Genomic DNA, 72,089 nt, shown 5'->3' on the forward strand with positions numbered 1-72,089 from the left:
GATCCACAAGAAAAAAAAAAGCTCAATTTAAAAATATTTAGACTTGAACACATATTTCACCAAACAAGATGTCAAAAAGGTCAGCAAGCACTATTAGTTATCAGGGAAATAAAAATTAAGACCACAATGAGGTACTATTATAGACCTAGTAGGACAGCCAACATTAAGATTAACACCATTAAGTATTGTCAAGGATATGGAGCTTGTGGAACTATCATACATTGTTGATTGGAGTGCAAATTGATACAACCACTTTGGAAAACTGGCAATATCTATTTTAGTCAAATATAGGTATACCCAATGAGCTAACAAATCTGTTCCTATGTATATACACAACAAAAATGCACACAAGGATACCAAAGACATGTATAAAATTTCAATGTAGGATTACCTGTAATAGCATCAAACTGAAAGCAACTTAAATGTCTATCAACATTGAATGGATAAGTAAATTGTGATATATTCATGCTATGGAATGTCATACAGCAATTCAATAAGCAAAATTTTACAACATGGATGAATCTCAGATATAAGGTTAAAAAAGGAACCAGATCAAAAATAGAATCAGTTTATATAAATTTTAAACACAGACAAAACTAATCTATGGAGATGGAAATCAAAATATGGGTAGAAGGCCAAGATGGACATGAGAGAGGCTTTTGGGATGCTGATAATATTCCAAGTTTTGATCTAGGTGTTGGAACACAGGTGTGCTCACTTTTATTATAAAGCTTTGTACAATTAAGATTTATAGTTATTGTAATAATACATTATACTTTAACAAATATTTATAAAACATTGGAAGAATGCATTTTACTGAATGCATTTTAATGTTCCCATTAGCCCTAACCTACTATGATTTTGAGAAAATACTTCAAAAATAAGAAAAACACCTGTACTTGTAAAAGATTATCAGTGGTAGCTGACCCTGAATTTGTAGTTAATTCTTAAATTATGGCAGATAAATTGTTTAAATTTCTATATATTTATTTTCCACTTCAAAATTTAATTGCCTCTTTTCCCTTCTAACTTTTGTTCATTTCCTACTTTCTTTGCACTTGTTCTATCAAGACACTGAATGAGCCACCAGATACACACATCATGGAGTCTCATGAACTGGCAGTAAACAATGGCAAAGATTCTGGGATGCAGGTCATACGGTTTAAGGAGAATGCTTCATGTTTTCATGGGGTCAGTTTTGGTTTTGGATTCCCCAGAGTAGGTTTTTACTTAAAAGCATAACATATAGAGGAAATAATGATTTTTCCAATCAGTTGACTTTTGTTAGGAGTTCATGATATTAATATCAGGAAAATAATGCTATAGAAGAGTAGAGTAATACATTTAACATTCACTTCCAAATATAATCATTCAAATGATATCTTTATCATTGCCATCACTTTATTTAGGCTTACCAGTAAAACTGAGTTAATGAATTCAGCAGTGGGCACAGTTGATAAAGTGGTTGACTTACTCTGAGAGATGAGAATATGGCTGTATGGCCACTATTGACCTTGTTTAGAACCCACTGTACATTTTTCTTTCTTGGAAGCTTTTCTTTATTTCAGATATTCATTAAGAATCCAACTTTCCTGGTATCTAAATGAAAGTGTCCTTTGAAAGTATATTGCCTTTCTAATTCTTGGCCTGGGGAAAAATGTCAGAAAATTCTTTAAACCTATTTAGTGAAGTATTTTAAATGCTCATCTTGCACTTTTGAGTGAAGTGTAATTTACATTTCATAAAAGTAGAAGCTGAGCAGCAAGCTGTAAGTAATTATCATATAATTAAATGTCTACTATGAAGGGAATGAGAACGTGAGCTCCTTCGTGATTTCCGTGACTGGGTTATGTAATGGCAAATTAAATTATGGCTTTTTATCTCAGGAAGGTTCCAGGGGACCTACTCAAGGATTGAATAGATACCCCTGAGTTGCCAGTATAGTTTCAGCTGGAAACCGATGCCATCATGCTACCATACAAGCAGGTCATATGGAAATGGCTTATGTAGCTTTGGTTTTTAGAAATGGAAAAAGTGTCTGTTCCTCTTAGTGACTTTGAAAACCCCTTCTGTTAATATTTGTAAATGGAAAACACCACCCTGATAATTAATACTTAATTATTACTATGAATGAGTTTTATTTTTCAAGTTTACAAAATAGTTGGCTTTGGAGATGATAATCAAATGCTAAATGTATTTGTAATTAGTTAAAATAGTCATCCTAATCTGATTTTGTTTAATATTCATTTTAAATATACATTGAGTACCTGCTAAATTCAAGATGCTAGAGGGCATTTGAGGGTCAAAGAGTGTTCTTTGCTCTGAAGGAGACAGTAGCCAGGAGGGGTATAAAAGCTGTGCCTACAAAAACTACAAAACAAGGCAAAACTGAATAGCTACCAGAGAATATAAGGTGTAGAAGAAATCAAGGGAAGGAGCAATCACTTCTGTTTCTGGATAGCTAGAGATGGCCAGGCTTTAAGAAGATAGTATTAAATATGGTGAATGAGGGTAGACTTACTGAGGAGACAAGGAGGAGTGTGAGGAATAGGAAACCAGTACATGGTTTGTCAGGAATGAAGTAGGCCAATTGGGTTACTTGTTTAACAGTCATAGTGGCAATTTATCTAAATTGTGAATGTAACATTAAATTTCACAAACTTCCTTTCAAGTCAAAAGCTCTAATGTTGGGCTGGGGTTGTGGCTCAGTGATAGAGCACTTGCCTGGCATGTGCGAGGCACTGGGTTCGATCCTCAGCACCACATAAAAATAAATAAATAAAATCAAGGTTCATCAACAACTAAAATATATATATATATATAATTTTTTAAAAAGCTATAATGTGATATTCATTAATATTTACATTGTTTGGAACATTTACTCATGTAGGAGGTATATAGAGAGATATGGATGGATATGGAGTTTGAAACTGGATTGTAAAGACTGTCAGGCACCAATCTAATGAGATAGAGTATTCAGAGAGTCATTCATTTAAAAAATATGGATGGACAATTGCATATCAGGTAATTTAAAATGTATGTGGTGATACAGTGAAGAATATCTTCACTGCTTACAGGGAAATTAGTAGAGGAGATGAATGAGAGGTATGAGGGCACCTATCCTAGACAGGACAGGTGAGGTATCAGAAAAGGCATTTATTCTGGAGATAGTAATCTCTGAGTTGAGGTAGGAATAAGAGTATGGGTTTTCCTGAAATGAGGGAAATGGGAATGGTGTTTCAAATAATAGAGCATGCAAAGACATGGGTATAGACAATCTGGTATGTTCCTGGGACTTCTATTCTTGAACCTAGGATGTAAACTGAGCTGTAAAGAGTTGAGGTTTGGGATCATTAGGGACCTGGATATGAAATATGAAATTCTTTGTAGATGCTATTCCTTGTCCCAGATGAAGATGAAAAGACCTTGAGTTAAAAACAGGATAATGAGGGCAAGAAGAAGGTATAAATTTGAGAGAGATTGAGGGTGTAGAATTCACAGGACTGTTACCAGTTAGTTGTATGTAAATGGTAAGGTGGATAAATGGAGAGAAAGACTCTTTGGCTGAGACTTGGGCGTCAGGGAGTGCCATTCACTGAGAAGGGAAATCCTGAGCTTACTTTTACCTATATTGAATGTGAGGCACCTGCCAGATATCCAAATAGGTTTAATGCAAAATGTTGGATATATTATTCAGAGTGTGGAAATGTAGTTTGGGCTACAGATGTAGTTTTGAGATTCATCAGTACAAAGAGCCACAAATCTGAATGTCCACAGGATCCTGGCAGGTAATATAAATGGTTGATTCTAGCTGAGGTTGATATGGGGTTATGAGAAAAGGAAGTGATGAACACAGGCCCTGCCCCAAGGCATCCAGTAAAAAAAAAAAATTGATAAGCCTCTCAAACAAAACTCAGCTGAAGGCCATATGAAGCTTCGAGCAGCCAGTTTTTTTTTTTTTTTTTTTACCCTTGGGACTATATTACACATATAAACTAGCGATTAGAATGAATGTAGAATTTATGCAGGGGTAGAATGTAGGGTATGGAAAAGGCCAAGGACAAAACTCGAGGAGTAACTGAGAAACAGGCAGATACTCAGTTGTGTTTCCCATTTTCTAAGTGCATTTGTTTTTTAATTTGAATTTTGAGAGATTGTACTTTGCACATATTTTCTCCCACCGTCTAACTACTCTTTTCATCCTTTTAGCAGGGTCATTCACAGAGTAAAGTTTTTAATTTTGACAAAGTCCAATTTATCAATTTTCCTCTTGTGGATTGTGCTTTTGTTTTAAAGTATAAGAACTCTGCCTAGCTCTTACTCATAACAATTCTTCTGTGTTTTTTTCTAAAAGTTTCATGGTTTTCTGTTTCACATTTAAGTGTATGATCAATTTTGAATTAATTTAAAAAAATTTTAATTGTTGATGGACCTTTATTTTATTCATTCATTTATGTGTGTTGCTGAGAATCCAACCCAGTGCCTCACACATGCTAGGCAACTGCTCTACCACTGAGTCACAACCCCAGCAAATCAATTTTTGTATAAGGTGAGATTTAGATGAAGGTATATATTCTGAATGGGGTTGTCCAATGGGTCCAGTATTGTTTGTTATCTTTCCTTTAATAAATTGCTTTTGCACCTGTTATGGTTTGGATAGGTGGTGTCCCCCAATAGCTCATGTAAGAGACAATGCAAGAATGGTTACAGGTGAAATGATTAGGTTATGAGATTGTAACTTAATCAGTCCACTGATATGGATTAAATAGGTGGTTACTACTATAGACAGGGTGTGGCTGGAGGAGGTAGGTCGCTGGGGACATGGTTTTGTGGTTTATATTTTGTCCCTGGTGATCAGAGCACTGTCTCTGCTTCCTTGTTAACGTGTTCTGAATGGCTTTCTTGTGCTGTGTACCCTTACACCGTAAAGTTTCGCCTTACTCTAGGCCCAGCGCTATGGAGATGGCTGATCGTGGTCTGAAACTATGAAACTGTGAGCCTAAAGAGACTTTCCTCCTCTATGTTGTACTTGTCAGATTTTTTGATGACAGCAAGAAAAAAAAAAAACGGATTAAAATAACACCTTTGTTAAAAAAATTCCGTTTTACAAAGTTGAGACTATGAGTTCTCTGTTTTGTTCCACTGATTTACGTGTCTATCTCTGTGCCAATACCATACAGTCTTGATTACTGTAGTTATATAATAAGTCTTGAAACTGGATAGAATGATTCTTACTACCTTTAAGTTTTGATACTGGAGATTGAGTCCAGGGGTGCTTTACCACTAAGCAACATCTCCAGCCCCTTTTATATTTTATTTTGAGACAGGTTCTTGCTAAGTTGCTGAGGCTGTCCTTGAACTTGCTACCCTCCTGCCTTTCTATATAAACTATGAACTTGAGAAGTATCTACATAAATTCTTGCTTGAATTTTGATAGAAATTACATTAAATCTGTATATCAATTTGTGAAAAATTTATATTTTACCTTTTTCAATCCATGAACATTTTGTGTGCTTAAATTGTTCTTTCTTTCATTAGCATTGTAGTTTTCAACATGTAAGTATGTGAAATTATCTGTGTTCTGTTAGGTTTACACTTGAGTGTTTGGTGTTTAAAGAAATTTTCAATGGCATTGCATTTTAAATTTCACTATGTGTTCATTGCTATTATATAGAAATATAATTTATTTTTGTATGATCATCATCTATCCCATGACCTTGCCGAATTCACTTACTAATTTTGGAGATTTTTGTAGGTTTCATGTGAGGATAGTTTCTTTTTAATCTGTGTGCCTTTTATTTCCTTCTACCATGTTGTATTGGCTAAGCCAGAACTTCCAACATTATTTTCAGTAAGAACAGTTATAGTGGATTCCTTTCTTTGTTCTTTAGTAAAAGGGAACCCAGTATTTCATCACACGCATGATATTAACTGTAAATATTATGTGGCTGCACTATATCAAGTTGAGAAAGTTCTTTATTTCTATTTTTCCAGCATATTTATCATGAATAGATGTTGAATTTTATCAAATGTTTTTCTATACCAATTGACATGACCATATGATTTTTTCTTCTTTAGCTTGCTAATGTGGAATACATTGATTTTTTTCCCAATGTGCCAGCTTTAAATTCTTGTTATAAACCCTATTGATTGATATTTTTATCCATATTCATGAGAGATATTGGTGGATACTTTTCTTGGTATTGTCTTTGTCTGGTTTTCATATTAGGATAATGGTAACATAAAATGAATTCTGAAGGTTCCCTCCTGTTATTGAGAAGATGATGTGCGGAATTGGTGCTACTTCTTTTTTAAATGTTTGGTATAATCTTCCAGCAAAACCATCTGGGCTTGGAGATTTCTTTTGAGTAGTTTTTAAGTTACTAATTTAGCTGGGTGTGGTGGCACATGCCTGTAATCCCAGAGACTTGGGAGGCTGAAACAGAAGGATAGCAAGTTCAAGATCAGCCTCATCAATTTAGCGAGGCCCTCTCTGAAAATAAAAAGGGATGGGGTTATAACTCAGTGGCTAAACTAATCCTGATATCAATTCCCAGTACTGAAAAAAATTCTCTAAATTACTAATATAATTTTGTTATAATGCCATTCGAAATATATATTTTATATTAAGTGAGGTCCTGGTAGTATTTTTTCAGAAATATTTTCATATCATCTAACATGCCAAATTTATGTCTGTAGACTTTCTGATACCATTCCCTTATTATCTTTTTGATGTCTTCAGGGTTTTTAATGATATCCCATTTTATTATTGATATTAATGATTTGTATTTTTCTCTTTGTCAGTCTTTCTATAGGTGTGTCAAATTTATCGATCTTTTTAAAGAACCAGCTGTTCAGTTCACTGACTTGTTTCTCTGTTTCCAGTTTCCTTCTGCTTGCTTTGGGTTTATTTTGTTCATTCATTTTTCTAGGTTATTGAGCTAGAAGTTTAGATTATTGATTTGAGCCTTTTCCTCTTGTTTTTTTAAAATTTAGTTTGCTATCTATAAGACATTCATATTATTTTAAAAAAAGAATGCATATCAATTATACAGAATCATGAGTTTCATTGTGGCATATTGGTATGTGTGTGTAACATAATTTAATCAATTATTTTCCTTAATACTCTTCCTTGCCCCACCCCCACCCCTGATTTTCTTCTACTCCATTGGTCTCCTTTCTACTGAGCTAGAAACCCACTGAGCTACAACCCCAGCCCTCCCTTCTACTTTCATGAAATTCTTCATTTTATTTCTTGAGCTTTAGGGGTCTTAATAAGGAAGTCAATCAGTGCCTGCACTGATATGTTGGAGTATTGACCCTATATTTTTTTCTAACAGTTACAAAGTTTCTGGTCTTACATCCAGGACTTTGGTCCACTTTGAGTTGACTTTTGCACAGGGTGAAAGATAGTGATCTAGTTCCATTTTTCTTTATACAGACATCCAATAGTCCTAGCACTATTTGTTAAAGAGGCTGTCTTTTTCTCCTCTGTATATTTTTAATAGCTTTGTAAAGAATCAGATGTTTATAGATGTCTATAGTTGTGTCTCTTCTATTCCATTCCATTGATTTACATGTCTGGTTTATGCCAGTACCATGCTGTTTTCCTTGTGGAGATCCTTTACTTCCTTGGTTAAAATTATTCCTAGGGTTTTTATTTTATTTTTTAAAGTACTGTGAATTGAATTGTTTTCCTGATTACTTCTCAGTGAATTCTTTATTGGTAGATAGAAGATTTAAAAAATATTTTTAGAATTTTTAGTTATACATGACAGTAGAATGTATTTTGGCAGAATACATGTAAGTAAAGTATAACTTATTCTATTTAGGTTCCCACTCTTGTGGTCGTACATGATGTGGAATTACCCTAGTTGTGCATACAAATGTGAGGCTAGGAAAGTTACGTGCAAATAATTCTACTGTCTTTTCTATTCCCTTCCCCACTCCATTCCCTTCTTTTCCCTTTGGCTAGTCCAATGGATTTCCATTATTCCCTTCCCCAACTTCCTTTGTTTTGGTTTAGCATTCACAAATCAGAGAGAACATTTGGCCTTTGGTTTTTTGGGATTGGATTATTTCACTTGGCATGATATTTTCCAGTTTCATACACTTACCAGCAAATGCTATAATTTCTTTCTTCTTTGTGGCTGAGTAATATTCTATTGTCTATATATATATATATATATATATATATATATATATATATATATACCACAGTCTCTTTATACATTCATCTGTTGAAGGACATCTACATTGGTTCCATAGCTTGGATATTGTGAATTAAGCTGCTATGAACATTGATATGACTGCATCACTGTAGTATGCTGATTTTAAGTCCTTTGGATATAGACTGAGGAATGAGATAACTGGGTCAAATGGTGGTTCCATTCCAAGTTTTCGGAGGAATCTCCATAGTGGTTGCACCACTTTGCAGTCCTACTAGCAAGGTATGAGTGCACCTTTTCCCCCACATGCATGCCAACATTTATTGCTACTTATTCTTTATAATTGCCAATCTGACTGGAGTGAGATGGAATCTCAGTGTAGTTTTAATTTGCATTTCTCTACTTTCTAGAGATGTTGAATATTTTTGATATATTTTTGATCATTTGTATTTCCTCTGTGAAGTGTTTGTTCGTTTCCTTTGCTAATTTATTGATTGGGTTATTAATTTTTCTGAGTTCTTTATATATCCTAGAGATTAAAGCCTTATCTGAGGTACTGGTGGTGAAGATTTTCTCCCAATATGTAGGATCTCTGTACATATAGAAGATTTTGTTTATCATCATATTTTTCAAATTTGTTTTTTCATTCTAAAAGCTGTGGTGTCTTTTGGGGTTTTCTAAATACAGAATCCTATTCTCTGCAAACAGAAATAATCTGAATTCCTTCTTTCCTATTTGTATTCCTTTTATCTTATTCTTCTGTGTTCTGGCTGAAGTTTCAGGTACAATGTTTTTTTTTTATTGTAAACAAATGGGATACCTGTTGTTTCTCTGTTTGTACATGGGGTAAAGGCATATCATTTGTGTAATCATAAATTTACATAGGGTAATGTTGTTTATTCATTCTGTTATTTTTTCCCTTCCCCCCACCGTTCCCACCCCTCTTTTCCCTCTATACAGTCATTCCTTCCTCCATTCTTGCCCCCCTTCCTAACCCTAACTCTAACCCTAACAATAACGCCTCCCTCCCCCCATTATGTGTCATCATCCACTTATTAGCGATATCATTCGTCTTTTGGTTTTTTGAGATTGGCTTATCTCACTTAGCATGATATTCTCCAATTTCATCCATTTGCCTACAAATGCCATAATTTTATCATTCTTCATGGCAGAGTAATATTCCATTGTATGTATGTGTGTGTGTATATATATATATATATATATATATATATATATATATACATATATATATATATACCACAGTTTCTTTATCCATTCATCAATTGAAGGACATCTAGGTTGGTTCCACAATCTGGTTATTGTGAATTGAGCAGCTATGAACAGTGATGTGGCTGTATCTCTGTAGTGTGCTGATTTTAAGTCCTTTGGGTATAGGCCAAGGAGTGGGATAGCTGGGTCAAATTGTGGGTCCATTTCAAGTTTTCTAAGGAATCTCCACACTGCTTTCCAGAGTGGCTGCACTAATTTGCAGTCCCACCAGCAATGTATGAGTGTACCTTTTTCCCCACATCCTCGCCAACACCTATTGTTGCTTGTATTCTTGATAATCACCATTCTAATTGGGGTGAGATGGAATCTTAGGGTAGTTTTGATTTGCATTTCTCTTATTACTAGAGATGTTGAACTTTTTTTCATATATCTGTTGATTGCTTGTAGATCTTCTTCTGTGAAGTGTCTGTTCATTTCCTTAGCCCATTTGTCAATTGGATTATTTGCATTCTTGGAGTAGAGTTTTTTGAGTTCTTAATAGATTCTGGAGATTAGTGCTCTATCTGAAGTATGATTGGCAAAGATTTTCTCCCATTCTGTAGGCTCTTTCTTCGCATTGCTGATAGTTTCCTTTGCTGAGAGAAAGCTTTTTAGTTTGAATCTATCCCAGTGGTTGATTCTAGCTTTTATTTCTTGTGCTATGGGAGTCCTGTTAAGGAAGTCTGATCCTAGACCAACAAGGTGAAGATTTGGACCTACTTTTTCTTCTATAATCTGCAGGGTCTCTGGTCTGATTCCGAGGTCCTTAATCCATTTTGAGTTTAGTTTCGTGCATGGTGAGAGATATGGGTTTAGTTTCATTCTGTTGCATATGGATTTCCAATTCTCCCAGCACCATTTGTTGAAGAGGCTATCTTTTCTCCATTGCATATTTTTGGCACCTTTGTCTAGTATGAGAACATTGTATTTATTTGGGTTTGTGTCCGTGTCCTCTATTCTGTACCATTGATCTACCTTTCTATTTTGGTACCAATACCATGCCGTTTTTGTTACTATTGCTTTGTAGTAGAGTTGAAGATCTGGTATTGCAATACCCCCTGTTTCACTCTTCCTGCTAAGGATTGCTTTAGCTATTCTGGGTTTCTTATTCTTCCAGATGAATTTCATAATTGCTTGCTCTATTTCTGTAAGGTACATCATTGGGATTTTAATTGGAATTGCATTGAATTTGTATAGCACTTTAGGTAGTATGGCCATTTTGAGAATATTAATTCTTCCTATCCAAGAACATGGAAGATCTTTCCATCTTCTAAGGTGTTCTTTAATTTCTTTCTTTAGTGTTGTATAGTTCTCATTGTAGAGGTCTTTCACCTCTTTTGTGAGATTGATTCCCAAGTATTTTATTTTTTCCGAGGCTATTGTGAATGGGGTAGTTTTCCTAATTATTCTTTCCGAAGATTCATCACTTATGTATAAAAATGCGTTGGATTTATGGGCATTGATCTTGTAACCTGCTACTTTACTGAATTCACTTATGAGTTCTAAGAGTTTTCTGGTGGAATTTCCAGGTTCCTCTAAATATATAATCATGTCATCAGCGAACAGGGATAGTTTGAGTTCTTCTTTCCCAATTCGTATCCCTTTAATCTCTTTGGTTTGTCTAATTGCTCTGGCCAGAGTCTCAAGAACGATGTTGAATAGAAGTGGTGAAAGAGGGCATCCCTGCCTTGTTCCAGTTTTTAGGGGGAATGCTTTCAGTTTTTCACCATTTAGAATGATATTAGCCATGGGCTTAGCATAAATGGCCTTTACAATGTTAAGGAATGTTCCCACTATCCCTATTTTTTCTAGTGTTTTGAGCATGAAGGGGTGCTGTATTTTATCAAATGCTTTTTCTGCATCTATTGAAATAATCATGTGATTCTTGACTTTAAGTCTATTAATGTGGTGAATTACGTTTATTGATTTCCTGATGTTGAACCAACCTTGCATCCCTGGGATGAAACCAACTTGATCATGGTGCACTATCTTTTTAATATGTTTTTGTATGCGATTTGCTAAAATTTTGTTGAGAATTTTTGCATCGATGTTCATTAAGGATATTGGTCTGAAATTTTCTTTCCTTGATGAGTCTCTGTCTGGTTTAGGTATCAGGGTGATATTGGCTTCATAGAATGAGTTTGGGAGGGTTCCCTCCTCTTCTATTTTATGGAATACTTTGAGAAGTATTGGAATGAGCTCTTCTTTAAAGGTTTTGTAGAACTCGGCTGAGAACCCATCTGGTCCCGGACTTTTCTTTGTTGGTAGTCTTTTGATGACTTCTTCTATTTCAGTACTTGAAATTGGTCTATTTAAATTGTTTATGTCCTCCTCGTTCAGTTTAGGCAATTCATATGTCTCTAGAAACCTGTTGATGCCTTCAAAATTTTCTATTTTGTTGGAGTATAGATTTTCAAAATAGCTTCTAATTATGTTTTGTATTTCAATCCTGTCTGTTGTGATATTTCCTTGTTCATTCCGAATTTTAGTGATTTGGGTTTTCTCTCCTCTTTGTTAGTGTGGCTAAAGGTGTATCAATTTTGTTTATTTTTTCGAAGAACCAACTATTTATTTTGTCAATTTTTTGTATTGTTTCTTTTGTTTCAATTTCATTGATTTTAGATCTGAGTTTAACTATTTCCTGTCTTCTACTACTTTTGGTGCTGTTCTGTTCTTCTTTTTCTAGGGCTTTGAGCTGTAGTGTTAGGTCGTTTATTTGTTGAGTTTTACTTCTTTTATTAAATGCGCTCCATGAAATAAATTTCCCTCTAAGTACTGCTTTCATAGTGTCCCAGAGATTTTGATATGATATTTCTTTGTTCTCATTTCCCTCTAAGAATTTTTTAATTTCCTTCCTAATATCTTCTGTTATCCATTCATCATATAATAGCATATTGTTTAATCTCCAGATGTTGGAATAGTTTCTGTGTTTTACTCTTTCATTTATTTCTAACTTCAATCCATTATGATCTGATAGAATACATGGTAGTGTCTCTATCTTCTTGTATTTGCTAACATTAGCTTTGTGGCATAATATATGGTCTATTTTACAGAAGGATCCATGTGCTGCTGAGAAGAAAGTGTATTCGCTCTTGGTTGGATGGTATATTCTATAAATGTCCGTTAAGTCTAAATTATTGATTGTGTTATTGAGATCTATGGTTTCTTTGTTCAATTTTTGTCTGGAAGATCTGTCCAGTGGTGAGAGAGGCGTGTTAAAATCACCTAGTATTATTGTGTTATGGTCTATTTGGTTTCTGAAATTGAGAAGGATTTGTTTGACATACATGGATGAGCCACTGTTTGGGGCATAGATGTTTATGATTGTTATATCTTGCTGATTTATGCTTCCCTTAAGCAGTATGAATTGTCCTTCTTTATCCCTTCTGACTAACTTTGGCTTGAAGTCCACATTATCTGAAATGAGGATGGATACTCCAGCTTTTTTGCTGAGTCCATGTGCATGGTATGTTTTTCCCCATCCTTTCACCTTTAGTCTATGGGTATCTTTTTCTATGAGGTGAGTCTCTTGCAGGCAACATATTGTTGGATCTTTCTTTTTAATCCAATCTGCCAGTCTATGTCTTTTGATTGATGAATTCAGGCCATTAACATTCAGGGTTATTATAGAGATATGATTTGGTTTCCCAGTCATTTGGTTCATTTTTTAAATTTTATTTATTTATTTGTTTGACACAACTTGTTTCCTCCTTTATTTGACAATTCCTTTAGGATAATTCCTCCCTTTGCTGATTTGCTTCTTTGTTTTTCATCTCTTCCTCATGGAATATTTTGCTGAGAATGTTCTGTAATGCTGGCTTTCTTTTTGTAAATTCTTTTAGCTTTTGTTTATCATGGAAGGATTTTATTTCATCGTCAAATTTGAAGGTAAGTTTTGCTGGGTATAAGATTCTTGGTTGGCATCCATTTTCTTTCAGGGCTTGAAAAATGTTGTTCCAGGCCCTTCTAGCTTTTAGGGTCTGGATTGAAAAATCTGCTGATACCCATATTGGTTTCCCCCTGAATGTAATTTGGTTCTTTTCTCTCACAGCCTTTAAAATTCTGTCTTTATTTTGTATGTTCGGTATTTTCATGATAATGTGCCTTGGTGTGGGTCTGTTGTAATTTTGTGTATTTGGAGTCCTATAAGCCTCTTGAACTTGATTTTCCATTTCATTCTTCAGATTTGGGAAATTTTCTGATATTATTTCATTGAATAGGTTGTTCATTCCTTTGGCTTGTTTCTCTTGGCCTTCCTCAATCCCAATAATTCTTAAATTTGGCCTTTTCATGATATCCCATAGTTCTTGTAGATTCTGTTCATGATTTCTTACCATCTTCTCTGTTTGTTCAACTTTGTTTTCAAGGTTAAATATTTTGTCTTCAACGTCTGAGGTTCTGTCTTCCAGGTGTTCTATCCTATTGGATATGCTTTCTATGGAGTTCTTAATTTGGTTTATTGTTTCCTTCATGTCAAGGATTTCTGTTTGGTTTTTTTTCAATATCTCTAACTCTTTATTGAAATGATCTTTTGCTTCCTGTATTTGCGCTTTTAACTGTCGATTGGTGCGATCAATCAATGCTTGCATTTGCTCTTTCATCTCATCATTCAGTGCGTGCATTTGCTCTTTCATCTCATCGTTTGCTTCTCTGATCATTTTAATTATGTATATTCTGAACTCCTTTTCTGTCATTTCTTCTGCCATGCTGTCACTGGGTTTTATTGATGTAACATCTAGATTTGTTTGCAGCATTTTCTTTCCTTGTTTTCTCATATTGTTCAGGTATCAGTGGACCGCTGAGATATTGCAGATTTCCTCTATTGAATTACAATGTCCCTGAAGATTTCTATATATATCCCCCCTTAGCCTTCAGTAGGCTGAAGTCTTGGAGGAAGTTGATAATGCGGTGCTCCACAAGGAAGCTGCCTCTCTAGGAATGGTGGCCTTCAGGTGGGGTATATTCCCTGCTAGTGGGCAGAGGTGCCTCCACTTGTTGACCAATGATCATCCAAAGGGGACCTAGGCTGTGGGCTGAGGCAAGGCCTGTTTGGGCCTGAGTCTCTGGTTTTACCGTCCTTGTGGGGAAACCTCACCCAGCAGGGAAGACTCACCCGGTGGGGAGGTGTCGCTGGTCAGTTCCCTCCTAGAGGTTCCCCTCAATTTACAGCTACCGCCTGGGTTGGGCTGCCTTCCCCTGCAAAGTTCCCAGGGGCCCGGCCCTACCTCCTGGGCCTGGGAGCCTCACCCTTTGCAGATGACTCTCCTTAGGCTGCCCTTCCTCAGAGAATCTGCCCGCAGGCCTGGAACCTTCGCTCCGCCCCAAGCCCGTCTCTGTGCGGCTCTTCCACCAAGAAGCCCCCTAGATCCTGGGACCCTGCTCTGCACCCAATTGCCCGGCTATGCGGCCCCTCCTCTGAGCAGCCACCTGGGACCCCGAACAATCGCTCTGAGTCCCAGAGACCCGCCACAGGCCTCTTCCTCCAGACAGCCACCCAGTATTCTGGTGCAGTCACTAGGAGTCCAAGAAACTCACTTCGTGCCTCCACCTCCACCAACCACCCGTATCCCTGGGCAATCAATCACTCTGAGTCGAAGTGACCCTCCCCGTTCCTCCTCCTTCTCCAGATTACCCCCGGGGTGTTCAGGAACGGTCGCTCTGAGTGGCTCTGAGTCCACGTGACCCGCAGCACGGGTCCTCTGGGCAACCGCCCGGAGCTCTGGTGCGGCCACTCAAGACCAAGCGCCCCACCACGCTTCTCCTCCAGGCAGCCCCCCTGTGTTCAGGAGCAGTCGCTTTAAGTCCAAACAACTCACCACTCGCCTTCTCCTCTGAGCAGCCGCCTGGAGCGCTAATGCAGTCACTGCGAGTCCAAAGGACCCGCCGCGCTCCTCCTCCTCCTCCTCCTACTCCTCCGGGCAGGCCCCGGGGTTCAGAAGTGGTCTGAGTCCAAACAGCTCGCCGCACAGCCCCTCCTCTGGCAACCGCCTGTAGCTCTGATGTAGTCACCTTGAATCCAAGCGGCCGCGCTCCTCCTCCTCCTCCTCGTCCTCAGGGCAGGCTCCGGTGTTCAGAAGTGTCGTTCCGAGTCCAAACAGCTCGCCGCGCAGCATCTCCTCTGGCAACCGCCTGTAGCTCTGGTGCAGTCACTCCAAATCCAAGTGGCCACGCTCCTCCTCCTCCTCCTCAGGGCAGGCCCCGGTGTCCTGAGTCCACACAGCTCTCCTCGCCACTCTTCCCCTGGGCAGCCGCCGGAGCCCCAGTGGTTGCTCCAAGTCCCAGCACTGTGCCGAGCGGCCTCCTTTTCGGCGCTCCCAGCTGTCCGAGTTCACTGCTCCAGCGGGGGGAGGGGCGTCTCACCGGCAGTTCTACTTCACAAAGTTTCCTGCGTTCTGGGACCACCGTCCCATCTGGGATGCCCCCCCAGGGGGTAAGAGTCACCCGGCTACTTCGAGTTGGTCCCAAGCGTCTCAATATCTCCTCTTTTGAATCCTGAGTCCTGGAGCAACATGAAATGCAGCCACCCTCTAGGCCGCCATCTTGAAACCCCCCAACTATTTATTTTGTCAATTTTTTGTATTGTTTCTTTTGTTTCAATTTTGTTGATTTCAGCTCTGAGTTTAACTATTTCCTGTCTTCTACTACTTTTGGTGCTGGTCTGTTCTTTTTCTAGGGCTTTGAGATGTAGTGTTAGGTCGTTTATTTGTTGAGTTTTACTTCTTTTATTAAATGCGCTCCATGAAATAAATTTTCCTCTAAGTACTGCTTTCATAGTGTCCCAGAGATTTTGATATGATGTTTCTTTGTTCTCATTTACCTCTAAGAATTTTTTAATTTCCTTCCTAATATTTTCTGTTATCCATTCATCATATAAGAGCATATTGTTTAATCTCCAGGTGTTGGAGTAGTTTCTGTGTTTTACTCTTTCATTTATTTCTAACTTCAATCCATTATGATCTGATAGAATACATGGTAGTGTCTCTATCTTCTTGTATTTGCTAACATTAGCTTTGTGGCATAATATATGGTCTATTTTAGAGAAGGATCCATGTGCTGCTGAGAAGAAAGTATATTCGCTCTTGGTTGGATGGTATACTCTATAAATGTCTGTTAAGTCTAAATTATCGATTGTGTTATTGAGATCTATGGTTTCTTTGTTCAATTTTTGTCTGGAAGATCTGTCCAGTGGTGAGAGAGGCATGTTAAAATCACCTAGTATTATTGTGTTGTGGTCTATTTGGTTTCTGAAATTGAGAAGGATTTGTTTGACATACATGGATGAGCCACTGTTTGGGGCATAGATGTTTATGATTGTTATATCTTGCTGATTTATGTTTCCCTTAAGCAGTATGAATTGTCCTTCTTTATCCCTTCTGACTAACTTTGGCTTGAAGTCCACATTATCTGAAATGAGGATGGATACTCCAGCTTTTTTGCTGTGTCCGTGTGCATGGTATGTTTTTCCCCATCCTTTCACCTTTAGTCTATGGGTATCTCTTTCTATGAAATGAGTCTCTTGCAGGCAGCATATTGTTGGATTTTTCTTTTTAATCCAATCTGCCAGTCTATGTCTTTTGATTGACGAGTTTAGGCCATTAACATTCAGGGTTATTATTGTGATATGATTTGTATTCCCAGTCATTTGACTCATTTTTGTTTTTTGACATGATTTGTTTTCCCCTTTATTTGGCTATTCCTTTAGGCTAGTTCCTCGCATTGCTGATTTGCATCATTGTTTTTCATCTCTTCCTCATGGAATATTTTGCTGAGTATGTTCTGTATTTCCGGCTTTCTTTTTGCAAATTCCTTTAGCTTTTGTTTATCATGGGAGGATCTTATTTTGTCGTCAAATCTGAAAGTAAGTTTTGCTGGGTGTAAGATTCTTGGTTGGCATCCGTTTTCTTTCAGGGCTTGAAAAATGTTGTTCCAGGCCCTTCTAGCTTTTAGGGTCTGGATTAAAAAATCTGCTGATATTCTTATTGGTTTCCCCCTGAATGTAATTTGATTCTTTTCTCTCACAGCCTTTAAAATTCTGTCTGTATTTTGTTTGTTAGGTATTTTCATTATAATGTGCCTTGGTGTGGGTCTGTTGTAATTTTGTGTATTTGGAGTCCTATAAGCCTCTTGTACTTGATTTTCCATTTCATTCTTCAGATTTGGGAAATTTTCTGATATTATTTCATTGAATAGATTGTTCATTCCTTTGGCTTGTTTCTCTAGGCCTTCCTCAATCCCAATAATTCTTAAATTTGGCCTTTTCATGATATCCCATAGTTCTTGTAGATTCTGTTCATGATTTCTTACCATCTTCTCTGTTTGTTCAACTGTGTTTTCAAGGTTAAATATTTTGTCTTCAATGTCTGAGTTTCTGTCTTCCAGGTGTTCTATCCTATTCGATATGCTTTCTATGGAGTTCTTAATTTGGTTTATTGTTTCCTTCATTTCAAGGATTTCTGTTTGTTTTTTTTTTTTCAATATCTCTAACTCTTTATTGAAATGATCTTTTGCTTCCTATATTTGCGCTTTTAACTGTCGATTGCTGCGATCTCTCAATGCTTGCATTTGCTCTTTCGTCTCATCATTCAGTGCCTGCGTTTTCTCTTTCATCTCATTGTTTGCTTCCCTGATCATTTTAATTATGTACATTCTGAACTCCTTTTCTGTCATTTCTTCTGCCATGCTGTCATTGGGTTTTATTGATGTAACATCTAGATTTGTTTGGGGCATTTTCCTCCCTTGTTTTCTCATATTGTTCAGGTATCAGTGGACTGCTGACATATTGCAGATTTCCTCTATTGGCTTATAATGTCCCTGAAGTTTTCTAGTATATCCCCTCTTAGCCTTCAGTGCGCTGAAGTGTTGGAGGAAGTTGACAGTGCAGTGCTCCACAAGGAAGCTGCCTCTCTAGGGGTGGTGGCCTTCAGGTGGGGTATATTCCCTGCTAGTGGGCAGAAGTGCCTCCAGTTGTTGACCAATGGTCATCCAAAGGGGAACTAGGCTGTGGGCTGAGGCAAGGCCTGTTTGGGCCTATGTCTCTGGTTTTACCATCCTTGTGGGAAAACCTTACCCAGCAGGGAAGACTCACCAGTGTGGGGGGGTCTTGCTGGTCAGTTCCCTCCTAGAGGTTCCCCTCAATCTACAACTACCGCCTGAGCTGGGCTGCCTTCCTCTGCAATGTTCCCAGGGGCCCAGCCCTACCTCCTGGGCCTGGGAGCCTTACCCTTCGCAGATGAATCTCCTTAGGCTGCTCCTCCTCAGAGAATCTGCTCGCAGTCCTGGATCCTTCGCTCCGCCCCTAAGCGTGTCTCTGTGCGGCTCTTCCACCAAGAAGCCTCCTAGGTCCTGGGACCCTGCTCTGCACCTAATCGCCTGGCTATGCGGCCCCTCCTCTGAGCAGCCACTTGGAGCCCCGTACAATCGCTCCAAGTCCCAGCAACCCACCGCACGCCTCTTCCTCCGGACAGCCGCCCAGTGTTCCGGTGTGGTCACTAGGAGTCCAAGCAACTCACTGCGTGCCTCATCCTCCCACCAACCGCCCGTAGCCCTGGGCAGTCACTCCAAGTCCAAGTGACCCGCCCCATTCCTCCTCCTCTTCTGGGCAGCCCCCCGGTGTTCAGAAGCGGTCTCTTTGAGTCCAAACAACTCACCACTTGCCTCCTCCTCTGGCAACCACCTGTAGCTCTGGTGCAGTCACTCCGAGTCCAAGCGGCCTCGCTCCTCCTCCTCCAGGCCGGTCCCCGGTGTTCAGGGGTGATCGCTCTGAGTCCAAACAGCTCTCCTCACAGCTCCTCCTCTGGGCAGCCTCCCAGAGCCCCAGTGGTTGCTCCGAGTCCCAGCGCTGTGCTGAGCGGCTTCCTCTACGACGCTCCCAGTTGTCCGAGTTCACTGCTCCAGCGGGGGGAAGGGTGTCTCGCCGGGCAGCTCTACTTCACAAAGTTCCCTGCATTCCAGGAGGACCGCCCCATCCGGGACGCCTCCCCAACAGGAGAGACTCACCTGGCTCCTTTGAGTTGGTCCCAAGTTTCTCAATATCTCCTCTTTTGAATCCTGAGCCCTGGAGCAACATGAAATGCAGCCATCCTCTAGTCGGCCATCTTGAAAACCCCTGGTACAATGTTGATGAAGAATGATGAGAGTAGACATCTTTGTCTTTTTCCTCATTTTAGTGAAATTGATTTCAGTTTTTCCCCATTCAGTATGATGTTGGGTATGTGTTTGTCACATGTAGCTTTTATGATGTTGCAGTATGATCCTTCTTACCTCATTTATTCAGGGATTGTTTTCATTAAGTATTGTTGAATTTTATCAAGTGCTTTTTCTGCTTCTATTGAGATGATTATGTGATTTTGATCCTTGATTCTATATATATACTATATTATGTTTATGGATTTGGATACGTTGAAACATCCTTGCTTTCCTGGAATAAATCCAACTTGATCATGATAAATGACCTTTTCAAAGTGTGGTTAAATTTGACTTGCTAATATTTTATTGAGGATTTTGCATCCATGTTCATCAAGGATATTAGTCTATAGTTTTCTTTCCTTGAAATGTTCTTATCCAGTTTTGGTATCAGGGTGATTGGCTTTGTAGAATGAGCTTGGAAGTATTCCCTCCCTTTCTATTTTATGGGATAATTGGAAGAGTATTGGACTTAGTTCTTTAAAAATCTGGTAGAATTCAATGATGTTTCTGTCTGGTCTTGGGCTTTTCTTTTTTGAGAGAATTTTTTTTTAGAGTTTCAATCCATTGGTGGTTATTGGTCTGCGTAGGTTTTCTATATTCTCATGATTCTGTCTTGGTAAGTCAGATGTGTCTAGAGATTTTTCTGTTTCTTCTAGATTTTCCAGTATTGAAATATATAATTTCAAAATAGTCCCTGATTATCTATATTCAGTTGTGTCTCTTGTAATATTCCCATTTTCACCTTCAATTTTGTTAATTTGGGTTTTTCTTTTGGTTAGTTTGACTAAATTTTTTTCAAAGAACCAACTCTTTCTCATCAACCACTTGTTTTTTTTTTTTGCTTCTTTTTTATTAATTTAAACTCTAATCTTTATTATATCTTTCTACCTATTTTGGGATTAGTTCTTTTTACTCTGAGACTTTGTGGTTCATTGTTAGGTTGTTTGAGATCACAGTTTATGTAAGCACTCATAGTTCTAAACTTCCCTTTCAGAAATGCCTTTGCTGAACAGAATGAATCAAACACCATTACCCTATGTAAATGTATGATTACACAAATGGTATGCCTTTACTTCATGTAGAAACAGAGAAACAAGTTGTACCCCATTTGTTTACAATAAAAAAAACAAAAACAGAGAAATGCCTTTGTTGTATCCCTCAGATTCTCGTATGTTGTATTTCCATTTTCATTTGATTCTAAAAATTTTAGTTTCCTTCCTGATTTCTTCAATGACACACTTATTGTACTGGGGCATATTTGTCCCTGTGTATTGAGTAATGTCTATTTTATGAAATTGGGTAGGAATGTTCATGACATAAATATTTGCAATCATTTATCTCCTTGTTGGATTGTTCCCTTTACCAATATGTAGTGATGTTCTTTGTCTCTTTTGACTAATTTTGGCTTAAAGTCTGCTTTCTCTTATGAGAGTAGCTAATCCTGTTTGCATTCAGATTCCATTTGCAGGGAATATAATTTTTCATCCTTTTACTTTCAGTCTGTGAATATCTTTGTCTCTGAGGTGTGTTTCTTGGAGTGAACATACAGTTGGGTCTTGTTTTTAATCCAATCTGCCAGTCTATGTCTTTTAATTGGAGAATTAGGACCATTTACATTCATTATTATTATAGGGAGATATGTGTTATCTCCTGTCATTTTATTTATAATGATTAAATCATTTCATGTGCTTATCTGTTCTAATAAGATTTATTATCTCCCATACTTCCTTGGCTATTTGTATTTTCCTCTTTGCTGTGCAAGTTTCCTTAAATTATCTTCTGCATTGCTGAGTTGGTGTTAATGAAGGTCAGGAATTCCTGTACTCTATTCTTATCCTGGAAGGTTTTTTTAGCCTTAGATTCTGAAGGCTAACTGTGCTGGATATAGTAATCTGTATTAGCATTTGTTTTCTTTCAAGATTTAAAAAACATCATTGCATGCCCTTCTGGCCTTTAGAGTTTCTGCTGAGAAATCTGTTGGTCTGATGGGTTTGCCTTTATAAGGGTCTAGTGCTTCTGTCATTCTGCTCTTAAAATTATTTCTTGGTTATGAACTGTTGGCATTTTGTCATGGAGAATTTTTTTTCTGGTCCTATCTATTTGGCGTTCTAAATGCCTCCAATACCTGCATGTCCATTTAATTCCAAATATTAGGGAAAACTTCTATTGTTATTTCATTGAAAAAGATTTCTTTTTCATTAGTCTGTATCTTTTTTTCTTCCCTATAGATCCCATAGATCTCTATGAGTCTTAGTTTAGCCTTTACATGTCATCCCACAGGGCTGGGGTTGTAGCTCAGTGGTAGAGTGCTTGCATAGCATGTGAGAGGGATGGGGTTTGATCTTCAGGACCACATATAAATAAAATAAAGGTATTGTATCCATGTACAATTAAAAAGTATAGAAATATTAAATGTCATCCCATAGGTCTTGTATATACTGCTCATAATTTCTTGATTTTTTAATTACTATCTGAATATTCTAATTTATCTACCTTTTCTTCAAGCTCTGATCTTGTTTCTTCTGCTTGATCTAGTCCATTGGTGAAAATTCCCACTGACTATTTTATTTGAGATTTTAATTTACAGGATTTCTGTTCATTTCCTTTTTGGGATCTCTTTATTGTAATGTTCTTTCATATCCCATATTTTCTCTCTTAGCTAGTTCCTTAGATTTTTTTAATTTGTAGCTTTTTTAAAATAATCAACTTTTTGAAATTTTGTCCAACCTTTCCTCCATTTCAGTTTTGTGGGACCAACTATTGGAAGATTATGGAGATATTTTATTATCTCGTTTTCCTTGTTTCTATGTTATATTTGTGAATCTGCTGGGATTGACTATGTCTTCCACTGATATGTGAGGATATTTTTATTGAGCTGCTTTCCCTTTACTGTGTGCTATGGGCTGGAGGTATATCTCAGCATGAAAATATCACTCAATATGTTCAGAGTGCTATTGTCTAGGACACCTTTGAGAGGAGATAATTATCAACCATAATTATGATCATGTGAGAGCAATTCATATACTAATAACCCTAAAAAGTTATTGAAAATGTTCTCTATAATTCTGCTAATCCAAAAGAGGAAAAGGGGAGGAATATTCTATAACAGGCTGAAAAGTGAGATATTAAAGAAAGTAAAATTGATATTAAACTACATACAGCATGCAAAGAAGAGAAAGAAGCAAAAAAGTGGGGTAAGTGAAGAAGAGAGATAAAAGAAGAATATGGAGAATAAAAAGAGAAGGAGAGAATATAGGAAGGGGAAGAAAAAGAATGAGAAAATCCCATTAACACATTGCTTCACCAAAAAAGGAGAAAAGAGAGGGGGAAAATTGAGGAGATAAAGAGTGGAAAAGAACAGTAGAAAAACTGAATAAATACAATTAACACATTACAACATCGGGAAAGAAAAGAATACATAAGAGAATAAAGTTTGCAATGCCAAATAGAGTTGGGAAATCTATCAAATACTGCAGAAGATGATACCAGTGAAATTAAAAAAATAACATTAAGTAGTCTAAAATTACTCTTTGCTGAGGTATTTGAGATAGATAGATTTCTTACCAGACCTTCCATCCTGGATTCTGCCAGGCATTGGGAGGCATAATAAATTCCTAAGCCTTGGCTGTGTGAACTCTGAATTCATCTGAGTGTGGAGGTAATGACCACATCATCTGTCTCAGTGTTTCTTTGAGGAGCTGTGTATTTAGTTTTTTCCCATCTAGTTGAGCATTCTGTTTCTCAAAACTGCCCAGAACTCAGTCTCTTGTACCGATTCACAAAGACCTCATCCCACCCACCTGTGGCATGAACCTGGCCAGTTCTGGCATTTTCGTGGCATTTCTGGGTGCCTAAGATCTCTCTGTATGATCAGAGGGAATGACCATGTGTTTTCTATGGTCTTGTTGCCATATCTGGAATGGTGGTTATGTGTGCCCTGTGGGAAACACCGTGTCTGGAGCTATCAATACAGATCCCTCCCCACGTTTCTTTGGCAAGGCTGAAGTGGTTCTGAATACTGCATGATGAATTCCAGCACTTGATATACCCATATGCAGATTAAACTGCTGCTCTGTGGTAGGTGTTTGCATGCCCACAAAGTTCTTGGCTCATGGTAATGACTCTGTGTATGGACATTGTTGGTGATCCACATGCTCTCCGTCAACCCACTACATAAGTTGATTAGACGGCCTGGTTCAAAGATATTCCCCTTGAAAACATTTGCTGCTATCTCTGGTTGGGATGAGGCTGTAGGAATTTAATGCTTTCTAAACCTTTGGTTTAGATGTGGTCTTTATAAAATGGATGCCAGTCACAGATCTCCACCAAAAATTGAGAAAAGTGGAGCACTTCTCACACATCCTCCTCACTTTGCAGCTCCTGCCCTGGCTTAATTCAGTCTGATTTTCTATTCTAGCACTGTCTCTGAAGCACACTTGCCAGCTTTGCCTTTGTCACCCCTCTCTTCCCACCTGTCCGAGTGTTGCAGGTGTAGGCTGAGTGCTAATGAATTCTTTCTTGATTTCTGTTCCAGTAATAGGGTTTCCGATTGTCTTCTAGTCTCTCACAATCTAAAGTTTTGTTTCAGTGCATTCCCTCTGTCACTCACCTCACTGGGTAGCTGTTCTCTCATTGTTTTGATTCCAAACTCTGGCAAAGCTGAGATATGTAGCCTATTTTTACTCTACCATCTTGATCTCCTTAAGACCCCTCTTTTCTAATATACATATTTAGTGTTATAAATTTCCATTTCAGCATGGATTTAAATTTGTCTCAAAACTTTTAATGCATTGTGTTTTAATTTCCACTTATTTCAAAATATTTTAAAATATTCTCTGAGATATTCTTTGACTCATGAATTATTTACAAGTATGTGCTTTATTATTTACAAGCATGTGGATTTTTCTGTTATTGATTTCTTGTTTGATTCCATTGTAGTTGGAGGATATACTTGGTACTTAAAAATTTTTAAACTTGTTGAGGCTTGTTTTATGGCCCAGGATATGATCTATGTTGATATGTTCCATGAGGATGTGAAAAGAATGTATATTCTATTGTCATTGGGTATAGATCCTGTTGGCTGATTGTGTTTTTCAGAAAGTTCTATATCTCTTTTTTTTAAAGTTCTATATCTTTATGGATTTTCTGTCTAGTTTTTCTATCAATTGCTGGGAGTGGGCTGTTGAAGTCTCCAAACATAATTGTGAAATTGTGTATTTCTCTAAATAGAGAAAATGTTCTGTCTTTAGAGCTCTAAAATCAGGTCTATTTATTTTTGCTTCACTTTTTTTCCAGCTCTGTAATTTGGGGCACACACATTTTAGAATTGTGATGTCTTTCTGGTGGATTAATCCTTTTACCATTATGTAATGTCAATTTTTGTCTCTGGTAATTTCATTTGATCTCAAGTCTACTTTGTCTGATATTATTGTAACTATTCCCACTTTTGTTTGATTGATGTTTATATGTTTTTCTCTACTTTCAATGTGTTTATATCATTAAATTTGAAGTGAATTTCTCACAGACAGCATAAAAGTTGTCATGTTTTAAAATCCATTCTGCTAATTTCTGACTTTAATTCATATATGTAGACCATTTACATTTCATGCAATTATTTATATGTTAGGGTTTGAATCTGCCATTTTACTTTTTGGTTTCTGCTTGTTCTGATTTTTTTCTTTCCTGTTGGTAGCTTGAGTATTTTTAGAATTTAAATGTTATTCATGTATTGTGCTTTCACATATGTTTGTATAGAGTTTTCAGTGCTTGCTCTTCATATTGCATCATATATATAACTTATTACAGTCTACTGGTGTCACCATTTCATTAATTTGAATGAAGCATAGAAACTTTATATCCCTTTATATCCCTTTACCCTTCCCCATTCATAATTGTTTTAAATATTTCCTCTGCATATATTTAGAACCACATCAAACAGATATAATTTTTGCTTAAGCCATAAAACACAAGTTTGAAAATTTAAGATAGGGGTAGCCTATTGTATATACACATTTTTGGTTGCTGATTTTTCTTCCTTTTTGAGGTTCTGAGGCTTCTTCTCAGAAGAATAGCTCCCTATTGCCTGCCTGCCTTTCTCCCTCCCTCCCTCCCTCCCTCCCTCCCTCCCTTCCTTCCTTCCTTCCTTCCTTCCTTCCTTCCTTCCTTCCTTCCTTCCTTCCTTCCTTCCTTCCTCTCTCCCTCTCCCTCTCCCTTTCTCTGTCTCTTTCTCTCTTTCTCTTTCTTTCTTTGTCACTACTAAAGGGTTGAACTTGAACCCAGGATCACTTTACCACTGAGGTACATTTCTGGATCTTTTTCATTTTTTAATTTTTGATGCCTGAGCTCACTAAGTTGCCCAGTCAGGCCTCAGACTTCCTGCCTGAGACTCCTGAGGTGTATGCCAATGAACCTAGCCCTGTATCCATTCTCATAGATAAGTCTGCTGGGGATAAATTCTCTTTGTTTTATTTTTTTTTTTAACATCTGAGAATATCTTGTTTCCCCCTTAATTCCTGAAGGATATTTTTGCTGAATATAGGATTCTGGGTTTTTAACACTTTTAAGGTTTCTGCACTTAAAACATGTTTTACCACTTTGGGTGTTCATGATTTGAAATGAGAAATCGTTTCTCAAACTGTTTTCCCTCATAAGTGAGGAATCATTTTTCTTTCACTTTTGTCAAGATTTTTCCTACTTTAGTTTTGTAAGTTTGACTATAATTTGTTTTGATGTGGATTCGAGTTTGCCCTTTTGGGGGGTTCATTCATCTTCTTCAATCCATAGGTTCGTGATTTTCAAGACATTTGGGATATTTTCAGCCATTATTTCTTTGAGTACTTTTTACAGTCCTAGCCTCTCTCTTTTCTCCTTGTGAGATTCCAATGACACAAGGTTAGATCTTTTGTTATAATCCACTAGTCCGCAAGGCTGTGTTTAGCACTTGTCAGCCTATTTTCTTTACATTTTCCAGATTGGGCAATTTCTATTGTCCTAGTTCATGGATTCTTTCTTCTATCACCTTATGTTGCTGGATCCATCAGTTGTGTTTTGTTTTGATTATTTTATTTTTTGGTTCTAAAATACCAATTTTATTATTATTTCTGTAGCCTATTTATTTGTTAAGATCCTATTCTTCCTTTCTCAAGTCCATTTTTTTCATTTGTTTCAAGTGTATTCAAAATTGCCCAGCAAAGCATTGTTTATGACAACTGCTTATAATCTCTGTTAGATAATTCTAATGTCTGTGTCTTGGTATTGCCATCTGTTGATTATAATTTCTCATTCAGTTTGAGATCTTCCTGATCCCTGGTAGTGAGTTTTGAGTAAAATTTGGATGTTTTGGCTATTATGTTACAAAACTCTGAATCCAATTTAAACTTTTAGCTGGCTTTTTTGACATTGATCTGGCAAGGGAAGTGATATACCACTTCATTATTTCCAGGTAGAGGTAAAAGTTTAGATTTTCTACTTGGCCTCTGTCAAAACCCAAGGTAAAGGATCCTCGTTACTGCTGGGCAAGGTTGGCATTTCCAACTTCACACTGGGCCTCCACTTATAAATCCCTGAGTATGAAGAGTGGGAATGTTTCCTAAGTGCTCCCTGTCTGACCTTTACTTATCTAATATTACCCTAGTGGGAAGGAGGAGGGGAACCTCATTAGCACTGAATATAGGTAGAAGTCCAAGTTCTCAAGGTTATCACTACTAATATGGGGAGTGTCAGACTCATGTCACCCAGCAGGGATGAAGTCCCAATCTGTACATGGTCTTCTCTGGCACCACTCCAGTGGAAGTTTTGGGATAGCTCTATCACAAGAGTAAAGGTTTGGGTCTTGTACTCAACCTTTGCTGGCATGAGTAAAGACAGAATCAGGTTTTCTTTTCCTGTGGTGTTTGGAGTAGAGTGGTGATTGTCTACCAGTTTTCTGTCTTGCTAAGATTTCCTGGTCTTTGGGCTAAAGCAAGCAGACTTTCGTTGGTACTTTCTTTTTGTCTGTATCCATTGGTATTTTTGGGTTTCCAACTTATTTATCTCTGAATTTGGGATATATGGGCCAAACAGAGAACTTGAGGAACTTAACACTGTGTTGTTCCTCAGCTCCAAAGATCCCTGGCTGGTCTGACTTCTTTGTTCCTCCTTCAAAAGTCTTCCTGTATATTCCTTAATATGTTTTGAACTTGTACTTAGTTTTTAGTTGTACTTAGTGGGGAAAATTAGAGAAAAATACATATCTACTCCATCTTCCAGGAAGTGGAAGTCATATGTTATTTTTCTTTAATCAAACTAATATATTCACATAAAAAGTCAAGGGAATTAAAGAATCTTCAGCAACCTTCCCCTCCCTTATGTACTCCTACATCCAACTCTGGAAGCAACCACTTTCAAAATCTTTAGTTGTTTCTTCTGTTATTAATGCTTATGTTTCTAAACAATATGCTCACGCTGTTACTTATTGATCTAAAAATTTGATATGCATTGATTTTTTGTGGTGGTAGATAAGGATTTAGCTTTCTCATATATTTTACCTTATTTATCCTCTTTATAGACATGTCACTATTTTGTTAAATTGAAATCAGTGTTTATATTATTACAATAATGTAATGGAAATGGTATTTTTATTTTTCCAAGTTGCTTTATCAAATATGCTTCCCATCTGTCCTTTTCCCTCTAACATGCCATTATATTAACTCTTCTATCATATGATCCTTTTTTCTGAGTATTTCCGACCTTTGAATTCCTTTTCTCTCTTCTTCCTGCCTGAACTGGTTATTTCCTTGCCTGCTATACTGGTGTCATTCTGGAATTCTCCTTTTTCATTCTCCTGATTTGTATCCACCAACGTACCTACTTACCTACCTATTGAAATTAAACAAATGTGGTAGAATTCTAGAAATTAGTGAATCTAGTGAATGACATATAGATATTCTTTTTATCAGTCTTTCTACTATTCTGTATGTTTAAAACTTTAAATTTTTTTGAGGAACATTTTCCCATGCCATTTGATTCCTATTTCTTGAGGGCAATGCCCCTTCCTCTTCCTTTATGGAAACTTTTGGACTCTTTTTGCTATATGTTCTATATGTTTCAATGTTTCATATGTTTCAATGCTGTGATCATGTGCAAGGGAATTTAATATTATGTTGGACCCTTTGTGAGCAGTTTTTATCTGTAGACTCATATCCTTCAGGTTTGGGAAAATTTCTTATAGTATTTAATGATAATTTTTTCTCTTTCACTTTCAAATTTTGCTATTTCAGGAGCTATCTTTAAGTAGCTAAATATTAGACCTCTTGGAGTGATTCTAAAAGGCTAACTTTTTTTCTTCTTTTCTGACTTCTTAATCACTATTCTATTTTGGGAGAATTTTCTGGAACTTTATTTTCCAACCTTCTATTGAGTTTTTATTGTTATACTTAATTTTATATAACATGGATTATATTTTATTACAGTTTAATTTCTATCAGGTTTATCTTTTTACTTTTTCCTGATTTTATGTCTGTTTTTTGAATGCAATATTTTCTCATACTTTCCAACTTTTTCTCTAGACCTGAATTGTTTTTCATCCATTTCCTCCATTTTTATTATTTTCATATTTGAGAGCTTTCTTCAGAGATTTTAATGATTAACTACTCTCCTGTATATTTGCACAAAATGATAAATGGGAACATTCTGTGCATTGTCACAGTGTGCAGCCTGGGGATGTTCACTGTTGAGTGTGAAATAGTCCATTAAAAACTAAAATGTTTTTCTATAGAGATCTTTTCTTTCAAGCCAAATTCCTCCAGAAAGCACTTTCTTGCTTGCAACAGGAGGAGTAATCTGGTTGTAAGGATTTCTGCTTAGGGCATAGAGGAAGACTTACGTATGGGTGTGTAATCATTTCAAGTGAAGAATTTAATTAATCACTTTATATTCAGCTTTGCAATTTACCTTCTCTTGTCATCTTGCTTACTCTTCCTGATTTTGAAAAGTCTAAGTTCAGTTTCTCCAGCCAATAAAAAAATACCCAGCTTCTTGCTTATGGGGTAGGTTCTGGATAATGATACTCTGTGAGTATAGGGAGTAGTATTTGTGTATTTGGGTGTGAATTTGATTACTTCATATATAAATTTCCATTCTATCCCTCATTTTTTGCCCCATAACACCATGTGTACCCTCTATCAAAAATGATGCCTCCAAGTTATGAACCTTTCCAGGATTCTGTGAACCTTTTGGGTTATCTTTTCACACAAAGCATCCTCTGTGCACATTTTAGGTCATGGACTTCACTTTTCAAAATTAGTGACTATTCTTTTATCACTTTGTTTTCTAAATTTTTTCTTGAATTCTTTTATGAATTAATATCTCTTTTGTTACCATTAGCCTTGTTGGTTCCTTCAATTCTGATGAGGAAATACACTTAAAAATTCTATTACCATTTTTATTTCTAATGTATCTCTAAAACAACATATCTCAAACTTTAACATGCAAAAAGATTACCAGATGATTAAAGATTCTGATTCATTTGTTCTGTATGAGATTTGATATTTTGCATTTATAACAAGCTTCCAGACATTACACTGACTATCAGTAGTCTAGAGCATTTTCTCTGCCCCCATTCCTTTGATTTTTTTCCTTATTATCATGCTTAGGAGACAGGTTGAATTTGACTGGTTATGGTGGGACTCACATGTGAGGGATGAAACTTGAAGGACTATAAAAAGCAGACTCTTAGCCAAAGGTTTTTCTAACAGGAACCTCTGTGTATGGCTTTCAGTACCTGAAGCATTTCCACACTGACCATTATGAATCTTTTTCCCAAAATAAACCATCTACCTATGAAATTAATTTTTCAAGGAAAGAAAAAAATTATGCATTTATATTAATCTCTAAAAAGCAAATGTGATACATTGACATCATGAAAATTCTCAATCAAGCTGGGTATAGTAGCATGGACCTGTAAATCCCAGCAACTTCAAAGGCTGAGTGAGGCAAGAAGATTGAAAGTTTGAGACTAGCCTGGGAAACTCAGCAAGACCCTGTCTCAAAATAAAAAATAAAAAGGGCTGGTGATATTGAAGAGTGGTAAAACACTTGCCTAGTATCTCTGAATCCCTGGATTCAATTCCCAGTACCATATACCCAAAATACTATTAATAGTCCTGTAACTTTATTGTGGTGGTGGTTTTTTAAAATCTACATGTGTGATGAAATTTTATAGAACTGTACACAAAAATGTCAGTGAAAAAAACTGGTAAACCTCAAATAAAACCATCTACTAACTAACTGTATCTCAGTTAATAATATTGTGCAAATGTTAATTTTCTGATTTTGACAATGTACTATGGTTAGATAATATATTAATGTTAGAGAAGAGCGGATAAGGGGTACAATGGAGCACTGAACATTTTTTTCACTTCTTGTGAGCTTAACCATTTCAAAATAAGATGTTATCTGAAAAGTTCATTCAAGAGATAAAACAATTAGAGAAGAAAATAAAGTACTCCCAAATTCTACCATCAAGAGATAATTGCTGCTAATTTTAATAAGCATTTTCCTAATATCTCTTTACTTGTTGATTTCCTCTTATATTCTAGGAACTCTTTTGTATAGTATCTCATCACTTTCTCACAATACATACTGTATTACATACTGCTATTGTCCTCATTTTACATATAAAGAAACCAAATCTCAGAAAGATGAGATAACTTGCTGGTAAGTTTCACAACTGAGATGCCAGCTGAGATCTGATACCTAAACCTAACTCTTTTTCCTGACTATATTAATTCTTTGAATTGAGTCCACCTTAATCAAATCCAGTCTGTTTTCTAGGCACTAAAATGTGAACTTCCTGAATGTTGGACTTCCTATTCTAGACAGCTACCTTAATGGCTTCCATCAGGTTGATTATGCACTAAAACTGCTTGCTCAGTCTCACAGTCTAGTCTCATAACTTCCAAACACTCCACATTTATTTTATTTTCTGCTGAGTTTTATTTTTATTTTCTAAATTCTTCCTGTTTCTTCTTTCCCTACAAGATAGATGCCAAGAACTCTTTCCACTTACAGAATTTTGCTACTAGCATATATCCCATTTTCTTGTAGATTTATAACTTTTAACTTTGTCTTTTTAAAAAATATTTTTAGTTGTAGATGGACACAATACCTTTATTTTATTTATTTTTATGTGGTGCTGAGGATTGGATTGAGTGCTTCACAAGTGCTAAGCAAGTGCTCTACCACTGAGCCACAACCCCAGCCCTTAACTTTGTCTTATTTAAGCTTTTCTGACCTTCTCTAAATATTGCCAAAGTGATTTTATCTGAGGATTGTGTAACTGGCTACATATAACCCATCCCGTTTTCCTGTTTGTATTCCTCTCAAGAATTGCACCAGTTTCTATAAGAGAGGTGTGGCAGGCTGCATATAAGAACAGTCTTTACTTGCTCCACTATCACTTTAATTTCATACTTTACACATCTATTGCCACATGGTATCTTCTTCTATTTCCTTAATACATCTGCATTTCATTTTTTTGCAAGAGTTTGGTGAAAAAATCATATATTACAGTCTTTTCTTGATCCAGACACATTTCACAGCCACTGACATTTAAAGAGTTTCAGAGAAATCCTAATTCTTTTCCATCCAATACTGCCTTTACCTTTATTACCTTTTCTAGCATCTTGAGGCATATGCATTCTGCCAGGCTCAGCACCTTCTGCTGCTAGATTCTATGTGTCACCTTGATGACCATTTCCCTTTCCTCCCAGGTGCCACTGAAAACAGCAGCCTTCAGAGCTTTGCTGAAGCTGCTGTCCTCCAAAGTCTTGTTGAACTCAGCAGTAAAGCCAGCAGGGCTGGGAGCATTTCTTTTCTTCAACAACTGGATCCTGCTGTTCACTTCTGGAGCTGTCATGTCAGCTCCTCTATCTGCTGTTTCTCCTTTGATTGATACTTCAACATAAGACTATGGTTTCTCCCTCTCTTTCTAAAACCATTCTGAAAAGAACTCTGTGATTCAAGTTTCTCTTTTTGCATTACCAATCTGTCCAATTTGACTACTAAGCAGCTGTTAATATTCTTCTCTCTTACCATTCTTGAATGTTCATAGGTCCTACCTTTATTTTTGCTTCAGCTTGCTCTTGATTTTTGCTACTTAACTCTCTATTTACAACTTGTTTTTCTTTGATTTTTGCTATTTTGCTTTTGTTCTTTTCTATTCTCCTTTATACACATCTGCATATGAGAATTTTTGTTTGCTTTTTAAAGCCATTGGCTTGGCTCTTTCCTTTGGAGGCTTTCCTTGAATGCCATTTTTCAGGTCACTTCTGTCATGTCCCAAGAAGGGCCATAAATCTTGAGAATTTATTCTGAGAAAATAGTGACACATGTGCATGAAGAAGTATACATTTGCAAGTTTTTCTTGTATCCTGTAGCACAGTAAGGTAACTAGAGTTGATAACAATTTATGATATGGCTCAAAATAAGTAGAAGAAAAGAGTCCAAAGTTTTCTAATTCATAGAAAAGATAAATGTGTGAGGAGGTTGGAATGATAATTACCCTGATTTGATAATTACATTTTGTATAAAAAATATCAAATTATCATGCTGTACCCATAAATGTGTACAATTATTATGTGTCAATAAAAATATTTTTTAAATTGTGAAATTTCTCTATAAGAGATTAAATAAAATTTGGTACATGTATCATGGAATACTAGAAATACATTTAAAATGATAATGAAGAACTATATTCGCTGACCTTAAAAGGTTCTACAATATTTATTGAGTGAAATGGTAGGTTATAAAGTGTAAATACATTACGATATATATGTATATATGTGACATATTTGTTAACTAGTACTGACTACAGTCAGGTGAATTTGAGTGCAAACATGACTCCATCATTTACTAGTTCAGGGCAAGTTATTAACTTCCCTGTGTTTTTATTTACCCATTTGTAAAATGGGATAATAATAGCACCGACCTCATGGTGTTTTGTGAAGATTAAATAGAATAATTCATGCTAAATTCTCTGGACATTATATAGTCATTATTTATAGTATTTCAAATGAACTCAAAGAAAATGTGGTATGTATACATAATGGAAAATTATTCAGCCATAAAGAATGAAATTATGTCATTAGCAGCAAATGGATGAAACTGGAGGATTTTAAGCAAAATAAACTAGACACAGAAAGACAAGACTGCATGTTGAAGCTAAAATAAATTGATCTGAATATAGAATAGTGATTACTAGATATTATGAAAGCTGTTTATAGAGGAGGTTGATCAAAGGGAGGTTGGATGTGATCAGTCCCTGCTGTATGTACATATGGAAATATCACACTGAATGCTGGTAGTATGTACAACTAATGTGTTAAAATCAGTAAAAAATAAAGTAGCTCAAATATTTAAAAAAAATGAACATGAAATTACTTTGAAGAAAAGAAGTGGAGAAGTGATTAATAAATGTGGAAATGTAGTATGGTTTTGTACTGATAGCATAAGTGTGGAAGAAAGGTTTCCTAAACTGTTGAGATCTTCTATGCCCAAGATATGTCATATTAAGGGGGAAGCTTTCCCATATTAGTGATGTGGAGCCACAGGCATTGTGCTTACGGGAACTTACAGAAGTTATCTCAAAACTCCCAGTGCTACAACATCTCTAGCCTCTGACAAAATTGTGTCTTAAGTAGTTTATCCTGCACCATCTGCTATATTCCTTCTCCCTTTTATTTGAAGTGTCTAATTTGAAACCCTTCTAGCATCATCAGAAGACAAAATTACCAATGGTGGGTATGTCTATAAGTTCATGTATATAAAGGTCAGTTGATTTCCATAAGACCTGAAATTATAAAGCTACTAAAAGAAAAGAGAGGAAAAGGTCCATGACATTGGTCTGGTCAATGGGTTTTTACATATGATCTCAAAAATTTAGGCAACAAAAGTGAAAATAGACAAACTGGATTGTATCAAATTAAAGAGCTTCTGCACAGCAAAAGAAACTACAGAGTGAAGTGAAAATGGGAGAAAATCTTTGGAAATCATGCTTTTGATAAGAGACTAATATCTAACATATAGAGGAAACTCAAATAGTACCAAGAAAAGAACCTGTTTAAAAATGGGCAGAAGGGTTGGGGTTGTACCTCAGTAGTAGAGCACTTGCCTATTCGAGGCACTGGGTTTGATCCTCAGTACCACATAAAAATAAATAAAGGTATAAAAATGGTCAAAGAATCTGAATAGATGTATTTTAAAAGAAGACATACAAATGACCAGCAGGTATATGAGAAAATACTCAAGATCTCTAATCACTAGGGAAATGCAAATTTATACCACAATGAGATAACAACTCTTGCCTTTTAGAATGGATATTAGCAAAAAGATGAAAGATTACAAAGTATTCATGAGGATGTAGAGAAAAGGAAATCCTTGTGCACTGTTGATAGGGATGTAAATTAGAGTAGTCATTATAGAAAACAGTATGGAGGTGTCTCAAAAATTTAAAAATAGAACTATCATAATTTAGCATCTCACATATACCCAAGGGAAAATAAAATTACTGTGGAAAAGTTATCTTTACTCTCATGTACATTGCAGCATTATTCACAGTTACCAATATATGAACTAAACCTGTTTCCATTAATGTGTTAATGGCTAAAGAAAATGTGGTGTATGTACACAATTGAATACTACTCAGTCTTCAAAATAAGGAAATTCTATAATTTCCAGCAACAGGGATGAATCTGAAGAGCGTTATGTTAAGTGAAATAAGCCATCACAGAAAGACAAATACTGAATGATCTCACTTATATGTGCAATTGAAAAAAAAAAAACTGATATAAACAGATAGTAGAATGGTGGTACCAGGGACTGGGAGGGGGAATTGGGGAGATTTTGGTCAAAGGGTATAAAATTTCAGCGTAATGGGAGGAATAAGTTTAGATCTATTGTACAACTTGGCAACTATGGTTAACAACAATATATCGAATTCTTGGAAATCACCAGAGTGAATTTTAAGTGTTCTCACCACAAAAAGAGGGGGGAAGTACGTGAAGTATACATATGCTAATTAGCTTGATTTAGTTTTTGCACAATGTATGCATATTTCAAAACATTATACTATTCATGGTAAATACATATAACTTTTATTGGTCAGTTTAAAAAAAGATAATATGACTTCTGAGAGTCTGTGCCAGGCAAGGTGGCAGGTGGGATAGAGAAGTTTGTGTAAGGGAACCTTTGCACTGTCCTTCATCTCATTTCCCCATGTGTGGAGGGGCATAAAATTAATCTCAACTATTTTGGTATTCACAGATGTCATCATACCTAAAGAAGTTTGTTCCAGAAAATCTTTAAGAGAACTGAGGCCATCTTCTTGGGCAGGCCCTGATACCCATTCCATTTGGTCAAGTTCTCTCATTAAATTTCCTAGACTTTAGCTATCATTAAACCTTATGGTTATAATTTCTAAACTTTATAATTGATATGATGTTAATTTTTTTCAAATTTTAATAATTAATGTTTAATGAACATCATTTGAAAATGCATCCAACTTTACCATGAAATCCAGCAAATAAAGAAATTATAGAAAATACCTTATACAAGTAGGGTAAAAAGAGTGAGATGAGTGGTGAATCCATTTATATACAAAATTGATAGGAGAAATAGAAATTGTGATTAAAGAAAAGAATGTAAATATGCAAAGAATTTTAAAAAGTAAAAATAACTACAAAAAGCAGGAGAAAGGGTGTAACATGTTTGGCTCTTAATTACTAATCTCAGGTATAAATTAAAACAAATTTATATATTAAGTATGGTGTGGATGTAGAAATTGTGATTAGAGAAGAAAAGACAATTTTTTTCTAGTCTACAAAATGCAAAAATAAATACAAAATCAGGATATATTCACAGAGGAAGAGAATAAAATGTGCTAATAAATTCATAACTTATCACAGGATTAAAGTTATTTCTCTGAATTACTTAATCACACAATCAATATTTTAAAATTTCCTCTAAATTAGAGGGTGGATTTCAAATTCTAATATCATGTTTTTGATTCATTGAAATTGCAACAACACATATTTACCAGACTCATTCTTTTTAACAAATGCAAGATTTTTAAAAAATAATATGTAATTGAAAATAGTATGATTTATTTTGTTAGAATAACTTTTCTATTGGTTTCCGTCATCCCTTCTTCACTCATACACTCATTTTAAGAGCTTTATTGATGTATGATTATTATTTATCAAAGCAGCTTATTTTGGGTATACAAAAGAATGGGTCTGATTCAGCTACCCATTTTGCCTTCTATTTACATCTTGGGATAGATTTGCTATTTCTTTGGGAAAACATTTATCTCATGATGAGAATTTTGATGTTCATGTAGAAAACTCAACTCATTTATAATTTTATAGTTTTTAAATTTTGAGTTTCAACTTATTATGTAGCAGTGATAAAAAGTCACTATATTATTTTAATGGATAAAGTGATATAAATCTGGGAAAGTATTTGGATGCTTTTGAATAATTTAGCAAGTTCTTCCAAATGCCTATTTTTGCTATAGAATATGTTATAAAATCTCAAATTTTCTGATGCTTCAAGTCAGTAGAAGTGTGTTGATGAATAAAATGTTTTCCTCTTATTAACACAAAACAAAATGTCAGCATTAACTAATTAGCATATGATTTTAAGAATAACAACAAGAATATTCAAGAAATGGAATAATGTTCTACAAGATTGTTGACAGTTATGGTGTGGGTCTGAGAATGTTCCCTGAAAAGCTCATTCATCAGGCAATGTAGCATCATTCAATGATGAGGATACTGGACTATGGAAGCTGTAACATTAGCTCTGGATTAATCCATTTGTTGAAATAATAACTAGAATGAAAAAGAGAGTTTTAACAGTGAGCAGTTAGACATGGGTTGATAAAGTAGGTCACCAGTAGAATGGAGTTGGATTTTAGTTTGTCACTGGATTCTTCCAATATCTGGTTCCTGACTGCCATGTGGTAAAAAAATGTCCTGTGCCACTTTGTTCCATTATGATGGTACGCCCATTGCAGACCCAGAAATCTGGAGTCATGTAATCATGTACTTTTACATAGGAAATGATCACTGAAGATACTATTTTGTTCCTTTTGTTGTTCTTCACAGGTATTATATCTAGGATTATATTGGTGAAGTTAGGTAATGGCTACATAGAAGTACCTTGGATTTTTAAAAAATTATATGTAAGTTTTTCCTAAAGAAATTAATATTATTTGTAACCTGAGGAAATCTCAATTTGACTTTTAAAAATGAAATAAACTTTACACCCTGAATTATACTTGAAATCAAAGGTAAAATGTCTCCAAGTAAAAAAATGAATTAAGAAATCACTATGACTCACAGAAATATTGGGTAATTATTCTATCTTATTATTATCATATGATATTAATTTTTAGGGAAGAATTCATTTAATTAAAAAAATAATGCCTTTGCCTAATTATCTACAATCAGAAGTTTCTAAAGGAATAAGCCAGCACTCCGGCAGTGGGCTCCTCCCACAGGGCCAAATTCTCCAGCATCTCGGAGCAGGCCCCCCAGTGAGAGCCTTTCTGCACAGAACCAAGCTTCAGTTCCCTGAACCAGGGCAGTGAGTTCCTGCCTGCAGGTTGCTTCAGGGACCAGGACAGGGCAGCCAGGGACTTCCCCAAGCAGCCCGCAGCCCGGCCCCCTCCGGTGGGAAGCACCTATCCAGGCTAGCTTCTCGGAGCAGACCGCCCAGTGAGAGCCTTTCCACACAGAGCCAGCCACAAGTCCCCAAACCAGCAGTGACCTCCGGCCCGCAAGCAGCCTCTGGGACCAGGGCAAGGTAGCCAGAGACCTCTCCAGGCGGACCTGCCCCCGGCCCCCCAGCCGCAGGCTTTTTCCATGGGGCGATCCAAGATGGCGGACTAGGGGGTGACTGCATCTCCGGTTGCACCAGAACCCAGGATTCAAGAACGGGAGGCATTGAGAGACTCGGACTAAAATAGAGCCTCAGGGTGAGTCTCCCTCACCAGGTGAAGCGATGAAGCGCTGCCCGGGCGGCAGGCCCGGATTCGGGTGGCTTATTAGAGTAAAGCAGAGCAGCAAGAGTCCTCCCCAGGTGGCCCTGCCCACCCTGGCAGTGGGCTCCTCCCACAGGGCCAGATTCTCCAGCATCTCGGAGCAGGCCACCAAGTGAGAGCCTTTCTGCACAGAACTAAGCTTCAAGTCCCTGAACCAGGGTGGTGAGTTCCTGCCGACAGGTTGCTTCAGGGACCAGGACAGGGCAGCCAGGGACTTCCCCAAGCAGCGTGCAGCCCGGCCCCCTCCGGCGGGAAGCACCTTTCCAGCCTAGCTTCTTGGAGCAGCCCCCCAGTGAGAGCCTTTCCACACAGAGCCAGCTCCAACTCCTGGAACCAGTAGAGGACTAGGGGCAACTTTCCTGGGAAGCACTGCTTTATCAAGTTACTCCAAGATTTCAGCCCACTGAAGGCAGGAAGGTGATACACTGGAAATCTACAGGGACAATATAAGCCAATGGAAGAATTCTGAAATATCACAAAGTCCCACTGACATCTGACCAATATGAGAAAACAAGGGAAGAAAATGTCCCAAACAAACCTAGATACTATATCAATAAAACCCAATGACAGCACAGCAGAAGAAATGTCAGAAAGGGAGTTCAGAATGTACATAATTAAAACAATCAGAGAAGCAAACGAGGAGATGAAAGAGCAAATGCAGGATTTGAAGGAGGTGATGAAAGAGCAAATGCAGGCATTAAATGATCGCACCAATGAACAGTTAAAAGAGCAAATACGGGAAGCAAGAGATCATTTCAATAAAGAGTTAGAGATACTGAAAAAGAAACAAACAGAAATCCTTGAAATGAAGGAAACAATAAACCAAGTTAAAAACTCCATAGAAAGCATAACCAAAAGGATAGAACACCTGGAAGACAGAACCTCAGATATTGAAGACAAAATATTTAATCTTGAAAACAAAGTTGACCAAACAGAAAAGAGGGTAAGAAATCATGAACAGAATCTACAAGAACTATGGGATATCATGAAAAGGCCAAATTTAAGAATTATTGGGATTGAGGAAGGCTTAGAGAAAGAAACCAAAGGAATGAACAATCTATTCAATGAAATAATATCAGAAAATTTCCCAAATCTGAAGAATGAAATGGAAAACCAAGTACAAGAGGCTTATAGGACTCCAAATACACAAAATTACAACAGAACCACACCAAGGCACATTATAATGAAAATACCTAACATACAAAATACAGACAGAATTTTAAAGGCTGTGAGAGAAAAGAATCAAATTACATTCAGGGGGAAACCAATAAGATTATCAGCAGATTTTTTCAATCCAGACCCTAAAAGCTAGAAAGGCCTGGAACAACATTTACCAAGCCCTGAAAGAAAACGGATGCCAACCAAGAATCTTACACCTAGCAAAACTTAATTTCAGATTTGACGATGAAATAAGATCCTTCCATGATAAACAAAAGCTAAAGGAATTAACAAAAAGAAAGCCGGCATTGCAGAACATTCTCAGCAAAATATTTCATGAGGAAGAGATGAAAAACAATGATGCAAATCAGCAAGGGGAGGAACTAGCCTAAAGAATAGCCAAATAAAGGGGAAACCAAATCATGTCAAAAAACAAAAATGAGTCAAATGACTGGGAATACAAATCATATCACAATAATAACCCTGAATGTTAATGGCCTGAACTCATCAATCAAAAGACATAGACTGGCAGATTGGATTAAAAAGAAAAATCCAACATTTTGCTGCCTGCAAGAGACTCATTTCATAGAAAGAGATACCCATAGACTAAAGGTGAAAGGATGGGAAAAAACATACCATGCACACGGACACAGCAAAAAAGCTGGAGTATCCATCCTCATTTCAGATAATGTGAACTTCAAGCCAAAACTAGTCAGAAGGGATAAAGAAGGACATTACATACTGCTTAAGGGAAGCATCAATCAGCAAGACATAACAATCATAAACATCTATGCCCTGAACATTGGCTTTTCCATGTATGTCAAACAAATCCTTCTCAATTCCAGAAATCAAATAGACCACAATACAATAATACTAGGCGATTTTAACACACCTCTCTCACCGCTGGATAGATCTTCCAAACAAAAATTGAATAAAGAAACCATAGATCTCAATAACACAATTAGACAATTTAGACTTAACCGACTTATATAGAATATACCATCCAACAAAGAACGAATACACCTTCTTCTCAGGAGCACATGGATCCTTCTCTAAAATAGACCATATTTTATGCCACAAAGCTACTGTTAGCAAATACAAGAAGATAGAGATACTACCTTGTACTCTATCAGGTCATAATGGATTGAAATTAGAAATAAATGACAGAATAAAAAACAGAAACTTCTCCAATACCTGGAGATTAAATAATACACTATTATATGATGAATGGATAACAGAAGACATCAGGAGAGAAATAAAAAAATTCTTAGAAGTAAACGAGAACAAAGACACATCATATCAAAATCTCTGGGACACTATGAAAGCAGTACTTAGAGGGAGATTTATTTCATGGGGCGCATTCAACAAAAGAAGTAGAAATCAACAAATAAATGACTTAACACTACAGCTCAAAGCCCTAGAAAAAGAAGAGCAGACCAACACCAAAAGTAGTAGAAGACAGGAAATAGTTAAAATCAGAGCCGAAATCAATGAAATTGAAACAAAAGAAACAATCGGAAAAATTAACAAAATAAATAGTTGGTTCATTGAAAAAATAAACAAAATTGATAGACCCTTAGCCACACTAACAAAGAGAAAGAGGGAGAAAACTCAAATTACTAAAATTCGGAATGAACAAGGAAATATCACAACAGACACGAGTGAAATACAAAACATAATTAGAAGCTATTTTGAAAATCTATACTCCAACAAAACAGAAAACCTCGAAGACATCAACAAGTTTCTAGAGACATATGAATTACCTAAACTGAACGAGGAGGACATACACAACTTAAATAAATCAATTTCAAGCAATGAAATAGAAGAGATCATCAAAAGCCTACCAACAAAGAAAAGTCCGGGGCCAGATGGGTTCTCAGCCGAGTTCTCCAAAACCTTTAAAGAAGAGCTCATTCCAATACTTCTCAAAGTATTCCATAAAATAGAAGAGGAGGGAACCCTCCCAAACTCATTCTATGAAGCCAATAGCACCCTGATACCTAAACCAGACAGAGACACATCAAGGAAAGAAAATTTCAGACCAATATCTTTAATGAAGATTGATGCAATAATTCTCAACAAAATTTTAGCAAATCGCATACAAAAATATATTAAAAAGATAGTGCACCACGATCAAGTGGGTTTTATCCCAGGGATGCAAGGTTGGTTCAACATCCGGAAATCAATAAATGTCATTCACCATATCAACAGACTAAAAGTTAAAAATTAAATGATTATTTCAATAGATGCAGAAAAAGCATTTGATAAAATACAGCATCCCTTTATGCTCAAAACACTAGAAAAAATTGGGGTAATGGGAACATTCCTTAACTTTGTAAAGGCCATCTATGCTAAGCCCATGGCCAATGTCATTCTAAATGGTGAAAAACTGAAAGCATTCCCCTTAAAAAGTGGAACAGGACTGGGATGCCCTCTTTCACCACTTCTATTCAATATCATTCTTGAGACTCTAGCCAGAGCAATTAGACAAACCAAAGAAATTAAAGGGATACAAATTGGAAAAGAGGAACTCAAACTATCCCTGTTCGCTGATGACATGATTATATATTTAGAGGAACCTGGACATTCCACCAGAAAACTCTTAGAACTCATAAGTGAATTCAGTAAAGTAGCAGGTTACAAGATCAATGCTCATAAATCCAATGCATTTTTATACATAAGTGATGAATCTTCAGAAAGAGAAATTAGGAGAACTACCCCATTCACAATAGCCTCGAAAAAAATAAAATACTTGGGAATCAATCTCACAAAAGAGGTGAAAGACCTCTACAATGAGAACTACAGAACACTAAAGAAAGAAATTAAAGAAAACCTTAGAAGATGGAAAGATCTCCCATGTTCTTGGATAGGAAGAATTAATATTGTCAAAATGGCCATACTACCAAAAGTGCTATACAGATTCAATGCAATTCCAATTAAAATCCCAATGGTGTACCTTACAGAAATAGAGCAAGCAATTTTGAAATTCATCTGGAAGAATAAGAAACCCAGAATAGCTAAAGCAATCCTCAGTAGAAAGAGCAAAGCAGGGGGTATCGCAATACCAGATCTTCAACTCTATTACAAAGTAATAGTAACAAAAACGGCATGGTATTGGTACCAAAATAGACAGGTAGATCAATGGTGCAGAATAGAGGACATGGACACAAGCCCAAATAAATACAATTTTCTCATACTAGACAAAGGTGCCAAAAATATGCAATGGAGAAAAGATAGCCTCTTCAACAAATGGTGCTGGGAAAACTGGAATTCCATATGCAACAGAATGAAACTAAATCCCTATCTCTCACCCTGCACAAAACTCAACTCAAAATGGATCAAGGACCTTGGAATCAGACCAGAGACCCTGCATCTTATAGAAGAAAAAGTAGGTCCAAAACTTCAACTTGTTGGCTTAGGATCAGTCTTCCTTAACAGGACTCCCATAGCCCAAGAAATAAAAGCAAGAATCAACAACTGGAATAGATTCAAACTACAAAGCTTTCTCTCAGCAAAGGAAACTATCAGTAATGTGAAGAGAGAGCCTACAGAGTGGGGGAATATCTTTGCCACTCATACTTCAGATAGAGCGCTAATTTCCAGAATCTGTGAAGAACTCAAAAAACTCTACACCAAGAATACAAATAATCCAATCAACAAATGGGCTAAGGAAATGAACAGACACTTCACAGAAGACGATCTACAAGCAATCAACAGATATATGAAAAAATGTTCAACATCTCTAGTAATAAGAGAAATGCAAATCACAACTACCCTAAGATTTCATCTCACCCCAATTAGAATGGTGATTATCAGGAACACAAGCAACAATTGGTGTTGGCAAAGATGTGGGGAAAAAGGTACACTCATACATTGCTGGTGAGGTTGCAAATTAGTGCGGCCACTCTGGAAAGCAGTATGGAGATTCCTCAGAAAGCTCGGAATGGAATCACCTTTTGACCCAGCTATCCCACTCCGCAGCCTATACCCAAAGGACTTAAAATCAGCACACTACAGAGATACAGCCACATCAATGTTCATAGCTCGTCAATTCACTATAGCCAGATTGTGGAACCAACCTAGATGCCCTTCAGTTGATGAATGGATAAAGAAACTGTGGCATATATATACAATGGAATATTACTCTGCCATGAAGAATGATAAAATTATGATATTTGCAGGCAAATGGATGAAATTGGAGAATATCATGCTAAGTGAGATAAGGCAATCTCAAAAAACTAAAGGACGAATGATCTCACTGATAAGTGGATGAGGACATATAAATGGGGTTAGGAGGGGTTAGCGTTAGGGTTAGGGTTAGGTTTAGGGTTAGGGATAAGGAGGGTGGGAAGAATGGAGGAAGGAAGGATTGTATAGAGGGAAAAGAGGCATAGGAGCGGTGGGGGGGAAGGGGAAAAAATAACAGAATGAATCAAACAACATTGCCCTATGTAAATTTATGATTTTTAATTAAAATATAAAAAGGAATAAGCCATGCCCAGATAATGCTCAGAGTGAATATGGTAGATATTTGATATCCTGAGTATTCTTTAAGAATATATGTCAAAATGTCAATGAGTTGAAGATATATCCATATCACATGATGAAACCTTTTTTGTCATATATAAGTAGAGCGTCATTCTGTGTTCATTCTTCATTATAATAAATGTCATAATATCCTACAATGTGGGGGGCACTGTGCTGAATATGTGCTTGAAAAACATACCTTCCTTGCCTGTAAGGGGTGTAAGACATGTGTTCATGAAGTAGAATTGGTCACAAGAAAGTATCATAAAAGCCAAGGCTGATTTTCATTCTAGAAGTTTCAGAGGACAGTGATCATTTCTGATAGTAGGATTAATGGAGGATATGGTGGTTGAGCTACGTCTTGAAGGACAGGTAGGGAGAGGAACTTCCCTGCCTACCTGGAGGGATGCTGAAAAGAACAATCTCTTTTCAGGGAACTATGCATAGTTCAGTTGGATAGGAGGGGCAACTGATTAGTAAGGTTGAATCAGAATGTCTGGCACTTAAGGGACATTTGAGATATTTAATCTACCCCCTTGTTTCATAGGTGAAGAAACGGGTAACAAGTCCAAAGCAATCTTAGTAGCAGTTTGGGGTAAGATTATACAGAGCTTGAGATATCAAGTAAAAGATATTTCAGTTCATTTGAAAGGCAATAGAAAACACTGGGGATATTTGATTAGAAGAGTGAAAACAGATTTAATAATAAGAGCTTATAGTTACTACATATTTACTATAGACCATGCCTGAGTCAAATCCACCTGTAATACTCTATATGAAATAGGCACTATTATTAGTTTTATCTGAAAGATGAATAAAATAAGGCTCTTAGATGTTAAATGACTTTCCTACTGTCACAGAGCTCGTATATAGTACAGATGAGATTTAAACCCAAAAGTTTAACTCCAAAGTTCAAGCCCTGAGTGACTATACTAAACTGCCATTAAAGTGATGCATTAGGAAGTAGCAGTTGGGCAAAGTGTGAACAGAAACATGTCAAAGAATAGAGACAAGAAAAGGAGTTAGAAGAACATTTAAATCATTCAGGCAAGAGGTGGCTGGGGCTCAAATTATGTTTGGGGGTTATTGTAATGCAAAAAAGGAGAGATTCAAATTTTTTCAAGGAAGACCTGATAGATCAGATATAGTGACAACAAGGAGGAATAAAAGAGATTGAGAAATTTGGAGTCAAATGTGAGATGACCTCTAAACGAAGGGAATGCAGGCTTAGAAACCAACAGTAATATTTCTATTTCCATTGATAAAAATTTTTCTGGAGAAAGAAAAATAACAGCTTTGCCTCAATCATCTATGATCAAGCCAAACTTAAAGTATTCTGTTCTGAGACTTGGAGAGAGATTGACAAAGCAAAGCATGTTCAGAAAAGGATTTAGAGGATGGTGAAGAAACTTGATGGCTTACAGCCATAGGAACAAGGCTTCATTAGCTTCAAGAAAGGAAAGAACAGCGAGGGTTGTGATAAGTATTCTAAGACATCTGCCAGGTGGTCATATGTAGAAAGAACAGATTTCTTATTTTGTTTCGTAAGGACACAAAACAGACCAGAATCAATGGGTCGAAGGAACCAGCTAAGAGAGTTTTGCCCTTAATGTAAGAAAGAAATATGTAGAAGTGGAAACTAAGGTGTGCACAGTTCATTTCATCCCAGAACTCAACTGATGTTGTTGGAATGAATGCTTTGGAACATAGTTATTCGCCCAGCTCTGGAATGATCCAAAAATTCTAACTTCTTAAAAATGCTATAAAGGGGATTCAAGCAATAGATGGGTGGCTGTATTAGATGAATTTTAGGGGTCATTCCAACACTGATATTATTTAGAATCATGGTTGGAGAAAGTTTGAGTGCTTAAAGCTGGAGAAGAACCCTGTTCTTAAGTGTAATGAACTTAAAGCTTTTGAAAGAATTGTGGACCATCCCTCTGGAAAGACAGTAAATCTAGTGAATATGTATGGTCCTGAAGTGGATGAGACAACTCAGGAAGATGCTTTCCAGTGAACAAAAGGCATATCTGGAAAAGTATTGTGCAACTCTAGTTAAACTCTGTCTCTACAGGTTGTCAGTGATTTCTAGGGGATGGTAAAAGGAGCTGAATATTTTGGATCCTATTTTTGAAATGTCTTAGTGGTTGATCACAGGAACAAGGAAATTAAAATTATTGCATCAGACAGCAAAAGTAGAAAGAATTACAAGTATACATATCCAATTATCACGAAAACTTGTTACTTCTAATAGTATGCAAAGTTAGGGCTGGAGGAAGTGGCTTGATAGTAACACTTTGCTGTCATTTTCCCATCCCTTCTCAGATTGCCTGTGCCAACTCTTCACCTTTGAGTCAAGGGAGTGCTTGTACACACATTTTGATTTGCTGCAGGTCTTGTCCTCAAGTTGATTGTTCCCTACCTTCCTGTGACCTCAAAAAATGGTCAGAATCATAACAATATTCTTTTCAGAAGTAATCTGATACTTGGTTCATGGACTTCTATGGAACACAGATGATAAATAGGTTTAATCTTTTGGGCCAATTCTGATTGAATGGTGGTGGCCACATAGAGCACTACAATGAGAAATCATTTGGTGCCTCATCTGAACATAGCAAGAAAGCAAGTCATGACCGATTAATGATGCCGGCTCTATAAGAGTGATATGGGAGATTGATAGCATGCATGCCTCAAAAATATATTATCTTTGTGTTAGAGGAAAAAGGTGTGTATTCCTGCCAGAAACTTTTGTTAACTGTGTCTTGCTAGTTTAAGGAGTTAGAAAACGTGACTACTAATTCCTAATCATGTATTTTATGACTAACAGCATCAGATATTAAGTTGAACCTTGATGTGATGACAGAAGCATTTTCTAACTATAATTAAAACTGAATCCTGGTCCTGGTCACTGAATGAATCCCAGTTTGGCAGTAGGTGATATCCTAACTCCAGGCAGCTATTAAACAAATGATCATTATCAGATGGATTAAGTCAAATCCATTCTCACCTTTGGTGACAGTTCAAGGTCTGTGCTTTAGTAGAGGTGGGTCAGTAGCACTGGCCTTTGTGAAGGACAGTGCATTATTGATATAGCAATATGCCTGTCAGTGTTATTACTTCAATTATCTAGCCATAGAGAACACAAGTGCTTTATTGCCGTAGTAGACAGACTTTTCCTTAAAAAGATTAAAAAATGGAAAGAAAGAAATGAAACCCAAGTGGAAGGAGCAATTTCCTGTGACTGTGAAAACATAAAGCAAATGCTTGAACATGATTTTAAATGGATCTATGAATGTGGCTGATAGAAGCTTTCTTGGAAAGGACACAACTGTGAGCACTGCTGAGTATAGAGCAGATTAGGGGGTAAGAAAGTCAGGAATTGTGCTGGAATTCAGTTTCTATTAAATGAATAGACTTCAAACAGCTATTAAATCTGGTACAGATAAATAGGTTTTTAGAATAATAATTTTTTAAAAATCCTTGATGTGACTTAATAAGGTAGTAATGAAACAGAGTCTCCACTTTGATGGAAGCTAAGGTGTAGTAGGGGATTTATTTCAATATCTAAATCTTTTCAGAAGCCAGGAGGGAAAAGCTGAGTAATTAGAGCTCCATTTGAATCCCATTACTGGAAATGGGGGCTTTGGAATGTACTAGAGCAGATCTGTTCAATAAAATTTTCTGTGATGATAGAAATGTTCTGTGTCTGCACTGTCCAATACAGAAGTCAGTAACCACATTTAGCTATTAAGCACTTAAAATGTGGCCAGAGATCAAGAAATAGTTATAAGTTGCATTTAATTTTAATTAAGGTAATATTAAATAACCATTTTTAGCTAGTGGCTATCATATTGGACAACATAGGACTAGAATGTAGGTCAGCATCCAGATCCTATAGCAACAAAAAAGGCCAAGGAAAAGAGAGAACATCCAGAAAATCCCTATTTCTATGCTCAATCTATCTCTCTATTGAGAAGAATAACCTTTTGCTACCTTTGGAAATATCTGGTACCTTGATTTTAGATGGGTGCATACCAGTTGATAGCTTTCCATTTCTGTAACTAATATCTGAGAGAAATCAACTTATAAAGAGGAAACGTTTATTTTGGCTCACAGTTTTGCAACTTTTACACCATGATTATTTGGTCCCATTGCTTTGGGCCTGTGATGGCAGCATGTCTTGGTGGAAGTATATGTTGAAGCAAAATAGTTCACCTTATGACTAGGAAATGAAAGAGGAAGAGGTTGGAGTCACACAGTCTTTTTCCAGTATACATCCCTCATGATCTAAAACTTCCCACTAGGTCCTACCTCTGGAAGTTTCCAGCAGCTCCCAATACAGCTAAGCTGGGGGCCAAGCCTTTAACATGTAGGACTTCGGGACCATTTAAGTTCTAAACTATAACACCAGCATTAGTGAAGCATGTGTCTCTGTGATCAAAGAATATGGAAAGTTCAAACACATTATCTTTACTAATGAGCATTAATACCTTTAATGAAAGTAATTCATCTTGTTTGGAGCAGAAGAAATGAATATTTCACAAAAAATTGTAAATAAGATTTTGATTAAAGAATTAGCTAATATTTCTTCTCCGCTCTAGATATAACAACTAATGTCCAATCATATAATATGGGACATATATAATTCAGTTAAAATTAAGAAACTCAGTGTCTATTTCAATATCACACTATTGGTGACTTGCATTACAGAATAATAAGGGAAAATGATAAACCATAAACCAAATAAAATTGGGCATAGTTTGGGTGCAATGAAGCAGAGTTTATACCTGATTGGTTTCCAATTTATTCTCCTGTTCTTTAAATGGATATATTTTGAGGTATACCTCTTGAATTTGCAACTGTTTCCATATATGCTACATTTAAACTTATTTCTGCCCCCCACTTTTATCATAGCACTTTTATATGAAAACTGTAAGTCAGGTGTATCTGGTACACTGAATATAATGAGGTATGGTAAAAGATCATGCTGGGGAAAGATCATGAAGCCATGTTTAAGTATCAGACTATTGCAGGAGCAGTGCAAGTGACATGAAATTTTTCAGAAAGCTCAGTTGCTGCAGTATGAGAGTGAACTGGAGAGCAAGGAAGGTGAAACTTTGTTGATTGGTTAGGAAATAAGGTTATGGTGGGAGTAGAAATGGAATGAGGTAGATAGATTCAAGAAATATATAAGTGGCATTGATAAAACTTGGTGAGTAATTAAATGAAGGTGCAGCCTATACATCCCTTGAGTAGCCTCTGCTCTTACTGTGCTTCCCTGAGACAAGATTCAGAACTCTGCCACTCATCCGCACAAATAAAGCCTCTTCCCAATGTATCCAGAGGAAATATGCCTTTGGCTGAATATTTTATGGGGGAATGGAAGACTTGGTTATGTTGCACACCACAAAGAAAAGCTTGATTTTATTACCTCATTGAACATCTCTCTCCTAGAGTCTTTTACCTATGTGAGCTTCCTCTGGTCTTTTCCTTCCTCTTTGCTCTACTACTCCTCCCTCTCCAACTCTTCTGGAAAGAAGAGGTTGGAGTCTCACAGTCCTTTCCCAGGACACATGCCTAGTGACCTAAGACCTCCCACTATTTCCCACTTCTTCAAGTTTCCACCAGCTCCCAATAGAACCAAGCTGGGGAACAAGCCTTTAACATGTGGGCCTTTGGGGACCATTTAAGATCTAAACTGCACCTCTTATATTATATTCCACTTTTACAACCTTTCATATATGAAGAAATTTGACTTTTCTCTGGAATTTTTCAATTTATATGTTCATATGGCAACCCAACTTTGCCCTTTGCATGGAATCTGTCATTTTAGAAGGCAGGGGGCATTTAAAGATAACAATCAGTATTTCTGATTTTTTTCATTTGCTTCAGATTCCAGTATGGCTAGGCACTACACTTTTATTGTCTTTTTTTCAATTTTTGATATTTTGTTCATCATGTATTTTTCATTAATCTTGATTTTTAAATATTATTTATCTTGTTTCTTAGTGTTTTGCTGCCTAACATTTTGTGTCCAAATAGAGTGACTCACTTGTCTCATCATAGTAAAGTCAAATTTTATTTTTTTATAAATAGATATCAAGTGCCAATTATGGTAAGTACTTGGGATATAAGATTTTTGGCTCTGTGAAGTTCTTATTCTTATAGTCACAGTTTTCATAGATGGCAAGGAAAGAGATCTGGGGGGCATAAAGACAAAGAAAGCTATAAGAGGTAGAAGAGGAAAAGTTAGGATTTGACTTTCCCCTAAAACACGTAAGGCAAACCAGGGTATGACTAAACTGGTAAATATATGAAATAACATGTGACATGTTAGAAGGCAGCAGGATAGGCCAGGGCACAAAAGATCAGAAATTGGAACATAAGTCAGCACATTGGGATGAGCTCAATTTAGTAACAGACTCAATTCTATGTCCAGAGGAGCTAATACAGGAATTAGTTCAGGTAGATGTCCAGCATCAGGAAAATTCACATGGGCACAAATATCCTGACAAGCAGAGGAAAGCAGCACTGCAGAGTTTAGCAGCAGGAAGCATACCCAATATAATGAGTGATTTAGAGAGGTGGAAGGCCAGTAACTGCCAACTGGGTTGGGTGGTTTTGAAACTTAAAGGGAGAGAGCAAAATGAATGTGAGGATAATTAGCAATTTTTGCTAAATATGCTTGGAGCAAGGAAGACCATCAGCTGAGCTCCTGGCACTAATGTTCCTTCAGTTCCTCCCTTGATGAGGAACAAATTTGTCCCAGAGCTTGTGGGTTACTCTGCAGATGGCTTCAGCTCTAAGGAGTGGTGCACTGGGAGGGCAAAGGAGAGGAACCAAGCAAGATCATTAGAGTTAGTAATAGAATAATATGTGTAATGTCTTCTCTGTGCTTTGTTGGCCCAGAAACAGAAAACCATAAACAGCAAATCTTTGCTGTTGATGATGATGACTGGAATAAGGTGATTTAAATGTAACATTACTTAGAGAACAGCATCCAGAGTACTACATTGCTTTTATCACTAGAAAAATGGTTTTCTTCCAAAGCTTAACTCAATTAATGTTTCACCTCCCCCAATATGCTAGAACCACAAATTCTGCAGGGTGTTAGTTATGCATTAAATTCACCTTCTCACATTCATGGCAGCTAAATCATTTTTACTTTTATACTGCTTTCTTACTGATATTTTGCCACATTCACATATGCACAGGAAGAAAGTTGATATTTTCTCTCTGTTAGCATGAGATGCTTTATTGCTGAACTCAGTGGCACCACATTAATTCAAAGGGAGAGAGGCCAATGAGACTGGAAATCAAGCCCTTCAATTCTGAGTTTCCACATTTATTGCATTTGAGGATGCCAAGGCGTAATGATGAAGCATTCCAGCAGGCGGAACTCACGGTTTTAAACCGATTTACTCTGCTGTAGCTGAATGTCGCTGCATATTACAAATGTTGTGAATAAGTATGTTTCAAGGCTGAAGAACTCTATGAGAAATACCATCATTCTAAAGATCACAAAATCATTTTTAGAAATTGAACAATATTACAGCATTTTAGTAACAAATTTGAATCTTGTGTCTCCAACATGTCAAGAGTTTAAAGCACCCTGTGGGTGACTTGTATATAATAGCCAGCACTCCTTTACTTTGGACCTGCCAGGGATTGAAAGTGAAAATTTCCCAAGAAGGTAATGAACTTACTATTTGGTTACCCACCAAATGTTCAAGAGCCTTGTGGTGGGAGATCTCAGGAATTCAGGCTTTATTAGTGCAATAGAATCATTTTAATGGAATGATTGACCCATCATATGCTTTGGAATTAGGGAATTCACTTCTACCTTTCATAACCTGAATCCTTCATATAAACCAGTTACATTTATTACCTTAAAAGTAGCATTTATCCCTTTCCCAAAAGGCTTAAAAAAACAGCAAAAGTACAATAAAATAAGTTCTAAGAAATTGGTTTTATATGTATATATCAGTCCTATGTTATGAATTTTCTAGAATGGGATTTTTTTTGAAAAATGTTAGACCCAGAAATGGTTATTATTTCCAAAATATTCCATTATTTTCTGACACAAACTACATCTCCCTGACAACTTTTTACATTGTGAGGAAGCACCAAAATCCTTTGTTAGCATGAGTCAAAGTTGTTATTGGCTTTGATTACCATAAATATAATTTTCAGTTTCAGAAAATATAAGGACATTTCTTGCTTTGGAGCCACTATATGAAAGGGATACAGAGAGAAGCTCATCCCAAACATCCATGGCTTACCAATTCCTGGTTGTAACTGAAGGGATTCACATTTGAGTCCAGTATGGGAAAGATACTTGGGAAAAGATAAGACCTTCTCTGTATGTTTTAATTAGGAAATTTGGAGCATATTCCTCACATGATGTTTTGAAACCTGATTCCAAATCCACCAGTCTTTAAAACACTTTTTGGATTAATAGTCCTGATTTCCAATCTAATGAAAGTAAAGTCTCTCCTGGACCTCACCAGATCTTAATTGTTAAAGTGTCTCAATGTTGCTGGTGTGGTTTGCACAAACCCTAACTGAACAGCTAACACATCCTGAAATCTCAGCAGGATTTATTTTTTCACAGTTTGAATGACTTTTATCAGATTAATTACCACCTCCTGTAGTCCATTCCTTTATTCTTTGCCAATCCACCCCAAAAATGTTTATCTATTTCTGGAGTTGTGAGAAATCCAACTGGCATGATGCATTTGGCTGAATTCATTTTCTTTGCACAAAACTATGTTCCTGGAACAATCCTTGCTGAACTGGTGGTTGAAAATTGAGATGGTACATGGAAATAGGTTTATTGCTTTCAAACGGACAGCAGTGTGCTTTTGTCTGGGTTTTCAGCTTATTACCACATTTGATGGGCATTATGTCTGATTTAACACACCACCAAGGTTTTCTATAGGTTTATTAGGTTTTCACCTTTACATCTGGGTACTCATGTTTTTCTCCCTTATAAACCCCCCAGACTTTCTTGAGAAACTCTAGACATTTTTGAGAACTCTTCAGACACTTGACATACTATTTTAGCCAGTCCCTATTGTATAATACATAAATTTCTATCTATCTATCTATCTATCTATCTATCTATCTATCTATCTATCTATATCTATCTATTTCTATATAATCTTACAATTATATATAAAAATTATGTAAAATATATATATGTATAGGTATGTCTGAATTTAGCCACTATGATCTTTGTACCCCTAAATAAAACTCATTGTGTGTGTTTGTGTGTGTGTGTGTGTGTGTGCATGTGTGTGTATGTGTATAGAGAGTCAAATACAGAGACAGAATGCAAATGTGGCAAAATGTTAAAAATTGAATCTGGAAAAAGGACATACAGGAGTTATCTGCTATTCTTGCAATGTATAAGTTTGAAATTAGTTTTTAAAAAGGTTGTCACTGATTCCCTTCTATACCTTGTGGATTTTCATCTCCAACCCTTCATTGACATCTTCCCACCAAAAGTCTGGGTCTCAGCCTGGGATATCAACTTCTCTGAATCCTACCTGGCTCTCCAAGGCCAGCTCAAATCTGGCCTGCTTCTATTCACTGTTCCTTTCTCTGCATTTCTCTAGCACTGTGATCTCAATAGCATTTGGCATTAAGTCTGATCCTGTTGATTGGTTTTGTTTCAGGGTAAAGACAACATAGTACTATATGCACATGATATGGAATCAGACTTTTAGGTTCATATCTCAGTTGTTACTTTTAAATTGTGTTGCCTTGGGAAATTTCCTTATCTTCTTTGTGTCTTGGTTCCTTTAACAGGAAGCAGGTTTTCATGAAGGGAAAAAGAATACCCACTGAGATCCAGAGACTTGCTTCTAGTTCTAGAATTGCCACAGTGTGTGACCTCAGTTAAACCCATTTTTCTTTGTAGATCTTAGACCTCCCATCTGTAACATAAGGAGTTTGAAGGAATAAAAAGCTCTACACTCTGGGCACACTCTAGAATTGCTCGGGGAGCTATAAAAACACATTTAAAATATATAAATGTTTAGAACTGTACTTCCCATCAAAATTCTGATTTGATTGGCCAAGCAATTTTAATTGGCTAAAATTCTGATTTGATTGACCATGAATCCCAGTCATGGGAATTTTTAATTTAAAATATTTTATTGGTGTATATTAATTATACAGAATAGTATGTTTCATTGTGTCATATTCATGCATGCAAATAACAAATTGGATCCATTTGCCAACCTAGTACCTCCCCTTGTCCTCCCCTCTTCCTTCCCCATGATCCCCTTCATCTGCAACAATGGTATCCCTTCTATTTTCATGGAGTCTCCCATTTTTCCTTCTTTCTAGTGAACACATTTGAGAGAAAACTTGTAGTACTTGTCCTTCTGAGTTTGACTAATTTCAGTTAATATGATGTTCTACAGTTCTACCTGTTTTCCTGCAAATGGCATAATTTTATTTTTCTTTATGGCTGAATAAAACTCCATTGAGTATGTATACCATATTTTCTTTATCCATTCATCCACTGACATATACCTAGGCTGGTTCCATAACTTGGCTATGATGAATTGTGCTGCTATAAAGATGGGAATGCATGTATCTCTAAAGTATGCTGTTTTAATGTGTGGCCCATGTTGAGATTCACTGGGGCAACTAATTCCCAAGCTGTACAATTCCATGATTCTATATAAAAGTGTTGTTGTGAATTGTTGTTGGTATTGAACCCCTGAACCTCCATCCACATGAGTGGCTTAGGGCTTGATCATATGCCAGGGACACATAATATTGCTATTTAACTATAATAACAATCAGCTAAGATTTTTCTCCTACCTCCCACTTAAAAGAGACACATTTGATGATATCAGCATCTTGACAGAATGATTATTACCTCCTAGAATCCCCTACTAGCCATAGGAAATTAGCCGTAGCAGTCTATGCTCTTAATAGGAATCTGGCATGTCAATGGGCTATTTCTGTCATTGTGGTTTAGTCTGATATTCCAATATGCCCCTGCTGCTTTTCATGATACTTAGCAAGAAAAGAAGAGGCAGTGGTTCCCCCTTGGTTCACATTTGACCAATTGCTATGCTTGAGGCAATCATAAAACACCATAGGTGTTGAAATGATTAGGGACAATTAAGATAGTGCAGCCTCTAAGGAAGAAGCCACTATCAAGCCTTCGATCTCCCAAATGCACAGGTTGTGTGTTCCTGCAGCAACAATTATCTAAAAATATCTGGTACTTAATTACTTCCAAAGTGTCAGTCTTCATAACCGGGTATTAGAATGTTCTAATTGATAGTGCAGCTGCAGCTTCTCTGCCTGACACTGGCATATGGCTTGCAATATTATTCTACCTTGATCAGTTTTCTTTCTTTATAAAACTCACTTTTACCTATCACATATTGCATAAATGATCTATCTGGGATTGGAATTACTGTAGGTTTTATTTGCAAATTGTCATTTCCTGCTTTAGGTGAGAGTAGAAAAAAAAGGAAAACAAAAAGAAAAAGAAAGTAAAGAAGAAATTATCTGGTTCAGAGACCCTATAACAATGGAATTGTGTTAGAAAACTCCCTGGTTCCTGTTGCTTTTGCATTTAAGAAAATTCTGTACATAAGTATCAAGATGTCAGCTAGGATCATCATCCTTGAAATCTTGATAAGATTGGCCAGAATCTCCATCCCAAAGATTACACAAAGTTCAAAGCCCTCTTAAGCTGTGAATTTCCAGGATGTTAATGCTATGGAATCACCTTCAGTTCTGAACTCTTGTCATTACTGAATCTGTTTTATTTCAAGATCTTCTCACTGAGATGTACATACTGTTTATGTTCTATAATAAATTTGCTCAAACAGCAGATTTTACTGAGGCTTGGGAGATATGGAAGGATTTTTACTACAGGCATGCAAACAAGATCAAGTGGCATGATAGCTATCCCTGTCTTTCAAAATCCCTGTCATTTCTTCAATCCAACCTGCAGATTCCTACCATGTTGTTCCACCTTTTTGCTCTCTCTTTGTGGTCTCTTCCTTTTTCTTTAGCTTTTCCTCCTGTCCTCTCTGGAGGGATATAAATGTGTTGCAAATGCTCTTAGAGCAATACAGCAATTTTGTACCAATTCTAAACCTTAGTCTTGCCTTTGCATACTCATACCTGTATTATTGCTTAAAAGTGCTCTTCTGATTGGATTTGTTTTCTAGTACACACAGATAACACACACAAATAATCTCCAAATTTATATGAATTACAACTCATTCTTTTATTTGGCAACAGATTTTCCTATGAAGTAGCCTCTTAATTTGTGTGTAGGACTCTGGCTTTTTTTCTACTTGTAATTGTTTCTGTACATAGCTGTCAAATGAAATCTTCCAGAGACTTTTTTTTTAACCAAGTTATTTCTCTGCATAACACCTTTCATTCATATGGTAATATAATATTTGGATGTTAGTGGTTGATAATGTATAAATATATTACCCCTAGTTAACTTGTGTCTTAAACTGTAGGAGTGAGTAATAATCTGTGTGATGTGTTTAGAATAGATACTGCAATATAATAAGTGCTCACTAAAGGTTAGTGACTAATATTGTAATTTTTGTTATTGGAATTTCAGGGTGTGGTAGTGGAGGATCAGTGGCATAGTGGGAGGAGTTATCAACAGATCATGGGGACTTGCTGGTGCTACTCAAATTCTTACAATCGAACAGCTTACTGGACCTGTGAGTAATGAGAGAACTAGAATCACAAGTATCTTCTTTATCATACTCACCGTTGTCCACTGATTTGCCCTAGATAATTCTAGAATTGCTCTTAAATGCTCCAAACTCCTCAGCGTTCCAAGTAGCACCTTGCACGATCAGATTCCTCTCTATTTTTTCTACACTTCTATTTCCTTTCACTTACACACAGTTTTCTAGTCAAGTTACATATGTCTCATACCTATACTCTGAGACTTAATGCTTTCTGAGGTAACCTTAAATGGGAATTCTCATTTGGAATTGAAGTAGTTAAACTAAGATCTACCTATAGGGCCATGGTAATTGAGGGAAGGGAGATTCAGGAGTTAAATTAAGCACTACTAAAGTCCTCCTTTACTATGCATTTCCTGTTTTCTAAGTAGGGTCATGTGGTAAATATCTGCATTTCCCTTTGCCTTTCACTGAGCACAGTATTCCCCAATCATAAAGGCTAAAGGGTATTTTTTAACCCCCTTGGTGCTTTGCTCTCTATTCGAGCAGAATTCTTTAAGTTTTATCTGGTCTCACTCCTTCTTAGACCAGTTAAAGCCAGGGAGGGTGTTCTTCTGTAGAGTGAGGCAGGGTTCTTCTGGTGCCAGGGGCAAGCACCAACTCTGTTAAAAGAACCAAGAGGCCAGGCCTTCTGGAAAGCTGTCCTAGCATTGGCAAGTGAGAGTTGGAATATCTGAGTATGCTTCAACAGGCTCCATCTCTGCCTGAAGTTTGTTCCAAGGACAGTTACACACTGCAGAAGTCTGGCTCATTTGTTGGTCCACACTTTAATGAATGCTATCAATCAAAAAGCATGCTGCTTTCCCATAACTGAGTTTATTGTTGTCTTTCTGAAATGATTTCTTTGGCTGTTTAGTCCCTAAACAGAATTCCATATTGGAGACCATATTGAAAACAGTGTTTTTTGTAAGATGTAAAATTGGTCCATCTGTTTCTCTCCCTGCTTACCTATAGACACAGAAATGGCCAGACACGCCCCTCACCATGCTCCAGACTTGTTCCAATGCATTATATCAGCTGGAGAATCTTACCTCATTTATTTCTGGAGATTGTTTCCTTTTACAAAGAGAGGCAATGGCTTTGGGAAAAGGTGACATTCCAGTCACAGAGGTTTCTCTGACCACACCTAGATAAGTAGAAGATATAGGACAGGGAAGTCTGGATTGTGAGTAAAAGAGATGGCTGAGGCACAGAGTCTGCCTGGTGCTAGTACACAACATCAGTGCCTGAATGGTAGAGATTGGAGGAAGAATATATGGAGCCTGAATTTCTTAGCTTAGACACTACTTATATCTCTCTGCTAAGAATTCAGTTTTCACAGCTGTTTTTTATTGTTACCTGTCCCTCATCCTGGTCCAAAGAATAAAGCAGTTTCCACATTGTATTAATACCTGACCCTGGGAACTCAACAGGTTTTGTCATGATGCTGGGGATCAAGCCTAGGGCCTTGGGCATGCCAGGCAAATGTTCTATCACTGAGTTCCACCCCCAGCTCCTTCACAGGGTTCAAAAGAGAACCCAAAGGTTCAATACAGTTCTTGAAACTCTAGCCAGAGCAATGAGGGAAGAGAAGGAAATTAAAGGGGATACGTACAAGAAAAGAAGTCAAATTATCTCTGTTGGAAGATGATATGATCCTATGTTCAGAAGACCCCAACAAAACTCTACCAGAGGACTTCTAGAGCTGGTAAACAAATACAACAAAGCAGCAGGATGCAAGATCAACATACCTAAATCAATAGCTTTCCTATACTCCAATAATGAATCTGCTGAGAAAGAAATCATACAAACTAACTCATTCATAATAACCTGAAAAAAATGAAACTTGGGAATAAATCTAACCAAGAGGTGAACCACCTCTACATGAAAGCTATAGAACACTGGAGAAGAAAACTGAGGAAGACCTTAGAAAGTGGAAAGACCTCCCGTGTTCTTGGGTAGGTAGGATTAATATTGTCAAAATGGCCATACCAAAAGTGTCATACAGATTCAATGCAATCCCCATTAAAATACCAATGACATTCTTCATAGAACTAGAAGAAAAGTCCTAACATTTATTCGGAAGAGTGAAAGACCCAGAATAGCCAAAGCAATCTTCGGCAAGAAGAGCAGGGTGCTCCTCCAACAGGAGATTAATATTCAGAATATGTAAAGAATTAAAAAAAAAACAACGCTGTAAACCAAACAACCCAATTACTAAATGGGCAAAACAACTAAATGGACACTTCTCAAAAGAATAAGTGAAAATGGTCAACAAATACATGAAAAAAATGTTCAACATCTCTAGCAATCAGGGAAGTGCAAATCAAAACTACATTGGGATTTTATCTCACTCTAGCCAGAATAGCAATTATCAAGAATACAAAGAATAATAAATGCTGACAAGAATATGGGAAAAAAGGTACACTCATACATTGTTGGTGGGACTGCAAATTAACATAACCACTCTGGAAAACAGTATAGATTCCTCAAAAAACTAGGAATGGAAGCACTCTATGACCCATCTATCCTACTCTTTAGTTTTAATCTAAAAGAAGTAAAATAAGGATACTCTAGTGATACAGCCTCATCAATGTTTATAGTAGCACAACTCACAGGTTGTGCTGGTTATTGAAGCAGTTCCAGTGCCTGACAATACATGACTGGATTAAGAAACTGTGATACACACACACACACACACACACACACACTGGAGTATTATTCATCTATAAACAAGAATGAAATTATGGCATTTGCTGTTAAATGGATGGAAATGGAGGACATCCTGCTAAGTGAAATAAACCAGACCCAGAAAGTCAAGGTTTGAAAGTTTTCTCTCATGTGGAAAAAAATAAAAAGGAAAAAGGTGAGTGGGAATCCCATGAAAATAGAAGGGAGATCAGTGGAGTTGAGGAAGGACATTGAGGGAGGGGCAAGGGATGGGAAAAGGGAAGAACAGTGGAATGAATTTGACCAAACTATGCTATGTACATATATGAATATACCACATTGAATTTAACCTTTATATATATCTATAAAGCAGTAATTGAAAAAAAAAACTGTGGATAAATAGAAGGAAGACTAGTAGAGGAAGAGGCACAGGGGGAGGCAAGAAGGGAGGAAAAGAGGAAACACTGGAGCCTGAGGCAGAGTAAATTATATTTCATGTATGTATGATTATGTCAAAATGAACCCTAATATTATGTATAGCTATAATTCACTAATTAAAAAAGTGACAGTGATTGTGAAAATCTTTGCAGGTGGGAAAATATTTTACAAATGCAGGGACTTGGCTAAAAAACTGTAGAATCTTAATATTTGATGGAGACTTTAAAAGTCATCTAGTCCAATTCCTTGTCCTAAGCTTGAAGAATTTGCCATTTTCATTATATTTACTTGAATATTTGCAATTATAAAAAATGTTAATTGGGAGTGATTTGTTCACGCAACAAATTATTGAGTACTATTTTTCAAATGCTGTTCTAGATGGCGTAGATAAAAGTAAATGAAATGAACATGACTTCTAGCCTCATAGCACTTAAATTTGAGTAGAGAGAGACAGTCAATTAATGAACAAAATAATGTAGATGATTTCTGATAATCATATGTGGTCTGCAGGGAATTGAAATAGGGTGGAAACCAGGATAGAGGTAGTAGGATGTGGTAATTGTGTACGGGCTCAGAATTATTTTTTCCATCCTTGCCAAGATTTTCTGAAGGCTGAGCAATTTTGGGCTTGGTCTTGTGACTTGAATTGATTAATAAAATGTGAGAAGATATAACCAATATCCTGAGAGAGCAGGACTTCAAGTGTACTTGTGCAGCTTTGCTCTGCCACCCCTGAGCTTTTGTTCCCCACCATAGTATCATGGCTTTCAGCCTGGGTCATTAGTACACATGTGGAGCAAAACTTGTTCCAGCAGAACTTAGCAGAGTTCAGTTTATCTGCAGTCCTCATTTAATTTGAGCAAGAAATATTGATATTTATGTCTGGAAACCCCAAATATTTGGGGTCTATTTGAAGCTATCAAATAATCCTGCTAGCAATGGAAGTGGTAAGAAGCAGTAGGATTTTATATATATATTTAAAGACAGAACTAATAATTGCAGGTATTTGCAAGATACAGGATGAGAGAGAAGTAGGAGTCAGGGACAATTCTTTTTTGTATTTTTTCAGAGTCTTTTTTCTGTTTTTTAAATTTTAGGAATGAAAACTAAGTCCATTCCTTTTTTTTTCTTTTCTGCAGTATGGTTAAGCTATTTGTTAGAATCTTTCTAATACCATTACATTGCTCCATCCAGAATGCTGTAGTAACATCTCATTTAAACACCCTTAGATTATTTCTTATAGAATTTTTTCACATAATTGAAATTGATCCAGAAATGTTCATTCTTGGTAATTATGAAAATTGAATTGAATATTTTTAATATCATATTGCATTATGCTCCTACCCATTTTTTCCCATTTCTGTTTTTTAAATTTTATTTCATTGTTTCAAGGTTGAATGGTTTTGCTGAGATGTGGAAGCAGAACCACAATAAGTGGGGGGAGGGGAAGAAGAGAAATTCAGTAGATTAGACAAAGGGGAATGAACAGAAGGGAGGGGGATAGTAAAAGGAAAGACAGTAGAATAAATTTAACATAATTTTCCTTTGTACACATATGAAATTACCTAAGTGAATCCCAGCATCATGCCCACCCACAAGAATGGAGTCCTAATTAGAATACAATTTATCCTATGCTTGAATAATTTAATCAAAATGGATTCAACTGTCATGTATAACTAAGGATGACTTTTGAGCAGTTGGGTGAAGTGACTTTACTATAATGAGGAAGACTTCGGGAAGAAAAAGTATAGGTGGAACAATGGGTTTATTTTTGGTCATCTTAAATTTGAGGTGATTATGAGATTCATATATTGTTCTACTTATGCTTCCCAATAAATCTTATTTTTAAAATAATTATGTACCAGACGAATATTTGGGAACTCTTAATAAAAGTACTGGTAAAATCATTAATATAAAAGGACCCAGAGAGAAAATTACACTGAGAAATTCTGGCAGAGGAAATCTACTTCATTCAGTACATTTAGTTTTGATATTCTTAGTACCCAAAACGAAGACTCAAAAACAGTGTGTTATAAACTCTCATTTTCTGGGACAGTGGTTCTCATTTTGAGCTGCAGAATATCTTTTTGGAGCTTGGCCAAGCACATTGTGAATGGTGACCCCTGGAACTGCAACTGCACAGCCTGGCCCAGTGCCTGTTCCTAGAAATTCAAATTTAACTGGTTTGGGATGGAGCTGGTATGCAAATATGTTTACTATTACATGATTTTAATATGCAGCCAAAATTGAGAATTCCTCGTTTTGTAGAAGAAAGTGTACCCATTGACATGGAAAGATAAACTCGTTTTTGAGCTCTAATTAAATTTGTCTCCAGCATCTCTATGTAAGGGGTACTGAGCTGTGTAATGTATAATGCTGTAGACAGCAATTTCATAGTCGATACAGAAGCTTTCCTCCTTTGCTGCTTATATGTACCCTAAGTGAAAACTGTCATGTTAAAATTATAGTTGTGTAAAAATCACCTCTCTAGGAGATGGAGTGATTGAGTCCAGTTATATAGCTTTCTGACAATTTGGTTCAGCACAGTATTAAGCTTAGAAATCATGAAGAAGAAAGACTTAATGGAATCCTTATGAACACCAGTAATTTCAGCAAGACTTTATTCAGTTTGGCCATCAAATTACTCTGGAGAATTCCTCAGGGGACTGAGCTTTTTGACTGGCTCTTTTCCACTTAACAGAGAGGCCTGCTTGCGGTTGGACAGGGAGTGGCTGTATTATTCCTTTTTAGTTTTGTCACTATTATGCTTTCCCATGCCAAGCAGGTTTTTCCTTTGGGGGAAGACACTTAGGCAGAGACTGAAATTAAGAAATAATGTAATGATGATGGTGGCAATTCTTTGCACAGCCTAAGAGCAGTTGGTTGCTAATTGTGGAACGGTAATAAGGGGGGCCCTGGGCCATAAGGTTTGCATTTGGAACACCTGTAGTTTTCATTTAACACCATGGATCATTAAACAGCTGCTCAGAATGGCCTTATTAAAACAAACACAGTTGTACTGTTTTATGCATGTGTTATATTGCAGTGAGCAGATCAGATGAAAACAGAGGGATCTTATAAAAAAGACACTCTAAGCATATTCTAAAGGTTCTATCTCGTGAAGACAAACCTAGCTAGGTATTTTTCTGCTTTTGTGAAGCTGAAAATGATTGAACTTGTTGGATTCTGCTTTAAGCCCTCTTGCTGAGGCTAGGGGGCATGAGAAGTATGTGATTAGACTCTTATGTGAAGATGACTGTCACTACAGTTGGAAGCATGCTCTAAAACTGCCTTGTCAGGTGTGTTCCTTTACCGAAAAAAGTAAAATGCATTGTCCTAGGTCATCTTAAGGTGAACTGGGAAGAAGGGGAGCTTTTTGGAGATTTCTCATCATTATAGTTATGTTTTTTCTATGTTACCCACACTCTCCCATTGATATCCCCTTACATATTTCAGCCCACATTTGTAAGATGGCTAATTAAAATCAGATATTGAGTTTGTGTCCAGGGTCAGAGTGCAAACTAAAGTTGGAATGTAGACTTTTCCTTGATTCAAAAATAATTAGCTGCTATGGTTTGGATATGTTTTGCCCTCAAAGGTTCACGTACTGGATGCTTAGTCTCAAGTGAGGAGGTACTGAGGTAGTGGGATGTACTAGAAGGTGATTAGGTCATAGGGGCATGTTTTAGTCAGCTTTTTCACTACTGTGACCAAACTACCTGACAAGAACAATTTTAGGAGAGAAAAAATTTATTTGGGGCTCACCGTTTCAGAGGTCTCAGTCTACAGATGACTGACTCCATTGCTCTGGGTCCAGGTGAGGCTGAACATTAGGGAAGAAGGGCTTGATGGAGGAAAGCAGCTCAGGACATGATAATCCAGAAGCAAAGAGAGACCGTTCCAATCACCAGGGATAAAATATATACCCTGATGATACCCCACCCCAGTGACCCACTTCCTCCAGCCACACCCTACCTGCCTACAGTTAGCACTCAGTTAATCCCTATAAGGATTAATGAACTGATTGTGTTAAGGCTTCCATAACCCAATCATTTCACCTTTAAACTTCCTTGCATTGTCTCACACATGAGTTTTTGAGGGACCTCTCAGATCTAAACCATAAGAGTGCACTACCCTCAGCAGAAATTAAACTAGTTTTCATAGGACTGTGTTAGTTCTCTTGAGAGTGCATTTTTATAATGTGAGGCCATCCAATGAATTTGGCCTCTTCTGCATACATACTCTTTCTGCTTCCCCACTATGTTGTGATGCAGTCACAGGGGCCCTTGGTAGATGCCAGACACTATTTTGTTTGCACTCTCCAGCCACCAGAATTGTGAGCTAAATAACCTCCTTTTATTATAGGTTACCCAAGCCTAGGTACTTTGTTATAGCAACACAAAAAGACCTAAGACATTGGCTTCTGGTGGAGATATTTTTTATTTGTCAAAGAACTTTTTGAATTCTTCTGGGTATCCAAGTCTGAAATATGTAGTTTGGATAGGGACATGCTGATGTTTTAGGTATGTTTTAATGAGTATGACAGTGGGTATTGTATGAAAGGCATGTTAGAGAGAGGTAGTGTTCATCTGTCAGCATCATGCTTCAAATATGGATTAGTTTTTAGAGTTTGATCCATCCAACAAGGTCCAAATCTGGATGAATCTTTCTATGATTGTTCAAATTTCTAGCCATAAGTGATGCTTTGTCTAATTTTGTTCAGGAAGCCCTTAATAGATATTATTTGTGGGCCCTTTATAGATATTATTTGTGGCCTTGGTTGTATTAAAGGGCAAGAACCATGCCCAGTGTGCCCTCTTGTTTTAGAATCATAGTCCCAAGTGATCTTCATACTAGAAAAGAGGTCTTGGCAATTGAAGTTTATTGGTGGTCTGAATTACAGTCATGTATTTCTTTGTGATACCTGAGGCAATTAACTTTAAGAAGAAAAGGTTTATTTTGGCTCATGATTCTGGAGGTTCCAGTCCAAGATTGGGCAACCCCATATCTGCAAGCCTCTGGTGTTGATGGCATATCATGGCAGGAATGCATGGTAGAGCATCATGGACCAGGAGGAATATGGGTGACAGCAACAGAAAGACTGAGAGACAAGGTTTCCACAGTGGCCTAAGGACCTTCCATTTGGTCCTACCTCTCAAAGGTTTTACCAACTCCTGGTAGCACCACCTTGGAGACCAAATCTTTAACACAGGAAACTTTGGGGACCATACACATGTTCAAACCATAGGAGGTTACTATGAAGAAAATTAGGAACAATCATGTGATTTTTGAGCAGATAAACTTGGCTTGTATTATCCTCCATGTACCTATGTGTCTTCTTTTTCATGTAGGCATCCCTTGCTTGGGTGCCCTGATGTTCTAACCAATTACTTTGCTTTATATTGCCAAGTCAATCCTTGGCAAAATTGTTAAAGCTAGACATTTATTTTTGGTGTTCTTCACTCCCACCTGTGCCTCCATTCTTTTTTCCCTTTGGTGGGCCAACTTTTCCTCCCTTTCCTACTCTCACCACTTCGTGACAGGTTCCCAGACTCCTTCAAATTTCTAGTATTCTACCCTTGTCAAATGCTGTTCTAGGATGGGGAACTGCTGTAACATGAGAGGGACATGACTGATTCAGCTTACAAGGACACTAGCAGAGACCCAGACTTTTATCTAATAAGATGAAGCACTACTATTGGGCATTTAGCCATCTCTTGGCTGGGGTGAAGTTGGGGTCATGAGTGGGACAGGACCATTAGGTTCTTCCTGTTAGATTCTGAGATCAAATTACAAGAAGTTAGTGTCCTTTTCTATGTCCTTTTCTTGTTAGAGTCAGCTCTGTATCTATCAGACAAGAAAGCACCTGGGCAATGGTATGCTCTCAAATGTTTTCCAGTGAATGGATGGGCAGGAATGCCTTTCCCAGACCTCCTTACCTCATAGTGATAGCTCGGCCTACTCACAAGTTACACCCTGAATAAATCGGCAGTACCTCCAAGTAGAGGGACATTATGCTGTCAAGAGCAGGTCTCAGCCCATGGTCAAGGTTCAGTGAAAGATACTTTGCTGAGCCTTATGACCCACAAGTTGCCTCTAATCCCTCTTCTATCATAATTTAAGAAGAACAGGCAAAGGCATGCTTTCCTTTCCTCCAAAGAGACACAGCTTTTTCTTAAGTCCACTTTCAGATTGCCTTATTCCAGCCTTGTCAATGAAGAATATGACATATACCATTCCATTTTTGATAGACTTACTAGGATCCTAGAGCTAGGAAGGAAGAAATAATACTAGTTGTAGATCTGATTATAATTTGCATGGAGACTGTTGATTTTCAGGGTTTTCCTGTTTCTTCAGGTCCCAAGTCTTTGACTTAAAGTTAATTTGCGTAGTTGAACATTCAAAGATCTCACACACACACATCTTCTCCCAGGTAGATAAGGCAACGTTTCATAATTTGACTCTAGGCTTCTAAACTAAAAGGCTTGATTTGGTTGCAGGAACAGGGGTACAAAGACCGAAAGTAATCGTATTCCCTTTCCCATGTGGTCCTCGTCACTTGTGCTTAAAAACTTCTAGGTTATTGTGAAATGCTAGGTTAACCACGGAGAACAATCCCACTTCGAGGAGTTATTTATGAACTCTAAGCATGGAATGTAAATGAGATGTCTTGATTTATGAGCAGTAGTTTTAACCTTAAAGTATTGCAAGGAGGATTGCATTTAGACAATGCTTTTTAAAGAAAATACATTATTAGTTTTTTCATTTTTTTTCACCTCATTACTTAGCCCTGCCAGGATCTGATTTGGGTGCCTAGGTTACAGGGGAGTACCAAGCAGATGTGGATCATGCCCTTAGGCTCCTGGGGTACCTGTTTGTTCTCTGCTGCCTTGGCAGTAAAGTTTCAAAAGCATTTCCACTGGATGCATGGATTCCCTCTAAATAAGCAGCTGGTTTCAAGTTATTCCTTAAAGGAAACTAATGGCTGAGGGAGAAAAATTTAGCCATAACACCCTATCCTCATTTGGAATAATTAAAGTGGCAGGAGGGGACTGGGGAGATAGCTCAGTCGGTAGAGTGCTTGCCTTGTAAGCACAAGGCCCTGGGTTTGATCCCTAGCACCGCCCCCCCCCCCAAAAAAAAAAGTGGAAGGAAGTTTCTATTGCTGAAAAGACTGATTTAGAGTATAACTTTTAGAGAACTCTCTTTCCTTTCAACCGTATATAATGCATTAACTTTAAAAATATGGGTAGGTAGATATCCTGAAATATCTATGATAAATAGGTAATTATTTTAAGATATTTTATAATTATAAAAATATATATGTACTGTATTATTGAAAATAGAGAAAAGTTTTAGCACTCCAAGACAATTGTTTTTGATGCAAGTTCATATCCCTTACCTGATCCTTGAGGTAAATTGCATTTTGAAATTCAGAATTTTTCAGATTTCATAAGGTAGCCTAATGTATGGTTTTATGATAGATATCCTTATTGGAATGAAGGGCAGTGCTTCATAATCATAATAATCATATATAGTATGATGTATGATCATAATTAAACATTGTAATATTTTAGCAACAAATATATATTCACTCTAAGCAAGATAAAAGACTATAAATAACCTCACAAGTGTTCATGTCAGATTTTGATATGATGTATTACAGAATTCTTTCCTTTACAGAGCCCTTTGTATTTTGTAATTGCATATAAAGGATTGTGAACTTACATTTTAACATAATATTTAGGCAATTTTAAAGCATTCATTACATGCTAGTCATTATGGGAACAGTTTAATGTACACAGAGATTTGTGGTCTGTAAGCTGATAGAGGCATATCTAAAGAATTGGGGTCCCGTTCCTTCCAAAGGTGTCTGATAACAAGGAAATGCTGTCCATAAGGATTTGGCTATTTCCACCCTAGTTGTCAGGTTTTATAGCTTTGGCCCCAGTTTTGCCCATGGACTTTGTCTCTCACGTTCATTCATTTGTATCTGTCATCCCCTGCTGGGGATGACTCTACTCTTGATCCTAGCTCTGCTCCCAATTCTCTTTAGCTCAAAGGCCAGATTGTGGCAGCCTGACCATATTCTCCAAGCAAACAAATCCAATCCTATCTCTGATTTTGCTTTTGTAAATCCATTTTGGCACTGACATCTCCTGGTGACCCTGCCCTGCCCTACTTGGTCAAGTTAAAACAAGCATGACCTAAAAAGTGGTTGAGAAAAAATAAAGGTGAAGGTTAAATGCATGCGCCATCCGTTCAAATTGGAGAGATGGCTTGAAAGGCAAGTGTCAGAAATTAAGCAAGTAAATAACAGAACCCCGAGAGTCATTGGTTTGTAACTTGATGGCTGCCTGTCTGTGCCTCTTACTGTGTCTGTGCTCTAGATTTCAACATTGTACCAGATAATGAGTGTTTTGCAGAAGCAAATGTCAGACTCTTTCTTTTATGCAAATGAAGATGGGGAATTTGGTGAGATGATAACTAATGGATGAAAAATATTGAAAACCTGTAATTACCTATGATAAACAATGTTATGCTTTCTTTTCTTTGTTCTGAATCTGCTGCTGTGCTTTTTCTTGGCTAATGCAGTATTTCGGGCAGGCATTGCTTTTCAATTATATGTCTCATGCTATAGTTCCTGCTGACAGGGAGAATGAAAGCACATTTTGGTTATTATGCTTTTCCTTCCCTTCCTCATGGAATCCAAGTGCCTAAATGCTAATATATGCCCCAATGACAGGAAGTCCAAATGGAAATGTTATTAGAAAGCTATGAATATGTAGTTAATGAAATATGTATGATTACAATATTGCAGGACATGTGTAATATTGATGGGAACTCAACTGATCTCAATATTTAATAAAGGCTTAATTTAAAATATGGATATTTGAGGGAGTGGGTTTTATTTTTGCAAATGCAGCATATGTTAATTTCTTGCTGAGAATTTGTCTGGTGGATTCAGTTTCTTTTTGTAAATTTTCATGTGGAATATCCCTTTTTTGGATGTACACTTCTGTATACTGGTCTAGACTCTGGTATTCTTGAATATCCTAGAATGATAGAAACACTAATAATATGTTTTGAGGCATCCTGGAACAATTAAATTGATCACTGATTACTTTCTATGGTCCATTTTAATTGGCTTTTAAAACCACTCTTTGGAAATTTGGGCCAATAACTTAGTCTTAGACATTGATCTTAAAGAAGTCTGAGTTAGTTTAGGCACTGTTTAAAATGGCGAATTATAGAATGGAATTTGGATTTGTGAGGATTGAAATTACCTGTGTAGATTTTGGAGAATGCACTTGCAGATTGGTTAAGTTTATGCCTTTTTTAATGCCAAGAAAATGACAGCCTGTATAAATTATTAATACTGAGCAGCAGAGGGTCATAGAAAGACAGCTGGGAACTAATAAAAATATCATGTCCTTGTATTTGTAAGATTATTGTTTTTATTTTGACTAGTCATCCTTTTGAGAATCCATAATTTAAAACAAAATAATATATATTTGCAACTTTGCCAAATGTTTTTATGTGTATGCTCATTGTTTTCTTCACTAAATCCTTTGTTAAGAGAGATCTGTGTACCCATTTTAGAGCTAAGAAAACTAAGTTACAGAAAGGTTAAGTAACTTGCTCAAGGTCAAACATGAGCCTGGAAATGGAAGATGCTGAATTCTAAGTTGGTCTGTCTATATAAAAACAGAAAATGAAAACATGTTTAGATCCTCAGGTGTGCAGTATAAAATAATATAACACAAAGGAAATTTTTAGGAATTGGTTAAAATCTATTTTCAAGATTTATTTATCCTTTATAACCTTTCTAATGAGACTGAGCCTTGGACCAGAGGAGAGACTATAGATGACTTGGTAAGAGCCATGTTATCATTGTTGTGCTACTACTAGCCAGTAAAGGGGATCATATCCAGATGTGGGACACAACACTTTTGTCTTTCAAGCCAAACTAAGTACAGTAAATTGATACTTGGAGAATTATACTGCCTGCCCATTCACTTAGGTTGAAAGAACACAGATTTCTAATCAAGCAACTTATGTGCACATTGAGAGAGTGAACTAGCAACACAAATTCATGAATAGATATATTTTACTCAGCTTGTTTTTCATGGGGATTTCCTAAGAGGGTAGACTGTGGTGGAGTATACTCTGAGGGCCTCTGGAAAGCTGGAGGTGGGAATCCAGTATTAAGTGGGCATAGAAAGCTTTACCTTTGATGTTAGGTTTCTTTGGTTGTAATACCACCTCTGCCACTCTAACTAAATAAACTTTTGGGGGGAGTATCAGGGATTGAACTCAGGGGCACTCAGTCACTGAGTCATATCCCCAGCCCTATTTTGTATTTTATTTAGAGACATGGCCTCACAGAGTTGCTTGGTGCCTCACTTTTGCTGAGTCTGGCTTTGCACTTGTGATCCTTCTGCCTCAGCTTCCCATGCTGCTGGGATTACAGACATGTGCCATCATGCCCAGCATAACTAAGTAAATTTTTAAAAGTTAATTTGCTCTACTGCAAAATAGGGATAAAAGTGCTTCCCTAAGAGGAATTTTTAGAGGATTAGATGTGTTACTATGTAGAAATACTTAGAATAGTATCTGGCTCATAATAAGCACTCAATAAAGGTTGAATATTGACCATTTTTCCTTTTGGCTAAAGATATGGCCCAAGGTGAAATATATGTGGTTCTTTATAGAAAGTGATATTGATCTAATTATATCAGAAGCATTTTGGGGAGTGTTTACCGATCTCTAAGAACCTAGTCAATGGGATGACTGACAACTCCTGTGACATCCATTTGGTTTCTATATTTATCCTTTTTTGATGTTCCTTTTCCTAGGTGTGTATGTAGTTCTAGGACTCCTATTGAAATGCATCAGTTCTGTCCCAGGACTGATGATAAACATGTTCATTAAATACACCCAAGTGGAAGCAGATTTTGTAGAAGGGTAGTAATGTGCATTGAAAAGTGTCTTTTGCCAAATTTAAGAAGTATTTAGCCATTATTTCTTCAAAATATTTTTAGCACACCACTAGTTTTCTTGTTAAATATTTTGTTATTGTGTTCCAGGTCTGTGTACCTCTGTTATTAATATTTTGTCTCTGCATTTCATAGTACTTAATTTCTTTTGATCTATCTTCAAGTACCCAGAATGCTTCTGCCCTTTCCATCTGCTTTTGAGTCTATATAGTGAGTTTTAAAATTTCAGTTTTTGTACTTTGAAGAGCTAAATTCCTACTTGGTTATTTTATATCATTTTTTTGCAGATACCTTTATTTTTTGTTAGTTTTAAAAGCATTCTTATAACAGCTGCTTTAAGGTCTTTATCAGATAATTCCAAAATCTGCCACTGACTTCTTGATTTTCTTTTCCTATGTGAGTCAAGATTTGTGTGGTTCATCCTGTGCCTTTTAATTTTGGATTATATCATTGACGTTTTGAATATTTGTGTCTTGTTCAAATCCTCTGAAATTCTAGGTGTTATTTAAATCCTATAAGGCCTTTCAAATTTTCATTTCATTGGGGAATTTATAGTTCATTTCAAACCACAAGTTCCAATGCACCTTCTGTGGGCTGAGATTTCTATGTCAGTTGTGTTTTCAAAATATTTTCAGTGCTGTTTAAACCTGTCCTATATTTATATCACCTAGTGGTCTATCAGTTCAGTTTTCTAAGCCATTGGTTTGACAATTCATACCTGGTCCATGTGCACACGGTTTGGGGGTGAGCTTAGCAGTTTATGAACAACTTTATGGGTTTGCTTTCTTGAGCTCTTTCTTCTCTTCAATATTCTCAATACTTTCTGATTCTCTGAGACTCTCCTTTTTGAACTCTT

The sequence above is a fragment of the Sciurus vulgaris genome (genome assembly GCF_902686455.1).
Source record: "Sciurus vulgaris genome assembly, chromosome: X".
Taxonomy (NCBI): Eukaryota; Metazoa; Chordata; class Mammalia; order Rodentia; family Sciuridae; genus Sciurus; species Sciurus vulgaris.